General features: G+C 28.4%; 6 protein-coding genes across 7 annotated transcripts in view; 3 read left to right on the top strand and 3 right to left on the bottom strand.

Annotated features, from left to right (window-relative positions):
- Positions 1-174, top strand: part of LOC145181083 (splicing factor U2AF 26 kDa subunit-like) — a 7194-nt gene extending 7020 nt beyond the window's left edge. The window contains exon 10 of the mRNA XM_090073987.1: positions 1-174. This exon is cut by the window's left edge and continues 190 nt beyond it. The gene's annotated coding sequence lies outside the window, so the exon portion shown is untranslated.
- Positions 175-260: 86 nt separating this feature from the next.
- On the bottom strand, positions 261-1332 carry LOC149877305 (DNA damage-regulated autophagy modulator protein 1-like). The gene has a single exon (XM_090073986.1). The coding sequence runs from the start codon at positions 1209-1211 to the stop codon at positions 366-368; it is 846 nt and encodes a 281-aa protein (XP_089930112.1). The 5' UTR covers positions 1212-1332; the 3' UTR covers positions 261-365.
- Positions 1333-1946: 614 nt separating this feature from the next.
- Positions 1947-7288, bottom strand: LOC145198819 (ubiquitin carboxyl-terminal hydrolase 2-like). Its single transcript, XM_090073910.1, has 12 exons — positions 5951-7288; positions 5652-5726; positions 5078-5174; positions 4871-4982; positions 3984-4094; positions 3763-3827; positions 3374-3474; positions 3178-3261; positions 2931-3009; positions 2706-2807; positions 2211-2340; positions 1947-2125 (listed from the first exon to the last, which is right to left on the bottom strand). The coding sequence occupies exons 1-12, from the start codon at positions 6677-6679 to the stop codon at positions 2050-2052; spliced, it is 1761 nt and encodes a 586-aa protein (XP_089930036.1). The 5' UTR covers positions 6680-7288; the 3' UTR covers positions 1947-2049.
- A 6402-nt stretch (positions 7289-13690) lies between these two features.
- On the top strand, positions 13691-22094 carry LOC149877304 (uncharacterized). 2 transcript variants are annotated; one of them, XM_090073547.1, is made up of 18 exons: positions 13691-13944; positions 14127-14214; positions 14788-14877; positions 15059-15138; positions 15262-15315; positions 15398-15496; positions 15971-16001; positions 16218-16342; positions 16532-16561; positions 16771-16899; positions 17118-17231; positions 17428-17453; positions 17669-17771; positions 17844-18107; positions 18193-18520; positions 18834-18899; positions 21316-21383; positions 21782-22094. In XM_090073547.1, the coding sequence occupies exons 4-18, from the start codon at positions 15109-15111 to the stop codon at positions 21935-21937; spliced, it is 1623 nt and encodes a 540-aa protein (XP_089929673.1). In that variant the 5' UTR covers positions 13691-13944; positions 14127-14214; positions 14788-14877; positions 15059-15108; the 3' UTR covers positions 21938-22094. The 2 variants fall into 2 exon arrangements, with proteins under 2 accessions (XP_089929673.1, XP_089929672.1); XM_090073546.1 differs by having other exon boundaries at positions 13740-13944; positions 14788-14882.
- Positions 22095-25330: 3236 nt separating this feature from the next.
- On the top strand, positions 25331-32677 carry LOC149877303 (uncharacterized). The gene is made up of 4 exons (XM_090074394.1): positions 25331-25735; positions 26984-27310; positions 29672-31033; positions 31805-32677. Exons 2-4 carry the CDS (start codon positions 27064-27066, stop codon positions 32377-32379), a joined length of 2184 nt encoding a protein of 727 aa, XP_089930520.1. The 5' UTR covers positions 25331-25735; positions 26984-27063; the 3' UTR covers positions 32380-32677.
- Positions 32678-40678: 8001 nt separating this feature from the next.
- Positions 40679-69373, bottom strand: LOC149877302 (uncharacterized). The gene is made up of 27 exons (XM_090074321.1): positions 69254-69373; positions 68725-68769; positions 68318-68371; positions 68138-68233; positions 66975-67076; positions 63763-63840; positions 63346-63401; positions 60120-60198; positions 59320-59338; positions 59032-59153; positions 58843-58899; positions 56618-56701; positions 56442-56525; positions 56116-56215; positions 55403-55486; positions 54210-54274; positions 53963-54023; positions 48926-48997; positions 48622-48757; positions 48378-48415; positions 46631-48238; positions 43379-45001; positions 42995-43119; positions 42567-42900; positions 42312-42357; positions 41616-41715; positions 40679-40898 (listed from the first exon to the last, which is right to left on the bottom strand). The coding sequence occupies exons 1-27, from the start codon at positions 69278-69280 to the stop codon at positions 40854-40856; spliced, it is 5340 nt and encodes a 1779-aa protein (XP_089930447.1). The 5' UTR covers positions 69281-69373; the 3' UTR covers positions 40679-40853.
- Between the last annotated feature and the right edge of the window lie 2716 nt (positions 69374-72089).

Here is a 72089-nt window from a genome sequence, read left to right as displayed (position 1 = left end):
TTAACCATTTTGAACTTAAAATCAAAATGAAAATAAGATGGTAAACAAAACTGCAAGGTTGAAATGTTCTTTATAAAAAGAATTTGTGTCAAAAGCAATTGGTAAAAATTTTTGCAATATATCAATAATTAATGTAGGATGTATTAGTAGTAATAATAATTCAGAACTAACAAAGAGGTTTCCATTTGTACCTACAGCAATTTTTAATGCTTTTAAAATGTATAACTGCTTTGCTAGCTTCTTTATCAAGCTATAAACAAAGGTTCGTCATGCTTGTAGCTGCTTATATGATCGGGCTGTAAGTTTGCTAAATTCTTTGATGTCCGTTAAAAAAATGTTTGCATTTTTTTTTACTCATTCGTTTTCTAATTACTTATTTCATTTGGTTCATTTTCGTTTGAAGTGCCACTTGGTAAACTTATTGATTGAGATGAGTTCGAGGATTTATCATTGTTAAATTTAAAAATAGCTCTTATTTCAATTTTTTGAAACTCGTTTATAAACGTAAGTGAAAACCACGTAAAGCTTAAACACAATAACCACTCTGAGAAGTTTGCAATCGCGTGCAAGTAAAACCACGGATCTTCGCGTATCCGCAAGTCATTCGTGGGCTGCCCTAGAAGGTTCTTCAAAACCAATTTCCCGATAATAAACAAAAAAAAGTTACAGGCTGCACTGATTGTTAATATCAATCTTATGTAACAAATCTTGAGTGTATTTACTCTATAAGAAACAACTTGGAATGATAAAAATGTTTGTAGAATACAATATAAAATCCCTGTTACAAAAACAAGAAATGCAGCAGCATAGTGAATGGACCGCTCTGAGATGATATTCTTCTGTTCTGTATTTAATGGGTTGGGAGCCTCTGATTTGAAATTCGCCACAAATGTGACACCGATTCCTCCGAGAATACCGTTTATTAAGCAACATAAGTTTATCTTTTTTATTGACGTTAAACTTGCGTTTAATTCGGCCAAAATTAAGTTGTATTGTTCGTAACGAACATAAACGTTACATATTGATAAAAAGCCAGAGAAGTTTAGTAACTCACGAAAAAATAGCGCTTCTGGTAAATGATTTCCGGTTTCACTTATAGCAGGAAATATGTAATATACATGACCATTACTTGTAGAAATGATGTATGGTATAACATACCCAAGCGTTGTGATAGCACAAAACAGAATTGGAATCCAGGCTAACGTTTGCATCAGGAATCAGAAACATTCGAAAAGCAAGCGAAAAATCGAATATAACAAATGTTAAATGTATTTTTCAGAATTTTAAATTACGAGTTATAACTAGTTTTTACTAGGCTCACATCTTCGCATTACAATACCGAATATGCGAAGAAAGCCTTGCATTTTCATGTTCATAGAAACCAATCAAATTACATTTTTTAAAAGAAAGTTTGTATTTTTGTTCATTTTCCTTCAATAACCTGTCATTGAACCAGAGAAACGTGCCATTTACACGATCATTCTACGATTAATCGTATGTTAAACTCTATTACTCTACGATTAATCGTGTATTTAATTGCAGAGTGATATTCTTAAACACTTATCTCAAAATATTCCCGAAGCTAACGTTTGCACAACATGAAAGTATTGCAAGAGAGAGAATCAGTTTCATTTCATTCTTCTCAATTTAAGCACAATAACATATTTACAAATTTTTTAAAAAGCGAAATATCGTTTTTAAAATAGTAAAAAATCTTTAAATTATTTTGTATAAAAATCCTCTAGACATATATGTATGAGTGTATGAATGTGCGTGTATATATATATATATATATATATATATATATATATATATATATATATATATATATATATATATATATATATATATATGTTAAAAATTCTTTAAAAACAGTGGTTCTATCTCAAAGATACCACTGATGGCAATCGAAAATGGGTTTTTTAAATAATCCTGACATTGTAATCTTGGTAAACTACAACTGAACTGTTTTTCATTTAAATAAATCTCTATAAAAGAGAGTATAAATACATGATATAGGACGAGAAAATTTATAACGATATTTTAAAACTACGTCGATGTTAACTCATAGAAGAGAAGATATGCTGATGGAGAGACTACGCGAGAAACATTTGCTTCACCCACTCTAAATCAATACAATGGAAAATTGATACGTTACAGAATTTTTACTTTGTTAAAAAAAAATAATAATAAAAAAATACAACACGCACATCGCATCGTTGTATATGTGCCAACAACCGGTATCTGGATGTTTCGCAAAAGCAGTGTAATGCCCACCAAGTGTCCCTCCAATATGATTAACAACACCATAAAGGCTATATACAGGCTCTAGACGTTTGTCTGTAAAAAAAATTATCATTAAAAACTTCAAAAAAAAATTAAATAACTGTCGATTATTTAAGAATTATATTTGTTTTCTTGGTTGAAAGAAAAAAAAATTAACTGTTTTAATTGTTATTTCTCATTTACATTTTTTTTGCTTCCAATAAATATTTCCCTATTTACAGTTAACTCCTGGTAAGCCGAACCTTTAAGTGACCAAGGAAATGGTTCGACTTAACGAATTTTCGATTTAAGCGAAGTTTTTCCCACAATTAAAAACAGTTCGAGATAATAACATTTCGAGTGAACCGGTGTTTGAGTTACCGGGATTTAACTGTAAGTAAGATTGCCTCACTATTTTATATTTGAAAAATTATTTTCACCTGAGCTATCAGCAGAGAATTCTCTTAACGGAAGAATATTTGGAAAGTCAATTTTGGTCTCTAATTTATTTCGAAAGCGTTGCCCCGAGAATCTTTTCAGATCTAAATTACTCCAAGTAAAGGAAAATCAATCGCAAAGAAACATAAAAAGCAATTTAAAATTCCTTCAAATCATTTTAAATAAAAAATATTCTTATACAGCGTTTTTATAAGAGAAAAAGATACGCAAAACAAGAACTTTTGGGAATCTTTCGATGAGAAAACCCTTGAAAGATTTTCTATTCTTTTTACACTTCTCACAGGTCTAATATAAAAATCAACAATAAAAGTACAGTAATTGATAAAAGGCAAAATAAATGCAACAAGACAAAAAAACAAAAAATTTGTTTTAAAAGATAGGCAATTATTACAAAAATTTAAAACAAAAAATAAAATAACATGAGTATTAAAAATATCAATGAAAGTTGCTCACTGGTTTCTCTTCTCCATCAAGTGTTTCTTCTTGTGTAAGAGCTTCAAAACATTTTATTAAGTCGATACTTGATAAAACGGATTTCTATTGAAATTCATTACAAATATAACATTTGTGAGTAAAATATCCTAAAACTAAATCAGAAAGAATTACCCTAAACATCAAATCGAAAACAAACTTAAAAGACAATTTTTACCGGAATTGGTAATGACAAATCCCAAAAAGGGTCATAAGTAACTGAGCGATTTTGGCAAACAGAGCATGTTAATGTACTTTTAAGCTGACCAACAAACATATCTGTATCAAAAAAAGCATGACGATTAACATTGCTCATGCTGGAAAAGAGGTACCATAAAAGATTCATGATATAAACCTTAAGCAAGAAGCAGCAATATCAATATTTTGCTGGCTGCAGGAAAATTTACACTATTGTACTAATTAACTAATTATATCAACTGCTGTTGTAAAACTTGAAATATAAATTAATAAGTTTTTAACTACTAATTTACTTGTTAAACTTCAGTTAATGTAATTACAACAAACTTGGAAAAAACAAAACAAAAGCCCACAAATCAAATCTAAAACCTTGGACTGGGCTGCTTTCTCTTGTTAGGTATCTATCCCAACACACATTTGATTTTTCACCATCACTAAAATAAAATTAAAAAAAAGGAACTTAATGATATCATAGCAAACCAAATATTAAAATAATTTTAAAAAAAAACATTTTTTATGGAAGGTGAAAGTGGGAGGGGGTGGGGTGGAAAAACCTATTTCTTTAGAAACGGATGTTTGAAATTAAATACCTTAAATGTTTGTCATCAAGTACAGGATAAAGAGTCTTTTTTTTTACAGTATTTAAATCTTCATGAATTCCCTCTAACAAAAAGCGCAGAAATTCCTGTGCATCTTGTTGACTAAGGATTAAAAACAGATTGAATAAAATATTTAAACTAACGTAATAAAATGTTGTAAATACAATTGATTGATTGGCTTGTTGTTCAATATTCGTGATTGGTTGGAACATTGCCCAATATGAAATGTTATGCAATTCAATATGATTATTTCAATTCATGATTATTAAATTAAAACAAACAAAAAAATTAAGAAAGTATATAAAGGAGTGGATTAATTACACAAATCAATAACTATGCAGAAGTAAATGTAGCTAATAAAATTATTCAAATTATATACTGGAACAATTGACATATCCATGCTTTTATAATGGAGAAAACTGAAGTGGAGATGAATTATTTGTAGGTAATTAGAAATAGATGATAAACTTTTGTTATTTTTTTAAATGGTGAAAATATTCTATGTTTTTATGTTTTCCTCCATGGTGTAATAACAACTTGACAGACAATCACAGTTTTCTATAGATAGAATACAATTAGAAAGAAAGATAAATGTGCTTTTTGAAATGCTTTAGTTTATGCAAATTCTTGCTGCTTCTTACAATCATCATATCATAACTGGCACAAAATTGTTATGATAAATGATAGTGCAATGATAAAAACTCTTCTAAAATTTTTATTTATTCTAAATGATGAATATTTAAAAGATCTTCTAAATATCTAGAAAAACAGGAGTTTTTCTAGATATTTTGAACAAAACTTATTTAAGGTTACATCCAGTTAAAAAAAAAAAAAAAAAAAAAAATTCAGTTTCAAAATTAAATGTCAATTAATCTTACTTTGTGCCTGAAAATCGAGAAGCATATTTTTGAATATGGTTTTTCAGATTAGAAGGGGCGATATGATTTGGTGCATTTTCTGACCAAACATCTTTTAATAATTGTGCAAATGCTGAAAAATAGGAAAAATTCTTCAAGAAAAATGATAAACCAATATTTATGCCAGTGAAACGTATGACAAAGATAAAACACAGAGCAAAAACTCACCATTTGCAAGTTTACCATTAGATCCTTTAAAGGTTGAAAAATAATCACGCAATAATTTTGTTTTAAATAAACATTGAAGAACGCAGTTCATGTAGCACTGATAATAAAAAAAAACTTTAGATTCAATAACACTGCACCTGTATATATGAAATATTTTTTAAATACTAAATGGCAAATGTTGGACTCATGAAGCAAGATCAACCAAGAGTTGTAAACAAAAATCATGTAAATGAAGCTATTTTATAGCATGAATATTAATTAATACTCAAAAGTTCTATACTTCCTCATTGAGATGGTTTTTTGTATGAAACATTCTAACCCAATAAATATTTTGCTCAGATTAAATATAACTAAGTAACTGGGCTAGTTTTTTTTTGTTGCATATCATATCTTAAAAAGACCATGTGTGACCATGAATGACATGTATAAATAACAATGAAAACTTACTGACCATGAATGACCACTTTATGAAGCCACCATGTTAATTTTTTCAAACAAATTATTGAAATAATAAATAAATTAAGATCTGTTTAACAAATACTAATATCTTCAAAAATAAATCATGAAAACTTACTGTATTGCCAAGGTTTTGCAAACCAACCAAACCATGACCGAATTGTACTTGACCTTTTTTAGATGGTAAGCTGTGCTAAATTACATGAAACAGAAATCTTAAAAGAAACTAGTTTATTTAAAGATAAGCTGGGCTAAAAACATGAACTAATAGAAACCATATGAAATGATTAATCAGGCAAAGAAATGCAAGAAATTTAAATGAGATTTAATATAATAAATACGCAGATGAATTATTCACCAAAGAAAAACAAGAGACTGTTTTTAATTTTCATTTAAACTTTCAAAACATTTACTTACCCTTCTTTGAGTGGGTGATGTCGACCCTAAAGTGTCATTGATGCTTGAATTAAAATTTGATGTTCTGAGATTAACATTGAGTTCAGAACTTGATCTTTTTAATCTTATTTGGTCAGCTTTTTGTACCTCATTTGGATTATCATTGTGGTGACTTGTTAAATCATGTTCCATAGATTTCTGATTTAGAAAGTTTATATTTGAAATACGTTCTCTCACATTGTTTACATCATTTGAAGACCCATAACTCTTATGGATTGATTTAGTGTTTTGCTTAGTAGAGCTTATTTGCCCCAATTTATTTAGTTTTAACTTAGCACTACATAATAGCTCAAATGATCGTCTTCTAACAGATTGCCCATTCTCTGTAAAACCATTATCAAAGAGTCTTTTAAAATTATCTTTTTCGTCATTATTTATTTTATTACTTACATCTGACATTGAAGTTGATTTTTTTAGAGGAAGCACATTAACTTGACTGACTTTAACATTATCTAAGTGTTTTCTCTGAGAAAGGTGAATAGAGTGATCAGCTTTAAGAGGACCTCGAACCGTTTCTCTGTGGGGCATATCTACTGAATATGACCGTTCCTTAAGCATTTTATTGTTAGGGATTTTCATAATTTTATCATGTGTATCATAACCTCCTCCATTTGGAGTTAACTTTTGAAATGGTGACTTATTTACATTGAGTGAATCTACAACTTTATGGTTGACAATATTTTGATTCATTGTTTAATTACCAATACAGATTTTTACTTTCGCTCTTCAATAAAATGTTGAGCTAATTGTTAGTCAAAACACATCTATTCAATTTAATCTGATAAGTATACATATGAAACACAACCTAGATAATATTTACAGCTAATAAATAAATATACATAAATATATGGAAAACATAATTTTACAAATTAAAAATAATTCTTGTTAATCAATTTTAAAATGTTGAGTTAATTATGCTATCATAAAACTAAAAATAAATTAAGTGCATTATGCAGGCAGATAACTATGACTAGATTTTTTTTCTTGTTACAATTAATCAATGTAGTAAACTATTTATGTACTTTTTAAAAGTAAATAACATCATAACATGTAACCATAAATAGCAAAAAAAAAAATAGCTTTGGAGGATGGAATTAACTACTCTGGTGTTATATACAATTAACCAAAACTAAAAATTGTATTATTGACAGATATTTATGTTAATAAAATTTTTTTCTGTTTCTAAAAGTCATTATACCTTAAGACTAGGCACAACTTTGTTTTTGAAATATTGATTTCACCCCCTCAACATATTTATTTATTACTACCATTATGAAACGCTGTCTCTAAGAAAACCATGTGGGCTCACATGCTAATTTAAAATCTATATGAAATACTAGTGATGATGGAGATTTCGTTTAGTATAGACAACCCTTGCTCTAAATAAAGCTTGTTTTAATCTCGTCTCAAAATCGGAGTTTCTAAACGACATCCCTTTTTGGGCATTAAAAATGAGTCAATTTTAGATTAGAGGTTCGTAAATAAAAGTTAGATTTAATGACAAGAGTTGCTGTTTCTTTTTTTTTTTTTTTAAAAAAGGCTTTTTTTAAAAAAAAAAACATTTTTAAGAGAGAATCCGAGAGTAAACAACAGATTTTTCGAGGAAATTTCAGCGAAGCGCAAGCGCTTTAAAAATTCGGGATAACTGCGGACAAGATGATGGGCTGCGTTTAAAATTTACATTTCGGCGCCTACGTTAAAATTTTAAAACTTGAGAGTGAATTCGCTTTAGGTGATGGGCCAAAATGATTTGGTTGCGCTAACTGTTTACATTTCATTCAAAAAGATAACTTTGAGGCTCTACATTTTTTTGAGGTCCGATAAAATTTCCAAGTTCATCTCATCATCATCCGCTTTATCACTCTAGCTGTAGGTATGTCATTTCTAGCTTTAGCAGCTTTTTCCTTTAGCGCTTCATTCTTTCGCTTTTGTTTTAAGGATGAAACTTCAACAGCGAAAGAAATTAGAGTTAAAGGAAGAAATAAATAGGATCTCATCGTTCGAGATTTGTCACGCGTAACTAGGTTTCTTTGAACAGCGATTCAACAAGGATTTGTTTGTTTACTTATTTGGGCCTCCTCAGCCTCCTCGGAAGTCGAATCCAAGTTGAAACGAAAACTAAAATCTAAACTCCGTTTTCCAGATTTTTTTACACTCTTGGATAATGAATCAGCTTTATTTTACTAACTCTTTAATGCCACTATCGCGTTTCTAAAAGCTTCTCACTCTAAAATACCTTTTCCAATCAACTCCATCCCTTTTTATTTTGCAACCCAATTATCTTAGAATTGAATCACATCTATATATTTTTTTATATTCATTATATATTTATATTTATTTTCATATTTACGCAGTATTTAATTTTTTTTATTTGTTTCATTTTTCATGCAGCTCAAGAAGAACTAGAGACTGAAAATAAATTGTCATAAATCAAAACTAACGTGAGCATGATTTCACTTTATCGCTTGTTGGTAGCCGTTAGTTTGGTGGAGCTCAATACCTTTTTTTAAGATTGTTTGCTGTCAACTGTCACATAAAAACTCGTAACAAATTCCAGATTGCCCAAGATCTTATTTTACCTGAAGATCTACATACGCGAATATCTAGTTACCCGAAAGTCTAATTACCCAAAGATCTAGTGACCCGAAGAATTAGTTATACAGAACGCGTCTCTCCAGAGAGCATCACCTATATGAAGTAATACATATCCCTTGATGCAATTTTCATAAAAATTGTAAAAGACGATCTTAACCTACATACTTAGGTATGAGATTCACACGAGAATTTCTCCGTGCGAAATTAATGTCTAAGGGAATTGTAGTGTTGAAATCGTTAATATTTGTCCAAAGAGCAAATCGTTAATGATTTTCCAAAGGGAATTTTTTGCGTAGCAATCGTTATATGTCTTAACAATAATGATTCAGATACCTTCTATGTAATTCAATTTTATGTGTTACTTTAACATTTTATCTAATTGCATAAAAAATGCATCAATATGAACAAATAAAATGCAAATTCTTTTATTCTTTTACAAACAGGAAGCATCTTTTTACGATAAAATAAAAACATGTTTCTTGGGCTTGAAAAAGTTGGAAAAAATCTCATATTTCTTGGAATGAGCATTTCTTAAAATGACTCTACACAAGAAAAAAAAAGAAGTTTTTTTAATCAGAGGGGGGATTATTTTCTGTGGTTAACAACAGTTTTCTTTCTAATTTGACATATTAAAGTTTCTCATTTGTTTCATCTTTCAAAAACTAGCACAACTTCTTAGACATATTTTCTTCAACTTTGTTCGCGAAAGTTTAAAGATGCTTTCTATTCAAGTCCACAATGTAGCGCAACAGTCTACTTTTATATTCTGTGTGGCTGTGCCTCTTTTAAAGTTTGACTTTTGTTGATAAAAGTACTGGTGTACAGTTAAGGTTGTGAGTTGCCAGCTTCCTTTCCTGAGGAATTATTAGTAATGTTGATGCAAAACCTTACAAAGCTCTTTCCACAATAAATGCCAAGCTTTACTATGTAGCTAACTGTAATCTCTCGCGACCGAACAACCTGATTTACAAGAGTTGATAAATCTTTTCAGTGAAGTGAAGCCACGTGGCTTGGATTTAAATCTGTTTTTACATCAAAGGTTTTAATTTCATTTGGGGTAAAAAAATCAGTCAACAGTTGACCTGCCATTTGAAATCTCCTGTAAAAGTTTGGTTTAATTACCTGACTGTTTATTGTTTGGTTAACAATTCTCACCAACTTTTTTAATGTCAGTGGCTTCGCATTACCATCAACATATTTAACAGCCACTTTAAGGCAGCAATTTCACTTGTTAGGAATGCATTGTTGGTCAAAATTTTAACTTGCTGTAGATCAAACATCCCAGGCTGCGTGAAGCGTACTTCAGTAGCCGGGCAATAGTATTGCATCAGTTTCGCTGTAGCATCGCAGTACGCAACACGCTGATATTCTATTAAATCAGTTGATTCCGATTTATCTGAATAATCTGTAAATCACAAAAACAAGTTAAGCCTACGATTAGTCATCATGCGTGATGTCTTTATGTGATACATTAAAAATTATTCTTCTCTAGAATTAAAACGGGGGAATAAAAGCTGTAAATGTGAAAAACTGGCTGAAAGCCGTAATGGAGTTTTTAAAAATAACAGAAAATCACTGTAATTCTGATATTTAAGAAAAACAGGGGGAAAACATGGAAAAAACGGCCTCCGTGTTATCATATTTTTGGTCTGTCCCTAATTATCGCCGTAGCTATCTTTTTTAAATTGTCTTGGGTAAAAGATTTGTTTTTTGCGGTATTTTCGTTCATAGAAACTTTGAGTGCTCATAACTTTTGAGTCATATGTTCTTTTCAAATGAAAAATGCGCGGTATATAAAGCATTATACACGCTACTGTCCCGTTTTTAATGGATCTTCACGATCTTACTAGAAAGCAAAAATACCTAACAAATCTACTTTTTGCGACATGAACTCTATTTTTTGCGGGAAAAAAAATTTGTTTTTTGTTGTATTTTAAAAAATGGCCAAAATAAAACTGTTATAAGAAAAAATGCAATAAGTTTAAAAGAAACATTAAGGTTAAATTGCTTTTGTTGCATTTTAGCAAAATAAGAATTTAAAAAAATTTTAATTAAGTTTTTCAAAATATTCAAAATTTCACTAAAAATATAAATTTATTATTACTATAATAATTTATTCATATTTATTATATTATTGAGTATTACCTGGTCTTCCACGCTTCTTTTAAGCAACAGTTTCAAATGACTTTGATTTTTTTTTTTTTGCTCTTTCCATCTTTATTAGTTTAATGAAGATGAAAACAGGGCAAGTATCATCTTTCAATCTCTCATCAATGTTTTCAATTTAATCATTGAAAGAGCGTCGATTTTGTCATCCAAATTGAAATTGAATTTAAGTGAGCTGAAAATCATTACTGAAAATTCAAGGAGCCTTAGCAAGATCTCCCATCTGAGTAAACTTTTAATTCAAAATGATCTGAGTTTTTAACATAGAACCATTCCTTCAAAGCAATATCAGACCTTGATTTTTTCTTTAGGTTTTAATGAATTAGCTTTGTAAACTGTTTCCGCAACTTTCCTTGAAAAAACTCACTTCATGCTCGGGTTCAATTCAAAATTTATCTTATCAATGTTGTAGGACGTATCTGGACAAACCGTTTTTTTAGAAACCATCTGTAAAAGTATTTTCTTAAAAATTGTGAAAAATTTCTTGATTCTGCTGGCTGGAACAATTGCTGCTGCTCTGCTAATAGATTTAGGGTTACAAAGAACTGCTTCAGAGTTTCTGTTAAAAAAATATTTTACCCATCAACTGGAATTACATTTTTAAACGGTGGAGTATCGGAAGATTTAAGAAGTTTCCGTACGTCTGAAACACCCTTAGTAAATTCATCCTTCATTTAAGGATAGCTCCAAAAATTAGATTACACTTCAAGTCATTCAAACAATTGTTCTTCTACAAATTCAGTTAAGACATTTTCAGGACCCGTCTTCTTCTGACCTTCTCAATTTTGTTGCTTCTTTAAGTGCCATCTAGTCATTTACTGTGGTATGATCACTGATCTCAAAATATAACTGGATAGCGTATTCAATTGCCTTTTTCAAAAAAATTTGAAGCCAAAATTGGCCTCCCAAGATGGCGGCGATCGGAGCTCCTAGCGGTGATCTATGTACATTTTATAAGGCTTTTTACAGAAATATTAAAGAAAATAAATAGAGTTTTGAAAGAAAAACTAGACTATGAAACAAAGTTTTAATGACTTTAAAGAAATGAAATGATTTCTAAAAAAATCTGACAATTAAAGTAATTATTTTGATACTAAGGTACAAAATATTCGATACTTTACGATTAAATAATATTTATGCACAATCTATGTACCTTTTAGTTCTTAGTTACCCAATGCAGTGTGCTAGAAGGTTAATAACATGACTGTATGGTAAGCGGCAGTGGTGTCTACTTAAAATTTTGACAAATTTTATATTTTCAATTTTTGTAGCAAGATACCAGATATGTACATGCTGCATGAACTATTAGCTGAGTGCTGTGAGTACACACAACTCAGGGGTTCCTTCTAGGATTATTTAATACATATATGTAATTAATAGTTATAGTATTTAATAAAAATATTAAGTACAAAATATTATTTTTTAATATGTTATTTTACTTATATATTATTCTTTGTAATATTTCAGCTCTCAATAATTGAGTCAATTGTTTTTAACTTGTTATTTAAAACAAATCATTTAGGGAATGTTTTGATAACATATATTTTGTATGTTATCAAACATTATCAACATTATGTATCTTATCAAAAAATTTATGATACGTAAATTTACAATAAACTATCTGCATTAAATGTTGGAATGGATTAGTACTTTCTTATCATTTCGAATAAACCAGTTTTTTAAAATTCAAAGACAGAGGAGGGTTAATCAAACCAACTAAAAGTGTTACTATCATATGCGAAGAAACTGAAAGATGTTTCCAAAGGTTGCTTGCCTCAATAAATGGCAACCTTCCAAATGAAATAGAAATTCAAAATGCCATTTCTGGTGCTGTTTTGAGATCAGTTGATTACTCAAAAATATTTAATGAACAAACATCTCATATGTTTGACTCAGCTATAACTGATAACCATTTATTTGCACTGATTAAGCTTATTTCAGAAAACTATGCAAATATATATCTTTATCACCTGGGTAAAAAACAAACTGCCAAAATAACTGGAAAAAAGCTTAGAAAGCAATTAACAAAACTTATCCTATTCAAAAACCAATCAAAAATATTTTTATGATTGTATATATATATATATATATATATGTATATATATATATATATATATATATATATATATATATATATATATATATATATATATATATATATATATATATATATAACTCTAGAAGGAACCTCTGAGTTGTGTGTAATCACAGCGCTCAGCTAATAGTTCATGCAGCATTTATAATTTTTTAGTGCCTATCTGATGAACTAATGCCTAAAAAATATTTTATCTTAAAAATAAAATCAGCTGCCTACCATGCTGTTGTGTTATTAACCTTCTAGCACACAGCATTGGGTAGTTAAGAACTAAAAGGTACATAAATTATATAACAAATGCTAACTATTTGAAACTTGAGATTTCTGCACAAGCAAACAAATACTTTTTCTTTACTTTTATTAAACAAACTAAATTAAAGCAAATTAAAATTAAAATTTGTACTTAGTTTTACTGAGAATTTTTATTTTATCATATCTATTCTAAAAAACGAAAATCTGAAAGTTAATATAGAGCAACTTATTGTAAGAATATGTTTTGTTAAATAAAGAAATATTTATATTTGAAATTTTTGTAAATATGTAATATTCCGTTATTTTTATGAATAAAATCTTATGTTAAACAAAAAAACTAGATTTTTATTAGAAAATTATATATTTATCAATATTTGAGCTTAAGATATAAAACTTGATTATCATCAGTTTCATAATTTTCATATCACCATTCCTTAATTCCGCCGCCATCTTGGGAGGCCAAAACTGGCTTCAAAAAATTTTTTGGTATACGCTATCCAGTTATATTTTGAGATCAGTGGGTATGATCTTCATGTAACTTTTTATGTAAAGTTTAACTATGCCGTTAAAATGCCGCAAAAAACAGTTTTTTTACGGCAGTTTAACGATACGGTTCTCAGTGGCTTGGTAAACAGTGCGTTTGTGACTACTAAAAGCAGATTTTGAACCACAAGTCAGTGTGACCACTAATTCACTTTTTAAAAATAAGCAAAAGCTACAGATTCTTTCACGCAACGATAAGAATCCTGTAGGTGTCAGTCTGTATCTCATTCCAAGATGGGTAAACCAATGAGGAAGCATGCTGACAGTAATACATTTAACAAAAAGAAGGGTAGTAACAATCCTGGTAAATTGAATTTTGATAAAAATCAATATATTGTTTCAAATTGAATTATTTTGCCTTTAGCCATAGTGTTATTAAAACATAGTGTTATTAGGTCGTTCTTAATTAGGGTATTGCGTTTAAATTACTCCAATCATTTGTATATCAGTAAAATTATAATATTTACCCTGGTAAATTTGATTTAGATCGCCCAAAACCTGATGTGGGCTCAAGGACACGAAGTAGGGCTACTATAAATCGAATAAAAATGTACAAAGGTGGTAAGCCGATTAGGTAAAAATTGCATATGTTCTACAAAGTAATTTTTTTAATTTTTACAGAAAGAATAGTTTTTGGCGCTTTTTAGTTTCTGCTTCCAAAGAAAAGGATTAGCATACAATAAAACCAAAGAAAATTTTTATTGAAAGCAATAAAAAGTTGGACAATTTTTATTGAAAGCAATAAAAAGTTGGACAATTTTTATTGCTTTCAACAAAAGTGTCAACTTTTATTTGGGTTAAGTATGGTATAGTCAAAGGCTGATATTTTTGATGATCCCCAAATCAGAAAACTTTTGGAATTTTATAAATAATGCATAATTATAGAATTTTACAAATAATTCCATAATTATTCTAAATTTGACATCTCCAATTTAGAGCTTTTTTTTTTTCTTTTTCTTTGGTTTTATTGTATTCTATTTTTTGATCATTACTGGTATTTGCTAAGATTCCCTTTTCCCCTAAAAGATTTTAATGTTGTCTTTCTACCTTGGAGAAATGCGTTTAATTCTGTATTTTTATTTTATTTACCTGATAGAAGTAACCTAGAATGAAATTTATAAGTAAAACAGTTTTTATTGTTAACCAGGAATGAGCAAGGAAAGATCATCATAGCAGCTGAATTCCAGAAAAAAGCAATATCAGGAGAAGTTGCGAGAGTGGAACCAAACAGGAAATGGTTCGGTAATTTCTTGTTAACAAAGATGATCTCTTGAATTTTTTAAATGCAAACAAGGAATTTTGTATTGATTACAATAAAATTTATTTATAGTTTAGGGTAAAAAAATCAATTAAATTTTATTTTGAAAAATATTACATTCTGTGCTGATTTACATGGAGAACCTTTATTTTTAAATCAGGTAATACGAAAGTTATATCTCAAACTGCACTGCAAAAATTTCAGGAAGAAATGGGGAAAACTTTGTCAGATCCTTATAAGGTTATTATTAATGATCTTAATTGCATAAATTAAATTAAATGGAAGCCATAATATTTTGTCATTCTTTATATTTAAACTGTTTCTGTTGAATATTTGTCCTGAATGTTTATGTCATGATTTTAGGTTATTATGAAAAAGACTCAGTTACCTTTGTCTCTGTTGGATGACCGTAAAAAGGTATGATTGAGTTTACTTTGCATTTAATTTTTGTGAGATAAAGTTTTTTAGTTTTTTTTGGTATATACATATATATTTACAGACAGCTAGGGTTCATTTGCTTGATACCGATTCATTTGATAACACGTTTGGTCCAAAGGCTCACAGAAAGCGCCCTGTTATTGCTGCTGGCGATCTTGAGGTAACAATTTAAAATTCAAATTTTTATTAATATTTTATGAGCAAGGCTTAAATGAACAGTTTGGGTATATCACCTGTACTTGGTGCAGGTGATATACCCAAACTGTTTTATTTAAGCCTTGATGTTGTCTTGGTTTTAAGTATGTTTGAGTTGTTTTTCTTAAATATGTAAATATTGTTAGATTAATATCCAGATTGTAATGAAATAAATTTATGTATAAAGGAAAATTACCCTTTGTTTATAGCAATTTATCATTTCCTTACATTTACATATCATAGCTGACTTTTCTCCATGGTCCTGAATTTCTTTTTTGGTTTTTATCAATTTGCTTTAACTATATTTTGTTATATTTCTTAAATTGAAATTTGTAATTGCATTATTAAAAGGGAAAATTTAAGATAAAAGTCAGTTTTTTTACATATTTTTTTCAGTCAATTTATTTATTGGTTTACATTCTCCTTTGTTCATTTTAAGGGTTTGGCAGTTCTTGCCGAGGAATCACAAGGTATGTATTTTTTCTCTAACTTAAAACAAAAGTGGCTGGTTGTTTTTGGAATAGATATAAAAATATGAGAGCCATAGTTTTTTACAAATGCTGTGTTTTTGTCAGAATTACTAATATTTTTTAGTATTTGAACTTTTCACCACAATGTTTGTCTGTTTAAAGTTGTAAAAAAATTTTTAAATCTGACTTGTAACAAATCACTTTTTCTGTTTTTAGAACAGTATACTGTTGGGAAGGATTCAGACTTAGTGAATGTAAATAGTTTTAATGAAAAAAGTGAAATCCGAGACCGTATGTTTTCTAAAGGTCAGTCGAAAAGAATTTGGAATGAACTTTATAAGGTGAAAAGCTATTTTAAAGCACTTTGGTTTACAGAGTTTGCACTGCAAAGTATATGTTGCAGTAGCTATCACTGCAATAATAATCATTGATAATATTTGTAGTACTAACTTATTACTTATTAGACAATCAAGTAATAAATATTGAGTGTTATGTTGATATATTCCACTGTTTTGTTGTTTTTATTTTAGGTCATTGATTCTTCAGATGTTGTCATACAGGTATGTGGTGTTTCAACTTTGATTTTTTGTATTCCTTTTTCCCCTAGTGAGTGTAAATAAAGAATCCCCTGATAACAATTTGAACTGGTAAGTTAATAAAATTGAAGTCTGTTAGGGTTATGCTTTGATCAATTTCAGTAAAGGTATTTAATCTTCAACAACTTCCTTATTCATTTAAGTTTTCTATTTATTTGGCTTTTTTTTATTAGGTACTTGATGCTAGAGATCCTAATGGAACTCGTTCAAAGCATATTGAAACTTTTTTAAAGAATGAGAAAAAGCACAAGCACCTGGTTTTTATCCTAAATAAATGTGATCTTGTTCCAACATGGGTGACGGTAGGGTTTTAATCATCGTATATTTTAATTTAGGTACTCTTGAATTTTATTTGTTTTTGTAAAATTATTGGTTAATCATATATATATATATATATATATATATATATATATATATATATATATATATATATATATATATATATATATATATATATATATATATATATATATATATATATATATATATATATAAATACACACCCTCTTTATTTTTATAGAGAAAGTGGGTTGCATTGTTATCTACAGAATATCCTACATTGGCATTTCATGCAAATGTTAATAATCCATTTGGTAAAGGAGCTTTAATTCAACTTCTTCGTCAATTTGGAAAGGTATGTTTTTAGAGGTTTCTTTTTTAACTGTTTTTTATGAAGTGGAAAGGTATGTTTTTAGAAGTTTCTTTAACTGTTTTTTATAAAGTGAAATGGTATGTTTTTTTTTTTTCTTTTTTTAACTGTTTTTTATAAAGTGAAACTATTTCTTTCAATTATTAAGTTAATGTAATTATGTGTCTCTGTTCACTTATAGTTACATCAAGATAAGAAAAATATCAGGTGTGTTACTTGTCAAATCTATTAATTTTCAGAGAAGTCAATTGCTGCTTTTTAATTAATATTAGGTAGTGCCAATTCTCTGATAAATTAAATTCTAATATTTTATGTTGACACTGTTAGTCAGCACCTAGATTAATTTAGAAACATGGTGCTATTTTAACATTTGTGTTTTATTTATCTGCAAATATTATTTATCTCTGTTCTTTTACTTGCAGTGTTGGTTTTATTGGTTATCCTAATGTTGGAAAATCTTCTATAATTAATACACTAAAGAAAAAAAAAGTTTGCAAAGCTGCTCCTGTTCCTGGGGAAACAAAGGTATTTCTTTCTCACTATGTAATATTGACTTATTGATCCTTTTCATTCTGTGATGTTACAAATTATGTTTAGGTTTGGCAATATGTGACGTTAATGCGAAGAATCTATTTAATCGATTGTCCTGGAGTAGTTTATCCTTCTGATGATACAGAAACAGATATAGTGCTTAAAGGTGTTGTGCGTGTAGAAAACCTTAAAGATGCCTCTGACCATATTTCTGAAGTTCTTCGTCGAGTTAAAAAACAGTATATTCAAAAAACTTACCAAATAGATGACTGGGAGTCTGCTGAAGAGTTTTTAGAAACTCTTTGTAGGAAATCTGGGAGGTTACTTAAGGTATGAAGTAAAACTTAAAAATATGCAAGTTCAGGAATCTGATCTAAGACCTGCATTTAAATGTACATTATTAATATTGTTACAGGGTGGAGAACCAGATATTAATACTGTTGCAAAAATGATTTTAACTGATTATCAAAGAGGAAGGTTGCCCTATTTTGTTGCTCCACCTGATACAGAAATAAATACAAATGGTGATGTATCAGGCAAAAACAGTGAGCCAGTTCCTAAACTGGGTGATGAATCGCAACATGTTATAAAGGATAGCAGTATAGAAGGTGTAACTTCCGTGCAAACTCAAATACAAAAAGACACGAGTGAAAAAGACACAAGTGAAAATAGCACTTGTGAAAAAGACACGTTGAACAATACATTACAGTTGAACAATGAAGTTGAGCTTCAGGAACAACAAGGTCAGTTTAACATTAAGTTGCTGAATTGTTTTCCTTGACTGGAATTTTGCCAGAAGTCTAAATAAGCTAACCCAAACACAAAATAGTTGTGTAATGATCTGTGTTATTACCTTTTTATATTCAGCTCAGTGAATTAATGTTTCTGATAACACTCTGACCTTTAATAGATAGTGGTAAATCTTTTGAACCTTAAATCTGAATAAAATTTGAATTTCCATATTTGAGCAATTAAAAATACTTTAGAACTAATTGGAAGTCATGTAAGTTACAAACCATATAGGACTGTATTGAAATGATTTTTTTCTTTTTTCAGGTGTGAAATATCAAGTCACGTCAAACAGTTCCATTTTATGTGTTGAAGCTGTTGAAAATAATAGAGGTATGTTATCTGGTATTATGTATATTATGGTTATTTTGTACTTTATAACCAATTACTTAAACCCAAATGTATGATCTTTTAAAAAACATAACGATAAGACAGATATAAATGATAGAAGACAGTATATAAATGTTAAAATTACTCTGTTTATTATTAATCCTTAAATTATACCTATCCATAGTGACCTATGGAAATATAAAAAATGTCTTTTTCCTACTGATTTAATAACTCATTATGCATGAAAATCCTTGAATCGGTTTCTTTCCCTTTGCATACAAAGCTAAACATTTTTGGGATTGAATATATGAAAACCAGGGTATTTTTTATCGCTGTCTTTTTTCAGTGTATGCTGGTAGATGGTTTGTTCCGTTTTGTCTTACATCTTATGTTGGGTTGCTTTAAACAAGCGTAGATCTTTTAGCCTTTGGTGATATCATAGTTTCAAGAGATGGTCTGCCAATCTTGCATTTCTCTGTTCTTATTAGACTTGCCACCTCTTTTGAAACTTTTTCAGGGGTATATGCTTTGCCTTTGGGTTTACAAATTTTAAATCTCTACAGTATAGAATCCATGCATTTACTAATGCAATCACTGTTGTATGCACTCAAATGTATATATATATATATCAAAAATGACACTTAAAATTAACTTTGTAACACAAGTATATCATATCAAGCTTATCGGTTCCACTCATATACTTGTTGTATGTTTTAACAATATAGGGTTGATTAACATATACCTTTTACAATTTTAGTTGCATTGTTTAACAGCATGAACTGGTTCAATTCCACATGATAACCTCAAAGTGAAAACTTTATTGTCATACCATCGTACCATAATTTAATTAGAATATGTGTCAGTACAATAATCATACCTTCACGGCTAACTTTATGCAAATTTTTTCACTGAGTAATGGGAAAATTGCTTATTCTTTGATTACATTCAACAGTTAGTGATGTGAAAAAGTTATCTGCAAACACTTTAAAGTTATGACCAGATAGTAAACTGGATGACATTGAGAACTACAGATGTACCAACTCCATTAAATGATGATTTAATTCGTTTTCTTTACCCTAGTAAACATTAAGAAATCCATTAGATCCACTTCTGATACCTTCAAAAAATTTCATATAGTCCTGTAATCCAAGAGCACAACTTCCAAATGCAGTCAAAATCCTTAGTTTCCTGTTTTAAGTTTATATTATCAACAAAATGTAAATTACACAAAATTGACCAGAAACAGTTATGTGATAAAACAGAGCTAACATAACTCATGTATGTTTCCCAATACATCTGATCTAATGGATGGCATCTTAAGCCCCATCCTTAAATAGACACCAATGAACTATACAATCTCTTTTGATGTTATGTGGCTATTACAAGAAGCTTATCTGTGATAAACATTTTGAAGCAGTGGTAAGGAGTAGTCTCATCATCTGGTATGGTTTATGGTGAAATTTTATATCACCGAAATGTAAGTCAACATTTTTCCAAAGTTGTTTTGTTGGTTTGTTCTTGTTTATCAAAGATTGGTTGTCATTATCACTAATATTGTATTATCGTTAATGATATTCTTTTCATCGCAATTCTTTTGCTTTAGAGTCTTACCTACAGTTTTATTGATATTTTCAGGTTCATAATCTAAATCTGAGTCATTTAAGTCTTCAAAGTCACTCTTCCCATCAAGAATATAAGCAAGAGCCAATTCTATGTTAAAATTTTTGTTTTTATGCAACTAAAAATAACCCATTGTAGCATATCTGCTGCATACAACCTAAACAAGCTATTCTATACATTTGAAACTATAAAGCTAAAACATATACTTTCAAAAACTTCTTCAACCTTTTTTAGATTGAGAAACATATTGCATAACTTAACTGTCATACAAATGTATAAAAGAGAGTAATTTGGAGCCAAATTACAGACATTCCCACCATTTTTTAAATGTAAGATTTAAATGTTGGTCTTGATAACATAATCTAAAAATATCCAAATTAATTATGTTATGTAAACAAGTTGCCACAAATGGCATTATTGACATAAATAGATAAGCCAAACTTATTAAAACTGAAACGCCTGGCTAAATAAATAGTTTGTAGCAGATCTGCTACATGGAGTTCTAAAGGATTTACTTCAATTTGAGTGCTCTTAAAGAATAGTTTAGTTTTTTACATAGTAAACCTTTCTTTTAGAGCGAATTAATATGCTTACATGGCTAATTATTTGTCTATAAAATGCAAAAATTCTTTTTACATTCTAAAGATTGCTTTTAGCTTTATATCTTCCTTTTAGTTTGTATGCAAGGTATTTCTGTTTACCTATTGTTTTTTGGTGTAAATGTGATTATTTTGTTTGTTTTTTGTGTTTTTTGTTGTTTTTCTTTTTGTTCAAATCCTTGGGTGACTTAAATGTTTAGAGCCAAAGAGAGTAAACAAGAGAAAGAAAGTCGATGACATAAATGCAGAAAGTGACAAGAAAAAAAAGGTTACGGTTAATCTGTTTGAAAAGTTATTGTGTATGACTAAATCTTTTCTCTTAAGGTGGTGGGGTGGGGGGTTTACTGTTAAAAATGTTTAAACGAGAAAAATAACTCGCTTTGTCGAGTTATTTTCCTCGTTTTATGTGAGAACAGAAAACTCTTTTTAAAAGAGTTTTTTGAACTCACATATTTCGGTCTTTAAAAAAGTTTTTTATGTAATTTTATTAAGGTTGTATTTAATTAAAATTTTTTCCTTAACAAGTTGAGTTTTTAATTAACGATTAATTGAATTCTTAAAAAAATAAAGTCCTAAATTAAGCCGTAACTTTGATCAGAATGGAACAGCCACTCTGTAATATCCTGCAATGGTTCTATACATACCTTTATATCTCGTTTTGTTTAGAAGGAACCCCGCATGACAACGAACAAGATGAAAACTGGGACACATTATTATGAGTTTGCAAATGTAAAGAACAGAAATAAGAATAAAGCTCCGAGTATTCGTAACGGCACTCAACCGGATACTAAAAAAAGAGCGAAAGGAGGAAGAAAGTTTTAGGTCATGAAGAAATGTGAAATGCGAATATTTCTGTAAATATATCTGAAATTAAATATTGTACCAAGCTTCATCCTGGAGCTTCATCCTGGAGCTTCATCCTGGAGCTTCATCCTGGAGCTTCATTCTGGAGTTACATAGAGTTTCTTTCGATAAGAAATGTTTTCCTTTTTTTTTCTGACAATCAGTTCAAAAATTATCCTAGTTTTGAGCTAGAAAATGTGTTTTTGTGCAAGAAATTCATCTTCACTGCTCAGTCTCTTAAATCCAAGAAGCCTAGCAACAGTTCCCCGAAACACAATTATATTATTTTTTAAAAATAAAGTATTCGACTTATGTAGAAGTTCCCAAACAGCAGCTTAATAAAAAAAAATCTAACATTCAAAATTAAATATATCGGTTAAATTATGGTTTTTCCCTAAAATTCATTTAGAGAATGACAGCTGGGGAAAATGTAAGTTATATTGAGAAAACATTGTGATCAGCTCGAAGGTGTCAACTAAAAGCTTCACTGTATTTAGAGAAAAACTTGCTTTAAAACAAAAAAAAAACATCATCAAAATCGATTAAGTGGTTTTCCAATTATTTCAACGGGTCATTGTTATTCCAACAGTATTTATGTACGAACGGTTGCATCATATATATCATCATCTGTATGTTTATGTTGTTGGTGACAATCAGTCTTTCACTCTAATTATCAAACCCTATCATTAAGAACGTTTGATAAAATTCATCTACTGAAGGTGTGAGAGTTGTTGGCATCTTCATTTTTTAAGTTACACTGATCGTATCTCTGATCTTTGTTTCTATGTTTGAAAAAATCAGAATTCTGCATCTAAAAAGAAAACAAAGTATCAGCTTTTTTCTCCATAGAAACCTTTTTATCCAAAAGAGTCAAAGAAACAATTATCAAATCAAGAAATCATGTGCGATACCATGTTTGTAAAGAAATGTTAATACAGAATCAACTACTTCAGGTTGTAAGAAAAAGCCTTCCTCTTTCATCTGAACAATAGTATTTAGATCAGAAGCAGGAGCTCAAATGGTTTCTTGTGCTTGAAGACATTGATGAGTTTCAAATCTACCAATATCTTACTGTTTTCCTGCACAAACCTCAATTGCTTGGACATTTTGAGGTATGATAGATTTTAACCAAAAACCAAGTATGATCAACAGCCCGGGTTTTTCTGAATTTGAAATCGGCAGAAGCAGATAAAAACTGCATGATTAGTTCAGCCAAATCTAGCCTAGCATTCCTCACCCTACGTTAATTAGTAACATAATACTGGCAGTAATCCAAGGTTTGTCTTGCAGTATCTTTCAAAACTGTTCTTTCCACAGTCTTCCAATCAAAAGATTCCTGTTTTACTTTGGCATACTCATGTTTAGGATCTTCAAGCATTTGTTTGCACTTTTTAAATATATTTTCATGATTCCTAAATAAATATCTTTACCTGAAGAAGATTGCAAGCAGATACTCCAAGAAGATTTGAGTCTCCCTCAATGTAACATGCACAGCTAATCTTTCATCTTCAGTCATTTTCCCTGATTCATTTCAAACAAAAAAAAATCTCTGAAAATGAATTATACAGGGAAGAGGGAATTCTTCAACAGCAGTCTTTATTTCTTTATTTCTTTAAACTTATATAATTTTTATCACATCTTTATATTATTTTTGCAGATTCCTCAGCAGTTTTTTTTCATTTTCCTTAAAGCAAGCTGAAGCACTGGTTTTTATTTAGTGATATCAGTTCCACAACCTTAAAAAATTTCTGCCCGTCATTTTCTGATTATATTGAGGAGATATCACTCACTGTAACAATGACAAATACATTTTCATCAAAATATTCCAAGACACTTGTGCAGTAAGTTTATAATTATCTAATCTTTTACAATACCAATCACCTGGTTGAAAATCTAAATCAGGAGCATCAATTGTGTTAGTGGAACTAAGTTCTAGCTCTGAGAGGGCATCACTTTACTTAGGTTCATCTGGTTCATTTGGTTCATCTGGTTAATCTTCCTCTTTCTCACAACTTTACTAAAAGTGATTTACTTTAACATATGCAATCTGTATAAAAATACATATTTTTACAACTTTGTATATTAAACATGTAATGTATAATACACATACTATATTTTAATACAATAGTAAAATAAACCCACCTTCTGGCGGAATTTTCTGTCTTGTAATCTTAAAGTGAGGTGTCTCGTCTCAAAACTTAGATCCTCATACTTGTCTTTATTTGAGCGTTTTTTGTCCCTCCTAATATGATTATACAAATCAAAGCCACCAATCCGAAACAGCTTTTTTAAAACTGCAATAAAATCCTCTAGATTTTCCTTGTCTTCAGCTGTTCCCCTTTATTTGCTTCAACTAAAATCTGAATACTTCTTGTCCACCTTCATTAGGTTCTCAAGAATATTCTTATCTGACATTACTTGAAATCCTACTTTGAATCTAGGTGTTTCGGCCTAATCTAAAATGTATTCAGGGGCGATTTTACAGGGGTGTGTGGGGGGGTGTTACACCCCCCTAGCAATTGTAAAATCAAACTTAAAGTCGGTATTTTTTTGAAAAAAAGTTTTAGTCGGTAAATTTCATGGATTATTTTTCAACATGACTTTTATAGAATTTAAAAACAACAAGTTTTTTGAGTATTTTTAAAATCTGCTTATATACGATAGTCGCGATATAATTACCTTTTACAGTGGCGATATCTATTTTTAGGATAGGATTTTTGAATCGGTATTTTTAACATATTTCACCCCCCCCCCCCTCGTATTTTTCCTAGAATCGCCCCTGAATGTATTCACAGTTTTCTTCTTCACATCTCTTATAAACTTGAATCTTGTTAAAATGACATTAAAAAATTGCAGACTTTTTAGAACTTTGTATAATTTGTGATTATTTGTAGGCGGTGTATTAAAGAAAATTTCCATTTCAGTTGAGAGTTGAAGACCTTAACAAAAAATCAAAGTTAAAATTTTGATTTTTTGAATTTTAATGAAAATTAAAATTCTATACACTTTTTAAATAAATGTATTTACAAAGCACTTGGTCTTCAATTTCATATGACACGAGATGAATCTAATATTAAAAGTGAACTTGTTTTTTGGTCATGAATCGAATAATACATTATTTGTTAATCGAAACGGATGAAAAAAAAAACGAATCCCAACAATGCAAGACAAATTGGATGAAAAAAAAAACAAAAAACAAATCCAAGAATGCTAGACAAATTTATAAAAATTTTTCGAGTGTTAAACATAGTAGAAAAATGTTATTGAAGTGTTATTTTTTCAAAATAACGAAAAACATTTAAAAACACGAATAAGACATGAAATGTAAGCATCTACATTACGGAAAACCCTTTTTAAAATTATGTGTCAAATATATATTTGAAGACCAATGCCGTTTAGAGTATCACAATCAGCCAGTATCTCAATTTTTTTATGTATAATTTATCTTTTTTATTTTTCGCAATAGGTTTAAAGTGTTAATCATGTTTAAGAGCATTTTGCAAAAATTTCTGAAATGCTGTTTGGGAAAAAAATAAAGCAGCAAAATGTATATGAATATATTTTTCAGTGTTTGTAATGTTTTAATTTCATTTAATTCCTTTAAGGGTAAATATCCAAATTTTGTTTCTGGTTCTTGAATAACAGCATCTCCCTTCGACAGTGCTTTTATACTTTGATAAAACTTCATGTGGCTCTACAGCTTGTAAATACATACTAAGGACCTGTGGGAAGCAGACCAAATCTTGTGTTATGATTGACAAAGGGCGGTACATAAAGGTGAGCAAAAACATTTTTGTAGTCTATTTAAATATTTTTTTGTTGAATTTCTTATGAATTCTTACATTCTTCATTAAAATTTGTCTTGGATATTACAAATAGACTTTCTTTGTTATCTTCCTTTTTAACAATTGAACTCATTATTGGAGCTTTCTATATTTGTTTTTCACTGCAAATACTCCACTGCCTTAGTTTTTTTTTTAAAGGAAACCTCAGATGGGACCTTTCCAAAAGGTTACAATAACCAGCTAATTACAACAAAAAGAGAATTTTGTCTGCTGATACATAAAAATCTTATGCAAATTTCTTACTTCTGGAGAGCTTTTTTTAATAGGTAGTCCTCTTGGTTTACCCTAAAATTTATGATATTTCTAAATTTCTTTTAGCCAAAAGTGTTTCATATAAGCTATTCCATATTCATTTGTTAACTTGAAAATTTGTAGTACCCCTTGAACTACCTTATTTGGTATTCAATGTTCCCTTCTTTTTAATAATTGATTTGAGATCAATCCTGATTTACAACAAGAAGCTTCTTCAAGTTTTAAAATTGCTTTTGAAGAAATGTGTATCAGTATTGCCCTATTACTGTTATATAATTTGTCACAGATTGTTTATCATATTCATTTAGCCATAAAAAATGTTTCATCAGAATAAGCAACCAATAAATGAGCCAATGTTTAGCATCAAAATTAGTCTAAAGCATCCAAAAGGTGCTCCTTCAATCTTTAATTTAAGATCACTTTTCTGAATATTTTCAAACTTAACCACTTTTCAAAACCTTTCATCTATGAGAATGTTTACTTTAAATCTTGAAAGTGAACAAGTTGTATGAAGATTTTGTTTTTTTTATGAGTAATTCTTTTTAAAATCAAAATTCTTGAATTGTGAATATAAAAGTAGCTATGAGTTATATTCAAATGCAAAGTTTATTTTATTAAATATTGGTTAAAATAAAATAGTTAACTCTAGAAAATTGTATTTATTATGTTTGCATATATTTCTTATCTGTGATATATTGAGATATTACCTTATGAAGTAAAAAAATTTTAAAGATATATTTAAAGAGTACTGGGTTAAAGTTTAACTAAAGTAAAGGGCTAACTTAATGATTGAGAAAAACTTTTTTCTTCATTTTTTCTAAGTTTTTATTTTTTTTCTTTGTATGCAAAAACAGAGTGACATTTGTCAAACAATATGTATTTTATTCAACAAAGTATTTCATGTTTGGAAATAAATATCTTTATTTAGATTTCAATTGATTTTTGTCTAAAGATCTGGTGTGCAATAATTGGTTAAATTAATTTGGAGTAAATCCTGGTTGTGATAAGATGAACAATCTAGTGAAAAATATATTAACAAAACTAACACCTGAGTGGAAAGTGTTTGCTCATGCTACTGGTTTAAGTGTTCACATTATAGGTTATATTGATCTTGAAAATATAAATGATCAATCAAAGTTGGAGTTATTTCTTGAAGAGCTCATAAAAAGAAATCCATCAAATTTTATGATTTTAATAGAAAAATCTCTGGCAGATATTGGGAAGTTGGAAATTTTAAATGAAATAAAGTTGCTGCGTAAGTTTTTTAAGTTTAAAACTTTCAAGTTTTTTAATTTTCACAAGTTCTTTTTTTTGAATTAGCTACATTATATATACTATATGTCTGATTCATGACTATTTTTCTTAAGGGCACAAATTTGAAATTTTTGTTAGCTTACATGATGTTTTCCATTTATAGTAAGGGAAAAAACATTTACTTTTTTACATCAAGATATTTGCCTAATTCATATTTCTTGTAGAACATACCAGAACTGAAAAAATTTAAAAAGTCTTTTGCAATAATCACAATCTAAAATGATCACAATGTAAAACCTTTAAATACATTTTAAATTGTTAGTTAATAATAACAAAATGAATTAATTAATTATGTATTGAAGAAAATAGGTTTAGACTTATTTATTCATATTAGTTAGTTTTGAAATATGAAATATTTTCAAGAAATATTTAAAAAAGAACTTAACATTTAAAGTAAAGTGAAAGATTTTGAGAAATTGTAAAGTGAAAGATTTTTTACCCTTATAAAAAATTCAATTCATGTAAATTTTAAACTTCATATGGTTAATTTCTACTGCTTTCAAGAAAAATTTCAAATAAAAAAGATGGAGCTGCAAACATAACAGAACTTACTTAGCCTAAAAGAACTTCATTTAGAGTTTTTTAAAAAGTATGGTTTAAAATGTATATCACTTTGACCAAAATGATTATTCAGTATGTTATACAACACCTTGGCATTCCAGGTTTGATGAATTCCCAGGTCTAATATGATGCATAAAGCTTTTATGTTACTAGTTAAGTATGAAGCACTGGGTAAAGCTAGAAAATACAGTTTTTACAAATAAAATTATTATTTGCAGCTTCTTTTTCTACACGTCCTTCAGTGTGAACACAATACAAATATATTATTTTACTGTTAGAAATTGATGGAATTTTTATGGCAGGTAATTTTTTGTACCACTTTGGTTGTACTATTTTGGTTGCTTTCTTTGTTTTTACTGCTGTTTGGATCTGAGGTAATAAAGTACAGTCAACTTTTTGTTAGTTAAAGATTTTACTTCAAGTATCAATTTCCAATTGTTTCAACATGGATTAATCATTGGGGTACTTCAGTTACACCATGTTTAGTCCAATCACCATAGTAACAATACTCTTGATCAAGCTATATACAAGGAAATCATTGACAAATAATTTTGCATACCAAGCATAAAATCCAACTTGGAATTAATCCATAAACAAAAAAATCACACAAAACCCAATGACACAACAACACAACAACACAACAACAAAATGCTTGAAGATTGTTTAAAAGTTTTCCAATCAAATATTATTGTCCTTTACAAAATTTAGATCTTAATTGGACTGAAAATCTTTGAGACTATTTAGATTGACAACATAAAGGAAGAAAAACATCCAACAAATTTCTTACTTCAAATTAAGAAAAGATATGCATCATGTCCACATTAAGGTCATTGACTCCACACCACAGACATTTGTCAGGATGTTCTTAACACAAAAGGCTATCCAACTGAATGTATTGATGTTATAAAATTTATTATGGAAAAAAAATTCTTTTTTTCTTTTGCTGTAGTGTATTGCATCATTTTGATTGGTGCAATTTCCATGAAATATTTTTAAAACCTGTGAAATACCACAATAAAAACAAAGAAATCAATCAAAAAGTAGTACAAAAAACTGCTACATAATTTTTCTTTACATATTTTACTCTAAGATCTTTTGATATATCTATAGAACATGGCTTTTGATATATCCATATAACTACTTTAAAAGTACTACTGATTGTTTTTCAAAAATCCTTCTCTTTTTAAAATGATCAGTTGTTAAATGTTAAAAGTTATTATCTTAAATGTAAAGTTTGTTCAAGAAACTGTTTAAAAAGTTTGTTAAAGAAACTGTTGTGATATATGATTCTGATAAGAAATCTTATCTGAGAAATGATATTAACAAAAATTATTTCAAAAAAGATTTCAGATTTTTTTAATGAACATTCTATCAATTTAAAGTGTTTAAGGAAGAGGTGGTCTTATCTACTCGGCTGCTGCACATTAAAAAGAAAAAAGCAAGAATATCTAAATAGATAGAAAAGAAAAAAAATTTGCCAAACACTTTAATTTTTCCAAACTTGTTTTTTTTTTTTTTTTGTTTTTTGTTTTTGTTTTTGTTGTCAAATGAAAATAGTAACTGTATTGGTTTGCTGTTTTAAAACGGTTTATAAGTGATTGCTCATCATGAAAATTCTTTTAATCGCTGTTAATTACAACCTTGAATCCACTTATTTTATCTCACTCTAAACATTTAGTTCAATAAATCTTTCTTTTTCTTTTCTTTTTTTTATATGTAAAATTACAGTTTTAATTTTTAGAAGCAAGTGACCTTCTCAAATCTTACTATACCAGATCTTATGGTGACACAAACATCTTGAACAGATGTTGCAGTGACAAACAAAAGGTTGACCAGGTGAACACTGATGTTGACCTTGATATTATTAATCTTGATTTAATTTGTATTAATGCAGATGATGTGTCAGCTTATGCAGATTCTAAAAAGCTTGATGAATGGGAATATTTTGTTAAAAAGCTTCATGACCAAAGTAATAAGACAATGACGTTTGAGAAAGTGTTTCTAGCGCAACCACAGTTGCTTTTGCTTTCTGGGATTGCTGGTATTGGGAAAACATATTTTCTTCAAAAGTGTGCTTTTTGTTGGGCAATGGGTTTAATTTGGAAAAATTTAGATTTTGTGTTTTATTTTGAGTTCAAAAAGTTGAGTAAGTTCAGCTGTGTTTCAAATCCACAAGAAATTGTTAACAAGTTTTACAAAAATATCCTAAAAAAACAGGACATAATGTCTTCTACAAAGAGTGTAATGTTTTTAATAGATGGTTTGGATGAATTTATTCATTTTGAACAATTATATAATTGCATGTCTGGAGATTATAGCAATCTTCCCTTAATATCTACACTAAGGCATGTCCTAAACACAAGAAACATTAGGTGTGTCCTTGGAGGAAGAGTTGAAGCTGTTATGAAGTATCATAGTTTAGTTAAAAAATGTGAAGATATTTTACACATACAGATCAAGGGATTCAGCAATATTGGAAGAAGAAATTATTTTAAAAGTAGTTTGATGAGCAAAACTTTAAGAAATACTATAGAAAAATTCATCACAAGTTCACCTGTTGGTGAAGCCTTAATGTCTGTTCCATTTTATACAAAAGTTTTGTGCTCAGCACTTTCTTTATGCTTTGACGGTTTTTCTTTGAAAACCACAACCGAATTACTAACATTGATCTTTTTACAGTTTGTGCAAAAAATCAACGAAACAGATGAACCATTATATCGACTTATGCAGAAAAATAAGCAGCATATTTTTAATGTTTGCAATGTTGCCTTCACTATGTTACAAGAAGGAAGGGTGACGGTTTCTGAAACTGAACTAGCTATAGTTCTTGATAATAATAGCTTTGAACCATTTGGTTTTATAGTAAAGTCTAACCTTAGTCATCAATATCACTTTGTTCATCTCTTTTTAATGAATTTCTGTGCTTCTGTTTACATGTATTTTTACAAAAATCCTGAAGAAGTGTTCAAACAGGAAAGGTTACGCAGCTGTTTACCTGCTGTAGGTGGATTACTTTATGGTGATGGAAAAAACTTTCTAAGTTTGATTAGCCAACTACAAGAACCTCTTAACAAAGGGAAATCTTGGCTCAAAGAAATTTGTGGTAAGTAAATCTTGAAAACTTTGTTTAAACATTTTTAAGTTTTTCACAAAAAAAATTCCAAGATTTACAAATAAAAAGTTTTAAATTTAGAAATTTCAACTATGATTTTATATATATATATATATATATATATATATATATATATATATATATATATATATATATATATATATATATATATATATATATATATATATATATATATATATATATATATATAAATGTGTTGGTGTTCAAAACAAAATTTTGATGCAAAAAAAAAAAAAGATTTTTTTAGTTTCATTATTTTTTTTCTTTTTTTTTTTATCTTAATAAATTTTTCTTAATCTGATAATTGACAGTGTAAAAAATGTATTTTTCAAACAAAATCTTTTGTTTGAACAAAAGTTTTTTTTGTATGAAAAGCAAATACTTTTGTATAATCAACAATATCCTTTCTATGAAAAACATCCTGTCTAAATTTCATCCTTTGTCTAAACGTCACCCTATGAACGAACAAAACAAATTTTTATAAACATTGCAGTAAAGCAATATTTCTTTTTATTTTCAGTTAAAAATTATGCACATAAAAACAAAAATATCACAAATTTATTAAATGCGGTATTTTTTAAATGGTTTGTGAGATAAAACGGGGGTATCCTTTGGATAAAAAAAATTTGATGTGGTAGAGAAAAACTGATATCATTCTTGTATTCCTAGGCCAAAACAAGTGTCAAATCTAACTCAACGAAAATTGTGTTATAATATTTGTAATGTATTATTGTTTTTCAGATTCTTCAGATTCATCAGATAGGGATCAAAAGATATTCATGAAGATGTTCATGGAATGCTTCTTTGAAGCACAAGCGTTGATAACAGAGGACTTAAAAAAATCGATTAGTAAACGAGATTGGTCGATTGTAATGGACCATAGAAAAACTGCTCAAGAGTTTTTACATGAGAAATATTTCATGGAGAAATTTTTTGATGCTGGAATTAAATTGAATTGGTTAATGGTTTATAAAAATATTTTATCTGAAGATGAGAAAAATCTTCTTATCAAATGTTCAACCAACGTTCGTTACGTATGGTTTACTCGTCCATTGAAGATCGATGGATGGAATCCGAAACATAGGATTGAACATTTGTGGATAGACATCAGTCGAACATTCGTATCGAAAAACGAGTTCGAAAGCTTCCTCGTGTGGATTCGACTCGCTGAAAGACTAACTCTTGACCTTCAAGACGACACAAACTTCATCGACGACATTTGTGAATGGCTTTGTGGTTTTAAGTTCGAAAAGTTGTTGATCAATATCCGCGGAAAAATTTTTAATAATATCGAAGAGTTGAAAAAGTTGAAGTGACGAATTTTTTTTGAAGTTTCAAACATCCTTAACAACCTCGCGGTCGTCATGGTAATCACAATCGTCGTCATTTTTTCATATCTTGGAAAAAGAAGAAAAAAACTGTATAAGAATTACTTGCGCTCCGTGGAAATGAAAAAAATTAATTAAAAAATTTCTGATTGGTTCATGATTTAGGCGTTTGTGTCATGATATAGAAAAATGTAAACTATAAATTACAACTGCTAACTCAAAATGCCTCTAAAAAATGACACGATTGTGATATGACCGTGACGATATGTTAAATAAATATAGAAAATATAGAAAATATAGAAAATAATAAATGAAATATATAATTGTTTTAGAAATTAAAGCAATAAGTTTTTTTCTAAAACATGAAACTTGAGACAAAGAGAAGTTTTTAGATTTTTGGGTGAATATTTTTCTAAAACATGAAACTTGGAACAAGGAGAAATTTTTAGTTTTTTAGATAAATATTTGGCATGTTCAAAAAGTCTTTGGAATTTACCGATATTTTTTATAGGGCCCTGCGAATCGATTCAATTCGATTCGCGAATCAAACGGCGCTTCGATTCGAGATTCGATTCGAAAAAAATGATTCGAGTTTTTCGAATCATTTTTTTATTTAAATTACTTATGTTTTCATACAAACGGCGTTAAAAAGTTTTCAAAATATCAATATTTATGTAAATTCAGCGGTAGAGTAATTTTGGAACGTAAACATACTTTTCATTAAAATTAATTGTCGATTAGGGATTTAAACAGAGCGGAACGCAAATTAGTAATACAAAAGTTAGGTTTTATTTTTTGCGTCGTTTAAGTTTGACTTCGCTTTCACTAAAGTAATTTTAAACTCGATACTTTTTGTTTGTGCTACGTCACAAGCTATTTTCGCATCAAGCTATAAAATGACTTCTAAAAAATCAGCAGTTAAAGAATTCTTTGAAAAAAAAAGGAGTATTCTGGCAATGCAAACAAGAAAATTGCAACAAAAAGTATTGTGTTCAGAAAACTGGAACTTTATCTCATCTATGAAGTCATTTAAAACGTGACCATAAAAAACTACACGTAGAAGCAACAAAAAAGCGCACATCTGCTACTAAAAGAAAAAAGAATTTCGATAACACAATCGAGCAATCATCAAGTTCCTCGTTAAATTCGTATTTTATTCGACCTCCAATAGATACAGTTATTAAAAAAAACTACGATCGTGCAGTGCTTAGATTTATAATTGAAGATGGAAGATTATTTGAGATAACTTCTGGATCTGGCTTTATTAATCTGTGCTCGGGGCTTACTCAAGGGCAATATCATCCACCACACCCGACCACTTTATCTCGAAATTTAGGTGATATGGTCGATGATTTATATATTAACTTCCAACAAAGTATAAAAAGCCAGTTTATCTCCAAACCTAGCATCACTTTTAATCACTTTAAAGCCGACAATGGCAATAACTTTCTTGTTTCTACTTGTCACTTTATTTCATAAACTTGGGTTTTAGAATCATGCTGTTTATCAGTTATAAATCTGGAAGTAATAAATACTTGTCGCAAAGCTACTTCCACTGAAGAAATTTTAAGAAATGTGCTGTCAAAATTTGACTTGACTTCAGATAATGTTTTCCGAGCTACAACCGATACTACTCCTAGTATGTATGGCTAGGCTGTTGTGCTCGTAAACTCTAATTTGTGTGAAATCAGCTATACACAACCAACCAATTCTTATTACATTAATTAGCAAGGCTCTTAAAATACTAGGATTCTTTCACTCATCATCAGTTGGACAGGCAGCTCTCAAAAAGTCAGATTTCTCATAGAAAATCTAAATCAAAGCCTCCAATGGATGTGGAAACGCGCTTTAACAGCACTTCTAACTTAATGGAATGGATTAAAGAAAATCATGGTTCTATAGAAGTTGCTCTAGTTGAGTGTTCACAAGAAAAAAACTGTATGAAAGTGCCACCGACTTGTCTAACTGAAACACAAGTGCAATTATTAACAACAGTCACTCCTTTTTTAAATGCAGTATCTGAAGCCACTGCTATACTAAGTGCGGAAAAAAGCGTAAGCATTAATTTAGTTTATCCATGCATTATAACTTTAAAAAAATTATCTTCGCTTAATGGATAAAAGAGGGATGGGTAAATTTGTTGACGATCTTAAAACGCAGTTGGAAATGAGGTTTGATTTAAGTGAAGACGTTTTTCTTACCGCTACTTTCTTAGACCCTCGACTTAAATCAGAAATGCTTACTTTGGTAGAGATACAAATCGTAAAATCTTATCTAATGACATCTGAAAAAAATACGATTTAAATATTACTATGATTCCCGCTGAAATTCAACTCGAAGTAGAAAATTTGTCATCTGAAACAGGAATTTTTGATAAAATGTTTGAACATATCACTAAAAATCGTACTCTACCAGATAATAGAACTTTAGATCAGCAATTAAATTTTGAAACTACTGTATACATCGAAGAGAAAACGTTGGGACGTTCAGATTGTTCTATTCTCTACTGGAAAAACAAACGTAACATTTTCCCTTTATTATCCAAAGTTGCAGCTGATTTTCTTACTGTTCAAGCTACAAATTGTTCGTCTGAAAGAGTTAACTCTGTGGGAGGAGGAGTGATCGACAGTAAACGCAATAGTCTTTCCCAGCAAAATGCGGAACGGTTAATTTGGGCTAGAAGTAACAACAAGAGTTTGTTCAAATAACATTCAAATTTTGTAATATTTTGTATAGTATACATAAAAATAAAGATAAAAAACTTAAATTTCTTTCAACTAATGATTCGATTCGTGATTCGATTCGTGATTCGATTCGTGATTCGATTCGATTCGCGAATCAAGACCTGCATCGATTCGAGATTCGATTCGGAAATAAAATTGCCGATTCGCAGAGCCCTAATTTTTCATTACATTTAAGTAACATAAGAAAGCGTGTTATTTCCACGTAATGTAGTCTCTATCAAATCTTATGAGATTTTTACAATGGTCATACAAATGTTTTATTTCCATTTCAAATCAATCGGCTGGTAGTGACCTGAACTACTGCAGCAAGGCCTCCTTAATTTTTTTTGCACACGTAAAATCATATTGTTGGAGAGGCTTCTTTAAACCTTTAACGCTCACCTGTCGGATTACTTTAGATCATGGCTAACGGTCTATTGACTGATCAATGTGACATATTTACGATTTTTTATGATTTTTTGCTTATGCTTATAGAGTATCACTCGATACTCTTTAGATGTCTTTTTTCTTTTTATAAAAGTATTTTCTGCATAAACTCTTTAATTCCCTGGCCTTCCCTAGAAGTCCACATGAAGTCTTTTTCCACAGACATCGTTATTAAGGAAAAACACTTCATATGGACCTAGGAGTGATACTATCTTTTCGTATGGTTAATGTACAGAATTTCTCTTCAACATGCCGTGAATGTACATCGTTTTTCTGCTCAAATCAATCAAACTGAGACAGTAATTACGTCTTTTACCTTCAATCGTTGTACTGATTCTAGGATTTTAACGAAAATATATTCCATTTTTAGTTATTTGAAAGCTGAGTAGTAAAGCAGTGAATAAGAGTAAGTATAAAACTAATATATGCACAACATATTTTCTACTGCTAAAACAAAATCTCTATTGTGAACTGAAAAAATTTTTTTCGTCTTGAGTGAAAAAAATCACTTCTTTAGTGCATAAAAAAAAAAAAAAACTTTCAAGTATCAAAATTAATGTTTTCAACGACTTAAATGGCAGCTTAATTTTTAGATATTTATTTAAAGTCGGAAATTATACAATTATTTTTACAAAAGCTCAAATTAATAATAAATAATTTTAATTTTTTTATAATTGTGATTGCATCAACTTTTTTTTCCCGTTAAACTGATAATTGTTACGATAACTACTATCGAAAATTACTCTTCAAACTTCGTTACTAACGTTACTACATGATAATTAAAGTATAATAACGTACTATTAAAGAATATTATACGCATACGTTTGACCTGTTTAGTTTTTATTACGATTGTCATAAAAAAGTTTAGAATTTTAAAGACCAAAGAATAACAACAATCACAATTTGTCATTTAGGAGAAATGCAATTAATTTTTCATCGATTTTCGAAAAGTTAAAATTTTTCTCGTTGGCAATTAAAGGCTTCTCGGAATGATAATGACTCAACAGATTTTTGAAATATTTTGAGAACAAGTTAACTGATTTTGATTATTTTTCTTTTTATTCATTTAAATCCCTTTCACAGAAGTTTTAAAAAACTTGATTGTAAACATAAAATTCATTTGCAATTAGATGGGAGAAAATTCGGACGAGTGGCTTACAAGTTGTAATGTTCCAATTAAAGCGCTAGCAAAATAAAGTTCAAAGGAAAACTGTCCGTCGTATCATCAAATTGGATCGGAAAGAAAGCAGAGAAACCGAGAAAGAGGTCCACCAAGTTTAAAACTTAATCCAAAAGACTGGTGTTTTGCTAAAAGTATTTAAAACCAAAAAATTTGGCAAAAACGTGTCACAACCTCACCCAATTGAAGGATTTTAGGCGAACATGAAACGTGAGCTGCATAAGAATAACAAAATGTGGCAGACATTAATCTATTCCGTCGAATTTGAAGAGCGGCATCACGAAATTTAATGAATTGAGAAATTATTGTGATCAGGTCGCAGATGATGTATTCTAAAAGCTTTACTATGTATGAAGATAAGTTTGCTTTAAAAACAGTAAAGTCAAACCAATATGTGATTCTCGAAATATTTAAAAATCCAATGGGTCATTATCATTCCGGGCAGTCTTTAAACTGACGCAACTTCATTCAATCGCGAACAAGTTATCAAATCTTTTTTTCATCGGGGCGTGATATAATGTATTGACGAGCCTTTCGATAAAAAAAAAAAGAACCTCTTAAATTTATACTGCGTGCCATGGACCTATAAGAGATGGACGTGCAACCTTTTGTTTTTTTTTGCGAACCACGTTCGTTGCGCATTGTCACAAATCTTTTGTTTTAAACAATAGAAATTAAATTATATTAAAGTCTGTCGGATTCTTCGAAACTTTTTGGTCTCGTCTAACTTCCTTTTAGTTATTCAAGATAACAGCAATAGAATCAGGTTTTAAGCTTAATTTTATATAGCTAGATATTCTTAATATTTTAAGAAATAACGTTGATGATAATATAGAAATTGAGATCATTTACTTAACTACTTAAGTACATATATAACTAGAGATGTAATAAATAATACAAAATATCAACTAGTTTTGTAGCTACCTAGAGCATATTGGTTTCATGTCTAGGAAGCTACTCCATCTACTATATTGCTGTAGACTTCTAGTTTATGAATATTATAGAATTTTCTATTTTTTGTTTAACAACAAAAATATAAACATTTAAGGATAAATAACTAATACATAAAATGAATGTCAATACAATAAAGAAAAAAATAATTTGTCACAGTTTTAAAGAATTTAGCAAAGCCAATTTATGGCAAACCGCAAGAATAACTAAGTATTTAATATTAACATAATATGATTTACCAGCTATATGTAAACTAATTTTTATTTGACAAAAACAAATGGGTTAATATGTGTTTTCTATGACAAATGAAATAATATATACAAGAAATATCTGGCCGCATTTTGCAAGATAATTATAGATTTGAATAACTTTTTAAAAGGTTTTGCTTTATCAAATGAATTATGAAAAAACCCATTAGAAAATACACCTATAAAAAGATAATGCACGGCGACATACCGGAAAAAATACTTAAAAAAATACACAAAGTTAAGGCTGGTTGAATGAAGGACCAAGGAATTGAATGAAACCAGATCTTGACAAAAAATTTTATTTAAACTTTTTTATATTTCGTTATATTTCTTTTAGCCATTTTTAAATTGTTCTTACAGGTCTATTTTATCATTGACAGACTTTGTTTACACGAAAAAAAGTTCCCAAATTTACAAATGTTCATCTTGAAAAAATGATAAAATCTATTTGTGTAGACAACTAATTTCCTTTACTTTGGTGTAATTTGTTTAGTAATTTATCTAGGATATTATTGAAGGATTGATTTTTCCAATATCAACTTCGAAGTATTGTTGATGGTAGTATTGTACATACGAGATTTCCGAGACTGATGCTTACTGCATACCATAACATAATGCTACATTTACATGCAAAAAGTCTATATATTATAGATAAATGCTAAACTTTAAGTTTATTTCAGAAAGTTAAGAATGTTTCTAAACGATTTAAGAAAAACTACCCGCGGGAATTCTGGTTTGAACATAGCATCTTGGTTGCAATTAACTGAATTAGCCAAGAAAAGTGCAGCTATGGCATTTAAAAATGTTTAGCTTTTTCATAACTTTCTTTCAAAAAGTCCAATTGTCAACTCTTGAAAAAGCATGACTTTTTATAGCTTCGCCATTAAAAAATTTGTTCAATATTTTATGAAGATCCAATTAAACTTTTTTTTTTTAAGTCTTATATTTTTTGTCTTCAATTCGCCATTTTTTTTTTTTTGCCTCAATTCACCTTTAACTATTTTATTACCTGCTAGAAAAAACAAAAAACAAAGTTTTCGATCTTTTTTCAATAAACAATCAAATTGAATCTTTTGAAAATTTTTAAAATACATCAAGTGGTTTTTTAAAAATTTCAAACAAAATAATTTCAAAATTAGTTAAGTGACGTATTATTTTAAGTGAAGTATTATTATTACGGCCCAAAATACCGATAAATCACATTAAATATGTCAAAAATACAATAAAAATTGGGAAATGTAGCGCATTTTAAAAATCGCTGAATAGCAAAATATTCGTAAACTGATGAGGGTTTGGGGTTTCAGAGAAGAACGACTCAAGCTGTTGTCAATCCTCCAAATGATGACGAAGAACTTCAAATTTAGTTGTGCAAGAAAGTCAAATTAAACGTGGAAAAGAAAGTCAAATTAAACGTATCAATGATGTTTTAAGAGATTTTTTAATATTTATCTTATGAAGAAGTATGTCTCTCTGGGCTGCTGAACAAATGGGATGTTAAATTCATTCACAATCTCCTTACTTCAATGTAACGTTAAAAAGTCACACTGCAAGAGAATGTATTTTGAAGGCAGCTGAACAAATTTGTGCATTTGAAGATGCAAACTGAAGACACAAAAGATTTCCATCTTAAATGTTTGATTCTGTATCTCAAAAAAGGACGAAACATATTTTTTCTGTTCCCTATTCGTTACACAAAAAATGGAAATATGTTCGATGATGCTTGGAATGGTTACACAACAATAGATAGCTCAGATCAGCTTTTGCAAGCGAATTGAGAGATCTTGTTAACAGAATTAGTGAGAGTGTTGATCACATTTATGCTACATGACATGATCAAGGAAGAAATATGATAAAGGCGGCTGATTTAACTATTGAAGCGCAACAACAGATAAATGCTTTTAGCACATTTTCCGGTTTAAATAATAGTGTTTCCCCCTCTCCCTTCTGGAGATGAAGTTAAGACTATTAGAGGATGTTAGAATGTTAATTTATTTCAGTTTTATAAACTTATAAAATAAATAAATATAAAGTAGAAATACTAGAACATAGAAATGTATATAAAAATTAGAACAGAGGAATATACAAATATTTCAGTAATCAAAGATAAAATAATTCAAGGTAAATTGTAAGTGTGAAATATTATAAGCGTTTGAAAACATTTTTATATTTAAAAAATTTGTAATTACTACGATATTTGAAATTCTTTTCTAAGTTTATTTGAAATAAAATTTGAAAAAGTTGCAATATGTAATATTATTCCAAATTTTACATTATACATCTTTTTCTTCTTGCAACAGATTTTCTTATCTTGAAATTACGGTGAACCAGAAACAATCTACTTCACGAAACTTATACACATATATACTAATGTATATGTATGTATGTATGTATGTATGTATGTATGTATGTATGTATGTATGTATGTATGTATGTATGTATGTATGTATGTATGTATGTATGTATGTATGTATGTATGTATGTATGTATGTATGTATGTATGCATGTATTAGTATATATGTGTATAAATACATATATATAACACGTAAGATAACAATTTATTTTTTGCCTGCAAAAACATTGAATGGCTGCCCTAGAAAATTGTTCTTCGAGTTTCTTTTTCTAATACACTTACATTCGCACAGCGCATGCGTCAAAAGAAATATCAGGAGAATTTAAAATGTGAAAATTTAGCAAAGAAAACACGAATTCTTAATCAATTTGCAATAAAATGCGCAAAGTGACGGACAAATACTTTTTCACACGTCAAAATTTCGAATACATAAATGTTAATCATTTTCGCAAAATATAACAACTACATATTACACAAGCCAGTACAAATTATAAATAAAGTGAAACAATTTAATAATTTACGTTTAAAGCAATTAAAATTTTAGATTTATCGATATCAAGGGTTCACCGATTTTTCTTTGCACGCTTTTTTAAATTCCTTTGAAGCTTCTAAAGAAAAAAAGACATAATCATAAAAGTTCAAAAAGTTCAAAAGTTCATAAGAAATTTATGAGGCAAGAAATAAAAATCATGACATTGGAAACAAAAAAATGAGTTCACCTGTGTTCAAAAAAATAGCGGAGTTTAAATATTTTACTAAAAACCTAAAAAATCACTCTCAAACCTTTTAAATTTTTACGATCTCTTAATCAATTTACAATTTTTTACAATATATGAGACGGGTTTCATATAAGTAAAGATATGACTAAACTTCATTATGATATAAAAATATCCCTGATAGATTTCGGGTATTCCCCCCGGAGTATTTAAAAAATCAAAGCGTGCTTAGTGTTCAGAAAAATATATAGGATTGTTTTTGTGAATTCTCGCAGGATTATAAACGATTTTCGATTGTTAACTAAAGTAATTAGACGAACTTTTATTTCGCTGATCAATGGTGTTTGTACGTTTTTTATACATTTATAGAGAAAAAAGGGGCGGGCAAAGCAGTTTTCTCCAGAAAAGCGTGGAGAGCTGAATTCAATTCGACTGTTAAAGACGTTAAACAATTGCTTCGAACTATTGTTTCAAAATATTGTTTTGAACAGTTTACATGGAACTGAGTGGTTTTATACTCAAACATAAAAACTGATAGAAAATCGAAAATGGTGCGTTCTTACTTTGAGGTGACGATACGTAATCATGTTAATGTAAATATATATGTACCTCGTGATACTCTTTCAGTTTCTCTCTGTTTCTTTTTAACACTTCGTCTTTTTCTTTGCGAGCGTTCCGCTGTCTTACTTCAGGAAGTTGTTCATATAAACTAAATAAATAACAGAAAACCGTTTACCGGCTGAATCAATGCAAGAAAACATTTGAAAACAACTACAGCAGCGATGCGCCCTCGAACCGGCCTAAAAATCTAATTCAACTATCTGTCTATGTTTTTAGACTGCATAAACCGCACGCACATCCCATGAAAAGTATATGAACAATATATGCATACAGAAATCAATAGACAAAAAAAACCGAGTTACTGCAATACTTGAATGCAAATGAGCTCATAGTTTATTTGCATTTTTTATGTGTTGTTAGACAAGATAAATCTAAGTTGAACGTTCTCTTTCATTTTACAGACGCCAAAAAGCTCTTGAAGACACTTGATTGCCATACGGATTTGTTCAGGGTATTTCTAGTCTCGATGGTTCCTGAGTCCAATGTTTTTTCTCAGAGTTTAACGCTTTCTCGTGAACATGCAAACTGCTACTTAGCTTCTGATAATCAGTAACCAGTATGACGTTTTATAACAAACATGATAAAGGTCTAACAACTGTAGGATAAACTTGCAACAGACACAACCAAGTCAAAAAGAATGCTTAAAAATGTATACACACAAATCTATTTAAATAGTAAAACTACCTTTTCGTTCTTTTTTTGCTTTCAACAAGTCTTTCTTTCACGATTTCTACAAAGAATAATGAAGTAGTACTTTATAACTAAAATTTTTCCAAATAACTTTTCAATCAGCCATGGTGTAAACCAAGCCTAAAAATTAGCCATGTGAATAAATAAAAAGTTCATGATAAAATGAAAATTATAATTAAAATTATTTTAAATCAATTTGTCAAATTTTATGAAGTTAAATTTAAAATAGCTTGGATACTTTTAACTGACCACTATCAAGCTTCAAATGATCGGGCTCTGATTTTAAAACTGTATTTTCCTCAAGTGGAGCAACTGGTTTACATTCACTCAAACTTTTGACCGATTGCTGTAAATTGGAATTCTTAGGTGATTTACAGAAATCTTCCTGTGAATTTAGGGAGATCTCACCATCATCATTCTTTTGTGAATCATCCAGGTGACAGGAGTGAAGATTGTGAACTTTTTCAAGAGATTCTTGACTAGGAGAAACTGAATTATGAAATGGAGCAAGAGAAGACCAATCAACAGATCCAGATATTAAAGACAGATCAAGATCTGAGAGAACACTAAGTTCAGTCGTCAGCTAAATGACAAACCAAAATTATTAAAGAAAAAAAGCAAAGAAAAAAAGCAGAGATAATGCATAGAAAAGAAGTAATTGACCAAAAGAATCTTACATCATTAAATTTATTCTTTTCAAGAAGATTACTCAAAAAAGTATCTTCACGATCTGTCTCTGCACTTTTGTTATCCTCCACATTTACCTGTGCACTCATACTAGATAGACTTTTATCGAAGTTAGCTATATAATAAAATCATTTGAGTTCATAATATATTACCATGCATTAGAATAATCATAAATACACATGATTATATTTATTATAACTGAAAATTAAGGGGCAGTGATTTTTTATTTAAAATTCAACCTTTGATATCTTTCCTGATGACTTTTATAACAAAAGCAAAAAATTGAATTAAAAAAACCAAATGTAAATCAAGGTCGCTTAAATGACAGCTGCCTCAGCTTTCAAACAGAAGATAAGTTTGTAACATTAACACACCTTTTAACGTGTAACCATCTTGAGAACTGTTTTCAACAAAACTTCTTTGTTTATCTGCAGGTGCAGAGCAAATTTCTTTACCTTTTTGGTAAGGAAGAGGTATAAAACTATCTTGTTCAATATTCATTGAGATTCGTGGAAGACTGGATGCACTTATTTTTCGTGCAGTAAAGTCCATAGTAATATCGTCAAAATAAGGCAACACAAAGTTTCTTGACCTTTGACTGGAAATCTGTTGTACAGATTGCTGCATAGTAAATTGATCTGGCATTTGATCTTCTTCATCAGATGATGAAATGTCTTGTTCCTGGAGATCCATACTGCTGGAAATGCTACCTAACTCATTATGCTGTGAACTATAATTGGACATTTTTTCCTGATGCATATGCTGTAAGTCTGATAGCTCAGAAATCGACATTGAAACAGTGCTATTAATTCCTGAAATTTTTCTAACATCAAGCTGTTTTGAAGAAAGTGAAAGTATGTTTGTAGGAGAAAATGAGGAAGACGGAGAAACTGATCTGGCAGACGAGGACTGTATTTCAATACCCTTTTTTGGCATATTTTTAACATCTTCAAATTGTGATCGTATGTAGATACTTTTATGATTGCTTTCAACTGATAGTTTATCATAATTTTCTAAACTTGGTTTTATAAACAAACTTTGCTGACTGTCATGTGCAAAAAAATTAGAATTTGATGGAGTATGATAAGGATATTGAGAACCTGAAGAATGCTCAACCTGCGTTGGCAGTTGATGGAATATATTTTCTGGAGTACTAAAAAAGCTTTGATCAGATTCTTTTTGTACTTGATTTAATATGTTTAAAATCAACTCTGAAGATTTGTTTGTTGATAACAGAGGTGATTCATTTTCATTTGCTGTAGTGTAAATAGGATTGAACATGAAGGAATTTTTGAGATTATTTTGATTTGAACAAGACACTGGTAAAAATAACAGAGAACCACTAGAAGAAAGAGAGGAAGCATCATCAGAAAGTTTGTTGTTTGTTGCGGAAGCTTTGTTGTGTTCAGAATAATCAGCTTCAAAAGTTTTTTTATAGTCTTCAACAATTGCAGGTTGTAAAAATTTATCAAAATCGTCAGATGATTCAACAGCCTGTGTTAACTTTGTAAAATTTGAGTCGGATTGCAAGAAATTTATACCAGTAACAAAATTATTTTCTGTTTGATTATGTAATGGGCTCTCCAAAATCTGAGAGCTCTCAGAATCATATGTTAATAACTCTTTGCCATTTAACTGCACATTTCTTATTTCTAAATTTCTATTTGACGACTGCACTGGTTGATTTTCAAAAAAATACAATAAAGAACTCTGTTGAAGTGGTTGCAAAGCATAAAACTCATTGCTAGATTCATTACTGCTAATTGCAGGATTAATATCTCTTAGGTTCAAAGACTGATCTGTATATGATTCTTTATCTGCAAAGTGCTGATTGAAATCATTTTTTAATGATAAAAGTTTAGAGTTCTTATCTATATAGTTAAATTCTGTATGTTTTGCAGGTAAACTATGAAAAGTAACAGTTGGACTACTCTGATTGGTTACACTGGGACTTGATAGAAATTGTTCTTGAAGGGATGTAATTGATGATGCAACATCTAAAAATGAAAAATTTTAAAACATTTCATTTCAACCATTTTAAGATTTGTTACAGAAACCAAAAGTTATTCCAACTTATCAACCTTAGTGTCTTTTATTCATATAAATATTGATTAATATGTAATTACAATTTTTTAATTACTAATAATTAATTACTCCTGAAATTATTGTTGAAGAACTAAGAATAGCAATTAGGAGCAATTATTAATAACTTTGACTTCCCAGTACTTATAAGATAAATAATAAAAAATTAAAACTACCATTGATTTTATAGAAAAATCTTTTGAATTTAAGCAATGAATTTTTTTTTTTGTAAACTTTAGTTATCTGTGAAATTTTTCTGCAGCAAAGGTCTTGTTTATGCAATAAATCAGATTTAAAATAATGCATGTTAATATGAAAATGAAGATTTCAAAGCTTCTTTCTTAAAACTATGATGAAAAACTTTATGATATTAAAATTCCCCAGAGTTCAAAATGATAAGCTTCAAATATTTTTCAAAAATATTTTCTTCTTCTATATAATCCTATAAATCTAATACAACTTTTTATATAATCCTATAAATCTAATATAACTTTTTATATAATCCTTGTATAATTTTTTTCTTTATAAAATCCAACAAATTCTTGAAATGAAAAAACATAACAAAAAAGCATAAGTTAACTATGGAGTGAATTTGAAGCTTTAAAAGTTTTAAGTACAATTCTTTACATAAAAATTGTCTTCAACTTTACCTTCAATTACCATTCAATCTTTTAAAAGAATTTTATCAAAATTTTTTTAATAATAATTAATTTAACTGAAATTTCCTGGCTTTAAAAAAAAAAACTCCATGGTAATTGATTTAATTAAAAAAATTGAACGGTAATTGAAAGAAAAGTTGAAAACAATTTTTTCAGGGAGGAAAATGAATTTAGGTTTCCTGGTTTTATATTAGAAAGAGGAAACATATTGTTACAAACAATATGAAAAGAAGAACATAACTTTAATTGCACAGTGAGAAACGCAGCACTCTTAAAACCCAAATATCTCTTTGTCTATGAATAATCAAAAACTTGATTTAAAAAAGAAAATCAAAAAATTAAATTTAGATGTTGGATTAAAAAAATATTTACTGAAAATATGAAATTACTAAAACTAAAACCATTCACAGGTCACAAACCATTATGTGATTTTGTTAGGTAAACAAGATAAGATAAGCACAATGCCATGAACAACTGTGAATTGCAATGGCTGAGTGCTGTATCATTTTTTGAATAATTCTTTTTAAATCACAAACGATTACTTAAATACAGGAGTTGCTAGTAAAAATATATTGTTCATGTTTCGCACAATTGCTTGACTATCTCTTACATGCAATTTATTGCTTACTACTAAAAAATGCAAAAAATTATATACACAAAATCAAGTTAACTTACTTTCAAAAATTAAATTTTTAAAAATTTTTCTATTCAGAAGTTAAAAAGTCAAAATTTAAATTATCAGATGTTTTTGTCTCTTTAATTCAGATTTTTTATTTAAATCAAAATGTTTAACAGAAATTAAAAGAAACTTAAATATTAAACTTAGCATTAACAACGATTTCACATTAATTACATCAAGGAAAGTTAAGTTTATTAAAAACTTACCTGCTAGTCTGTAGGGTGTTTTTTCATCTACTTCATAGATAGGAGAAAACGGTGGATCTTCTGAGACACGATTTATTCTAGAATAATCTGGTATATTATTTTGATAAAATTCGTGAAAAAAATTTGAATTGTTTAAATAGTTTTGTACTAAAGATGGTTTAATATTTTTAGAAAGTATTTGCTGGGGAGGTGATGCTGAGAACATAAGCTCTGAAAAACTTTGCCTTTCAAGCCTACTGTCTAACATATAAACTCTATCTTTTCCTGAATTATTTTCAAGATCTACATTTTCTTTCTTTTTCTCTTGTTCTATTGAATGATTGTTAACCAATGATGCCAAGTCATCACATTTTTTTGTTTGCATAGGAACTGTATTTATGAACGGGCTAATGCTTTTTTTGAAAATAGTTTCACTGGTGGATGGGGCATTGCTTAACAAATCAGGTGTAACATCAGTATTTGGTAAATCTTTTTCTCTTAAATGCAGTTCAACATTGGATTGGAGTAATGAAAGCTCACTACTAGAATTGATTTTATCAATAAACTGCTTATTATTTTTATCAATAAACTGCTTATTATTTATGCTACCAACCAAGTTTGTTTGTTTGAAATGTGAAGTCAACGGCTGTTTATATTCTTCTATATTATTAACATCAATATTTGCATTTATATTTATAAGCTTATCAAACACAGGAAAAGAAAGATTCTGTTGCTTAGTTGTTAATTGTGTTTTATCAGCATCATTAAAACTTTTAGGCAAAACCAAACTTTGTTTTCCTTTGAACTGTTCATAATCTTTTCTTGTGTTCGAATCAATGTTTTCATTCCTTTCATTCTTTTCCTTTTTAAATTCATGAACCAATTTAATTTTCTTTTGCTGATCTTTAATACGCTGTTTGTAGTCACGAACTCGCTCTGTAGAATTGGAATCTCTCACAAATAATTCAGGGTATTGTTGACGAAGAGCAATTTTCTTATTTTTTATCTTCTCATAACTTGGAATTGCAGCAGAGCTAAGTTTAGAAGTCAACTCCCCCCTCTCAGCACATGAATTAAGAGTGAGTTCAGGATCACTTTTTTTACTAGGATTTTTATCACTACTATTTTCATTTGTTCTTTCATTGAAAGAGGTCTGAGTTGCACCATCACACTCTACAAATGATGTTTGGATTTGAACCTCACAAGTCATTTTTTCCACGAGTATGCTGTGCTCACTAGCTTGCTGAGATGTTTCAAAAGAAGAGAAAGAATTATCGATCTTGCTCAAAGAATACTGTTTTAAGGAAAAATCATCTATATGCCCTGATGAGACAGAAGTAAGTTTATGTTGAGAATTCAGCGCCACACTAACCATAGTTGATGCTTGTGTCAAACACTGACTACTGGAAACTGAACTGTGAGATTTGTTAATGAAATTATTTGGAATACCTGCATGATTTACTGCTGCTTTAGTATTCAAAACCTGATTTCTTAACAATGACTCTTGAAACTTTAATACATCTTGCTGATGTTCAAGCAGACGCTGACTATAATTAAGATTAGCAGTAGTTAATTTTTCAGACAAAACTTTTTCCTGGCCATTGACGGTTAACGATGATGTAGAGTGATCTGAATAAATATAAAGTATGATTTTTTTAAACTATAAAGTCAGGATTTAACTTTACAACTTAAATTTTTTAAAAGATACAAAGTATATTTATTATAAAGCACTTTTAGTGCTAATTTTAGAAGTAAAAAATGCAAGCACCTTCAGTTGGAGCATGTGTTGAAAACCTCCACAATTGACTAGAAATAAAATTTATTTACATATTATACATATAATATAAAATTAAATACTTCATAAGTTATTTATTTAAACACAAAAAATTTAAAAATCACTTTATAAAAGCCAACATAAAGCAATTCTTGTTCTATAAATAAATTATCATATATACTCAAAATAACTCTAATAATTATATATAAATTATCTATAAATAGCATATGATTATCACCTTTCACAAGCGGAACTAATGTTCATTGATTGTAAGCTTTCAATATGTTGAGTTGATGCAGTGGTTATTATAGATTTTGATGAGCTTGACTCACAAGTACTTTGATTAGAATCTTGGATTGTGTTTGTAGCTAAATCTTAATAAAAAATAATAATTGAAATAATAAAAAAACAAACATCAAAAACAGTAAAATTTAACTAAAACAAAATAAAAATTGCAATTAATTGAAAGTTAAGTAATTTATATTCTAAGTAATTCATAAAAATATTTTAATAGAAGATAAAATTTAACAGAAATATAAAACCTTCAGAACTCTTTTGACTTCTCTTTTGTTGCTTTATGTGCATCCGCAACTTTTCAAGTCGACTTAAAGCTACTAATGGAAAAAGCATTAAAGTTCTTATTACGAAATTATGATTAAACATAAGCCTGGTTCTTATCTGTATAGCAAAAATAATAAGTAAAAGAATCATGGGAACCAATTTGGTTGAGTTTCTTTTAGGATAATGTTTTGTGTGAAGAATCTTAAGGATTGAAAATAATTCAGAGGTTGCACAATTAGCATTAAGCTTAATTACATTTTTGACTAAAATGTTTTCAAGACCTAATGAAATTACAATCAGACTCTAGGAATCTGTCACAGAATATTCTAGCACAAAGATAGTTTAAGTTTAGCCAGTCCCACATAATTCTTCCAGCTTTTCAGTTAATAAGAAGAGACTGTATGAAAACCTTACAGTAAGAGCTGTGCCTAGAGTTCAGTGTAACTTTCACTGTTAACTTGTAGACTTCTGGAATTAAATGAATTTCACAATTGTTTGTGTGATTGATAAATGTTTTTGTGATAGAAAATATATTTGTTTGTGTGATTGAAAACACTGCCTCTATTATAAGAAAAAATATTGACAATAAGAGAGGCATCAATTAAAATGATTAAAAAAACTGCAGAATTTTGGGATAGAACCTGTATTCTAATCAATTATAACAACAAATTTGAGACATTTAACCATAAGTATCAGTTCCTCAAGAAAGTTTGTGGTTAAAGACCTGTACCACAAGTTGGTAAACAGAAAATCTGAAAAATCTGTTAAAATATTCTCCTTGTAGGGAGTTTTGGAAAAGAAGAGCAGTGAGATCAATTAACAAGATCATGCAGCAAAAAAAGCCTTCTCTGAGGACAGAAAAATCTAGGAGCAAAGGCACAGCCAGGATGCTGAAGAAGCTTCTACATCTTATGCAGTTGTTTAGTTAGATTCTTCAGGCAGAAGTAGTAGTAATGAGGAGTTATATAAGAAGGATTCTGGTGCTTTTTCTGGGCCCTGGATCAATCCACAGAGCAGATCAATGGGTTAAGTTATTTACTCATCAATGAACTGGATCCAATGGATGTTTTGTATCCAGTTTAAACTGTCAAAACAAGAGTAGGGGCTCTGTGCAATGTCTTCACTGTCAAACTTTATCAGAAGTCTTGGATGGAAGTATCATTTCCTACATCTGCACCACAAAATGATCTCAGACTTCTCACAATGTTGCAGGATTACCATGACAAGAAACCACAGCATTTAAAAAACATTTTCTGTAGCATCTGTCAAAAGAGTTAGCAGCCTTGGCTTTCTTTGACCATGAAATACCAGATAACATAGAGAGACAACTGATAGTCTCACTCATCAAGGATGGAGAGCTATTTAAACATGCACTGAGTCACCACTGTGCCAACAGCTCTGCTGACTTTTGTAAAAAACTAAAACTTGATCAGAAGTTCTTAGAAGAAAACCCTAGCACATGAAAGGGTCAAATAGGCTATCAATCAGCTAGAAGATGAGTGATTGGAATTGAAACTGACTTCTTCATGTGTCATGATTATCCTCTTGAATAAGAGCTTATTCAAGAGGATAATCATGACACACGATAAAGTCAGTTTCAGTTCCTCTTGCAGGTTGCATCTAAGTATACCTTTAAGTAGGAAGGGTTACCTTCCCTGATTGTAAAAAGAATACACAAATATTTGAACAGCATTGCTCAGCAATTGAAATGCTGAACAGCAATTGAATGCTCTGTTATTTATAGTAATAAAAATAATACTTTAATAATAGTTTACTCTAATTATTTTTATTTTAAGAAATACTAGAAATAAGATTAATCTTGTTAAGGAATAAATTTTGTTATTCATGTGCAACCTTTAAATGTTTAAATATTTGAAATATTTTTGAATTCTGAAATATTTCTAAAATATTTCATAGAACTTATTGAGACCCATTCCTGTTTTGTACGTATTTATGTTTTTTAAAACTTGTCAATTTGGACCACACTCAGTTTAAATAGCTAAAGTGTTATGTATTTTATGTATTTTGTATACACACACATATATGTACATACATACACACACACATACATACATACATACAAACATACATACATACATACATACATACATACATACATACATACATACATACATACATACATACATACATACATACATACATACATACATACATACACACATACATACATACATAAGTTAGATATAAATTAGGGTAGATATAAGTTAGGGTAGGTTGATTTTATCATTTTTTTTAAATATCAAATTGAGTAATGTTACAGTTACTGTAATTAGGTATAACTGTAGCTCCACTAAATTTCAGATATGCTGCATTCAAAATGGCTTACAGATTTGCATTTAAAGTCCTCAGTTATAGACTAATGTTACGTTTCTAAGATATTTTAAATTTCAATATTTGAAACTTTAAATTCCAAACTAGTTATCTCATTTCAAAACTTGTTTTAAATATACTAATATTTTAAATAAATATTGCTGCTGCTGATGATGATGACGATGATGATGATGATGATGATGATGATGATGATGATGATGATGATGATGATGATGATGATGATGATGAACATAAAAACTTCAATAAGAAGTATAAATATTATCAAAAAAAAAAAGATACAGGAAAAAAGTGAAATGAAGTGTAGTGGTGGCCCATATGAATTATTAATGACAGACCCAAGTACTTACAGACAGGTTATTTAATACTACTTCTATTTTATTCATGCCAACTGCAGATATCATAGGCCTTTCTGAGCAAATTAAAGATAATTTAAAATCAATTTAAGCTGCAGTGAATCCAAATTTATCTCTAATAACTGACAAACCTAGAAAAGTAAGAGATCTTGGTCTTGTGAAAAACATTAATCCATTTAATTAAATGGTAGAGAATTAATTTTAATTAAATGGTAGAGAATTAATTTAATTAAAATTAATTCTCTACCATTTAATTAAAATTAATTCTCTACCATTTAATTAAAATTAATTCTCTACCATTTAATTAAAATTAATTCTCCACCATTTAATTAAAATTAATTCTCTACCATTTAATTAAAATTAATTCTCTACCATTTAATTAAAATTAATTCTCTACCATTTAATTAAAATTAATTCTCCACCATTTAATTAAAATTAATTCTCTACCATTTAATTAAAATTAATTCTCTACCATTTAATTAAAATTAATTCTCTACCATTTAATTAAAATTAATTCTCTACCATTTAATTAAAATTAATTCTCTACCATTTAATTAAAATTAATTAAATGGTAGAGAAAGTACCAAACAAAATCTAGATCCAAAAAAGCTAAATGCTAACCAATAAAGAATTTTTTTGGAGACTAAAACTTAATTAAACTTCCCAGATTTGCTATGGAATTAGTCAGAAATGAGTGTTTGCCAAACTTAGATTCAGCACTTGCAAATCCTTTACTACATGATATTAAACATATCTTGAGAAAAAGATATTGATATCAATGCAACTTAGATTATTGTGCAAACTGACAGGGCTAAAGCACAAGTAAAGAAAGTTAGTGAAAGTAAAGATAAAAAAATCAGTTAATTTGTCATGGTGTGGGTAGCAAACTTGGTCAGACCACTCAAAAAGATGGTATGAGAACATGACCAGGAGGTTTCAGCTGCCTTTTTGGCAAATGAAGTGCTGAAATTATTTAGGATACACAAAAAGTTTTGTTTGAACCTGTCAAAAGTCCAATAGTTGATGGGTATATTCCAGAAGAAGTACTGAAAGACCCTAGTAGCAACATTTGAGTATTGCAAAGTTGGTAAAGTTGGTAAAGTTGCTAATAAATAGGCTGCTTATAAAATTAGCCCATTCAAACATGGTTGACTCTAGCATATTCTATATTTATATATAAGAGACAATGAACAAAACCACTCTTTAAAAAAACTAGTCTACTATATTGTTCAGGTTTATGCTCCAGCATGGTTTAAAAGAAAGATATTATCTAAGCTGCATAACTCTCCTAATCTTTTTCTACCAACTAAGTATTCCCTCATTTAACCATTTAATATGTATTGTGAAGCAGAAAAACAATACATTTTGCCTAAAACCTGAAAACATTCTTTATGCCATGGTTAAAGATGACAACAAGATCCAAAACTATAGTTTTCAATCAATACTGACTCTTAAAGGTACCTTTTTAAAATATTAATGTAACTTAAATAGTAAAATTATTTTGTTATTCTTTTAAACACAATTATAACACAGTATTTATAACAATTTTATATTTACAAAATAAACATGAATAGTCTGCAAAATAAATTTTAAAAAATTCCTGAAACAAATTTTAATGCCAATCACTGTTATGAGTTGATTGACCTTACTGGTTTAGACAATATGGAAGCTCCTACCACACAGCATTTTTCAATTCAAGAAATTCAAAACTTTATAGACAAATCTGTTAAACCAGATATTCTGGACTTCCCATCTCACTCCCTGAGTGTGGAGCGAACTATTAAACAAGTATTGAAAGCATCCTATTACATTTATGGGTTTGAGAACTGACACAGCTCATCTTAACAAAACTACTTAGCAAGAAGTGGCATCAAGCATACATTTCATATATTATTCCCATTCTTATGATGACATTTTTTAATAGATTCAAAAAGTTTCTTATTTAGATAAACAACTTTTAATAACTTAAAATCATAGATGATAAATATGGCAACAATAGAAAACAATTGAAAAATTTAATTAAATATAGGGCTTTTCGTGGGATTTTTTGTACAATCAAAATAACCTTTAAAGCTAAATCAGAAAACGGATTTTCATACAAAATCACTAAAATTTTGTGAGGCATCTTGTTTCAATTACCTTCAACACTACAACATTATGCAATAGGCCGTGGTAAAATACATATTCATATTTATCAATATATCTATTTATCTACATAACTATATCTACATATAAATATGTAAAACCCATAATACTTTAGCTATTTAAACTGATATCAAGCTAATATCACAAAAATATACAACAAGGCTTTACTTGGTTGACTGTCTTCTTTTGATCTTTCAAATTCATTTTCTTTTTGGTTGGATTCTATAATCTAAATTATTTAAGATTCTTTATGAATTAAGAAAATCTGCATAATAATTTCAGAGATAAAAGTTTTCCAGAAAAAAAAAAATTTTTTTTAAATTATCTTAAAACATTTTAAAAGCATTTTGAAATCAAAAGCAAAAAAATTGAAATGCAAAAAAACTCTATAAAAAAAACAAAATAACAAAATAACTGTATCTTTATCTTTTCTTCGAACTGATAAATTGTCTAAAAGATTTTCTTTATCTTTTTCTTTATCTAAAAGATAAAAAAAAAAAAAAAAAAAAAGTCTCAGTTAGCTGACTTTTTCACACACTTCGCACAAAAATTTTTTTTATAAAGTCATAACATATACGCTAAAAAATTATTTGGTCTGAAAAACTTTGTAATAATGTCTCAGCAGATATTCAGATCGCTAAAAAAAAAAATCTTTTCCAATTCATTTAACAGGGTAAACAGATGCATATAAAAAAAAACAGTGGTTAAAAATATTGTGGGACTTATGCTTAACAAGGATTTTTATTGCATTTTTGGCTATTCCAAATTAGCACATTTATAATAAGAAATCATTAAAACTTTTAAATTCATTATAAAAATCTTAATTTTAAAATGAACACTGACATGAGCTAAAATTTTCTTTACAATTTATGACTGAATAGCTAGACAAATGACATCACACCAGGGTTTTGATTTTAATATTTATCTTTAAACACGCATTTAAAATTATTTAGGCAAAGAGATTTTTATTTTAGTTTTTTTGGAGTGCTTTTTTGTAATTTATATACACTACAATTTTACTCAATTACAAATTAACTTCATTATTTATTGTAAAACTTTCTTTAAATGTTTCATAGTTTAGACTTTAAACCATTATTTAAACTACAAACTGCAAAACTAGGAATTCCTTATTCATAAAGTTTTAAGAAGCTTATCTCAGCAAGAGAAATTTTAATTTAGTTAAACAATATCAAGGCAAGGGCCAAGTGTGTTAATCAAAAAAAGAATTGCATTGCTAGAATCATGAATGCCAAATGTCACCTTCACTGCACATCATATGATTGGGTCAATATTCTATTTATTGATTATTTAAAATTTACACTATTTGGATCTAATGTAAGAAATTAAATTGGACTTAATTCCAAGTTATAACTTCCTATTGCTTCATTAGCACTAAACTTATTACTTTAGCAGCAACAAGATTGATTTAATTGATTGTATTGATAATATCCTTGATTAAACAAAGTATAAGGCTTCAAAGTGATATAAAGAAAAAGAGGCCATCTTTAAGTTTTTTTTTTTTTTTTTTTTGGCAACTACTGAAAAAAAAAAACAAAAAAAACAAATGTATTAAAATGGTCGAAATTCTAATTAAATTTAAAAGAGTACCCTTTGCTTCTGAAGAATCGTTCTGAAGATTGCATGATGAATTACTTTCATCTAAGTATTTGTAATAGTTTTCTGTTGCATCTCCTTAGAAAGATAAAAAGAAACTATTGCTATTCTCATTATCATTATTATTATCATTATCACTACTATCATTATTTTTATTATCATTACTTATTATTATTGTCATTTAATTTTTATTATTTTTATTATTATTATTATTATTATTATATTATTGTTATTATTATCATTATTATTATTATTATCTTTAGTATTATTATTATTATTATTATTATTATTATTATTATTATTATTATTATTATTATTATTATTATTATTATTATTATTATTATTATTATTATTATTATTACTATTATTATTATTATTATTATTATTATTATTATTATTATTATTATTATTATTATTATTATTATTATTATTATTATTATTATTACTATTGTTGTTGTTGTTGTTGTTGTTGTTGTTGTTGTTGTTGTTGTTGTTGTTATTATTGTTATTATTATTGTTACTGTTATTGTTGTTATCATTATTATTACTATCATTATTATCATTATTTTATCGTTATCATTTGTTATTACTATCTCAATCATTTCACTCCTTTTAGTTTTTTTTAGGCCATTTAAAAAAAAATTTCTTTTAAAAGTTTTGGAGCTTCATTTTAATAGTGAAGAATATTTTAAAAGATCAAAAAGAACCTGGTGTTGGGTTGTATGCATTTTCAAATGCCTGCTCTAAATTCATTTGTTTCATTTTTGACTCCTGTGAACGTTGGTATGGAGGCTGGAAGACCTTGTTCTTAAATATAAAAAAAAATGCAAATATTGAAAAATAAATTACTTCATTAATAATTTAAAATAAGTTAACAATTTTAAATTATTTATGAACCAATTCCATTGAAGTTTCTTTATGTTTTCTTCTTTAAAAAAAGACATTTTTTACTTTTTCTATTTTAATAAACTAACACTGTATCCAGCAGCATTCAAAATTGTAACTATTAAAAAAAAGATTTAAAAAAACATACACTTATCTTTGCTACAACATTCTTCCTATGCAATCGATCTTTTAATTCCAGATTATTCAACTCACCAATTAGATCTTCTTGTTGCTGCAAAAGTAATCATTAAGTAACATCCACCAGTAACTTTCTTAACAAGAAATTTTTTTTTTTTTAAATTTTATTTAAAAGCTGATATGTACCTGTCTTAATTGAACTTCTTGAAGAGCATGTTTATGCCTAAGTTCAGCTTTTTCTTCTCTTTCATTGCTTTCTTTCAAAAGTTTCTTAAAAAAATGAAAAATAAATTAACAGTATTCAAATATTTGATCAACAACTTAAGTAAATAGGTTTTTCTTTGCATATCCCTCCCAAGATTGCATACACCCTCCTCATGCTTTTTTAACTCTTTGAATGTTTTCCATTTGAGTAATTTTTTAAAATTTTAACAAGCATTAAACCAATTATAATATTTATAAACTACCTACTAAAACTAAGAACACATATTAAGATAAATAAAAGCCATATAATGTAATGAAATACTTTGATTTCAATACAAAATATTCAGGAAAAACAGTCTTAGTATCTTTTCTAAACAAGATAGATATCTTCTCTAAACAAGATAGATATCTTCTCTAAACAAGATTGATATCTTTTCTAAACAAGATAGATATCTTCTCTAAACAAGTTAGATATCTTCTCTAAACAAGATAGATATCTTCTCTAAACAAGATAGATATCTTTTCTAAACAAGATAGATATCTTCTCTAAACAAGTTAGATATCTTCTCTAAACAAGATTGATATCTTCTCTAAACAAGATAGATATCTTTTCTAAACAAAATAGATATCTTCTCTAAACAAGATAGATATCTTCTCTAAACAAGATAGATATCTTTTCTAAACAAGATAGATATCTATTGAAACAACAATATAACTAAAAAAAAATTACCAAAAGAAAAAATTTATCTTTATTTTAAGAACTTTGAAGCATATCAGTTTATACTTGTTTCATTTATGACAATTTGAATTTCCTGATCCAATTCTTCAGCATTTTTGAACCTACCACATATGTACTTGTTGTTCAGAAAAATTCTCAATAAAATTTACTTCAACAGATAACGTAGCCATTTTAAAACAATGATTGTATTTGTACTGAACCTTAAAAAAAGCTTCAACAAGTTTTGATACATGTTTGCAACCAATTTTAATCTACAAAAGGTAACATTTAATTTTCCAGAATGGAACTACATATGTATTTGTCCATTATACCTATATGCAATAGAGTGGTGGCAGTACAGAAAATCCAGCAAAGCACCGCCAAACTATCAAGCCTTTGCTGAACCAATATTTAACAGTTCCTATACTGTACATAAACCATTTGCCAACTGGTCTTCTCACATTTTGTTAATCATCTGAACCTTTCAGATTAAATTTTGATTCATCTGACTGAATCATTTGTCTCCACTAATTCGCCATCAGATTTCTGTGACCCTTTGTGAACTCTAAATTTGCTTTTCAGTTCTTCGCCAATATGAATGGTTTTTATGGTACACAATAACTTTTACAACCCTGCATCAATCAAATGTTCTTGTTCAGGATTTTGCAAAATATCAATATCCAAATTCTATCTCTGGCACTAGCACATGGATTTTTTTCACTTAGTAATTTTTTGATCAATATGAGGAGTAATATTCTTTGGTCATCCACTTAAGTGCTGAGTTACAACTTCCATTGGTTTTATATTTTTTAACTGAATGACTAACAACCAATTTTGATATTTTATACTTTTTACATAAGTCATTTTGTGTTATTGCAGTATTATAATTATCAATGATTTTTTGTTTTAAAACACTATTATATTTATTGCAAGCCATCCTGTCATCTTTCAGCTATAATTTTACTAAAAGCTTCTACTTAAAAAAGATTTCTTGTGTTAAATTTAATATAAATGACTAATGATAAATTTATTATCTTCCTTAATTAAAAGCCAGATTCAAAGAGAACAGTTTGTTGATTAAATTGCAGTGCTGTTCTAATAACATTACTTTTTTTACCATTTACATACCATTTTATTTTCATGTAAAAAATATTTAAATAGAGTCATACAAATAAGAACCAAATATATATATATATATATATATATATATATATATATATATATATATATATATATATATATATATATATATATATATATATATATATATATATTCCACATTTATTAGCAAGTGGTATATTTATTAAATGTTTTTTAGTTAAAACTATTTACAATTATTTAAAACATTTTTATTTCCAGGAAAAGCATTTCCTATTAGAGTTTCTTTAGTTTTGGAGGACATGGTATATTTACAATTTACAGGAATAATTTTCATTAATTATGCAGGAATAATTTCCGTTTATTATAAATGTATCCTAAAAAAAGTTACTTCTTGAAGAACTTTGTACTTGATTTCCTCTTCTTTTGCAGAAAGTTTAGCATCAACCTAAAAATAATTTTATTTTCCAGACTTTAGATGAACCATCATGAAACATCTAAAGTTTGGAAATCATAACTAACACTGACTGATCTAAAATCAATTCGGCTAAAACTGTCAAACAAGGAAAAAATTATGTACCTGATTTTCTTCTGAAACTTTTTCTACAAGAATCTCAGGAAAACTTGATAGTACAGAGTGTAGATTATAATGAGACAGTGCAAATGAATCAACAGTTTGGTTCTTTGTAATAGAAGTAACAACTAAAGGCATTTTAACAATCCATATAACTGATTATCAATTAGAGTGTGTTTGTTTGGCTGTGTGGTGTTATTAAAACAAGATCATAAAACCATAAGTAATATAAAAATAATAACTAAAAATATTTTGAAAAGAAATTGCTTTAAAATATCAAATTTTCATTCAAACCTTTTATTGGCTTCAAATTCTAAAGATAAATAAGCAACAAATAAATGATAATCAAATAAATACAGTAAACTGCAGTTAAAAGAAATAATTATGTTAAAAGAAAGAGAGAGAAAAAAAGATAAGATAAAATAAAGAAGTGTAAACGTTTTTTATATAATTTATTATATTAAACTACTTTTTACAACTAAACAACTCAACTTGTAGAAATTTTATAAGAACTTGAATTTATTTTTATAAGAACTAAACAACTCAACTTGTAGTAATTTTATAAAAGCTTGAATTACAATAGCTAAATTTGTTTTTTGAAAAACAAAAGTTTTAGTTGCAACATTTAAATAACTTCTCAATGATAATTTGTAAAAAATATTCATTATTCATAATTATTTGCATAAAAAAATTCAATTAAAATATTGCCATCTAAAGAAGATTACTGGTTTTGAAGAAATGCCTTTTCACTTTAAAAACACACAGTGCTATTTAAAATATGATAATTATATAAATTTTGAAAATTACATGAAATATGAAACTTATATAAATTATGACAATTTGTTGAATTTTGATAAATTTATACATCATGCTTTTGCTAATTACACAAAGTTTTGCTAATCAGTAAAAAAAAAAAAATCAATATATTGATCATTTTAAATTTCATTGAAAAAAACTGTTTAATGCTATGAATATATGTGTGCCTCTTAATATAATGGTGCAACTATACTAAGTTAATATTTATTTATTTTAAAATGAATAACTATTTTAAGTGTGAAGAGAAATATTAATTTTTTATAAAAAAATTTCCTTACAGCGATAGGATCTGGAGGAGGTTTTGGAAGTGAAAGTATTGCTTTTTTTCTGTCTTCTTCCATTGAAATTATCTTCTTTCTGCAACCATAAAGATTAAAAAAAAAAATGTTTTGAAAAGTTAAATGAAAGTGTAAAACTTCAATCTTTCATGACAGACTGTGGAATTCTTTTTATTATTTTTTTTTTTTTACATTAAATGTTAATATCACAGCTAGGTTTGATTTGAATGAGATTTCAGAAGAATATCAAAAATCCAAACACATATATCATAATAAATGAGGAGTCTAGTTAGCTGATTACAAAGGCTGTAACAAATCATCAAAAAAAACAAACCCCTCCCTCCATAATATACTTATATGTTATAGAGGGAGGGGTTTATTTTTTGTGATGGTTTGTTGCAGCTGGTAGAGGTCTCAAACTTTTAGATTTATAAATTATTGCATACAATTATGGAAAAAAAAATAGTTAATACAATCATTACTAATAAAAACTCAAGCTATTGGTTAAAAACTTGAGTTTTTGTAATAATATTTGCATCAACTCCATCTTTATTTAAAAAAAATTGGTCTCAATTGTTCAAAAACATGAGTTGCAGTGAATTTAGGAACAATAAAATTCCAAAACCTTTTCTTGTAAATGTGCAAGAATGAGCAACAGCTAAGTATAAGTAACTAGAGTAACAGTTTGTGTATTTTTTTCAAAAAGTAGAAGCATGTAAAAAAAATTTGAAAGCGAAATTTGAATAGTAAATTAAAGATTTTGTAAATCTTTTAAATGCTTAGCTCAACTTTAAACATCAGTTACTAAAAAACTTCTGCTTGTTGTTATTGGTTGGTTTATATATTACTGACTAGATTTCATTTAAAAGAAAATTCTTTACTCTTGTTAACTTGCAAATTTTTTAAAAAATTAACAAAACTACAGTCAACGCCAAAAAAAAACTAGCCAAGTTTTTCTTGTAGAAAAAGTTACTTTTTTTAAAGCATTTAACTGAAATTTAAACCCATATCTTTAAATTTTGCTGCGTTAAATAAGAACACTGAAAACAAACTGTTAAATAAAGTTCATGATTTGATGAAACATGAGGAGGAGCATTTTGTTTCAGAAATAGGAACAATTTTTCCCAGCAGCAAAAAACTAAAAGTAACATGTTTTATAATAGGAATTTATTTTGAGCATTTAAACTCACATTTTGTATTTTAAACTTTTTTCTTAAATTCACATTTTTTAATGAACTTTTAAACACGAAATGAAATTTAGAACTTCTGCTTTTTATTTATTTATTATCATTTTATTGTTTATTTTAGTATAAAAAAATATATACTAAAATAAACAATATATAAATTTTGATATGTATATATTAATGATCCAATATGCTAATTTATCATTTTTTAGATAAGATATAAATATATAATATACAGATGAAAATGCTCCTGAATGACATCAATAAAGGAAGAATTATTGAGATGTCATCATTTGGAGTGATTCATAGAGATATTGCAAGTAAGATTGGATGAAGAAAAATTACTGTTATTGAAACTATAAGTTGTCATTTACATAAGTGCAAAAATTTGTCATTGAGCTGTCAGGAGGTTTCTTCAAATTTTCACATAAGCTTGAATGGTGCAGTGCACATAAAGAATGTACTATTGCCCAATGGAGACATGTTTAGTCAGATGAAACTCCATTTGACTTTAGATGCTCTCAAAGATTCTGTGTTTGGAAGCATAGTTATGAAAAGTATCATCCTAAGTGTGTTAAAACCACTGTTAAGTATCAAAAGAAGATAAATGTATGGGGATGGTTTGCTATGTGCATGCTACAGGAAGGATTCACAAAGTTGATGGCATTATGGATCAAGACCAATCCCATGGGATCCTTGTTTATCAAGCAAAACCAAGTTGCATGGAATTATTTCCTGATGGTAACTACCTATTTCAACAAGATAATGATCCTAAGCATACTGCAAAATGTAAAAAAGTGCATGTTGAAAAAAAACATGCTTACTTTGGACTGGTGGCTGAATTAGTCACCTGACTTAAATTCAATTAAAAACCTATTACATAGGTTTTGTATTTGTTGTAACAACATTATATAAAATGTGTTTTTTAATGCCTTAACAACTCGGTGTTTTTTTCTTCTTTTTAACATATATATATATATATATAACATATCATAAATTGATATATATATATATATATTAATACTTGTGAATAAACATGATTTCTACATACTGATTGATACTTGAGAGTAAACATGAATTTTATATAATGATACTTCCAGTAAAATCATTCATTGTTTCTTTTTCAACTTTACTTCAAGTTTTTGTAAAAAAAAAACTACACAAAATTTCTTTGCTAGTTTTTTTGGCATTGACTGTTATATAAAATTGATAATGGAAATTTATACAAATAGTTATTTGATGATTATGCCAAAGCTTATGGTCATGCAAAGTTGAAGCAGAGATGTTAACATAAATAATATATATGGATATATATATTATATATATATGGATATATATATATGGATGATAAATTCTATATATGGAATGAAATAAAAAATGACAAAAAACATCATCAAAAGAGTTTTTAAATATTCTTCCAAAGAAATGAAAGTCAAATGCTACTTATTTAACTAGTCTTTGGCTTCAAAAACATCAACAATCTCTCATGCCAAAGATACTGAATCAAATCTAGTTGAATGCTCTGAATCAAATGCTCCACCTCATGTAGAGCCTATTGAATGTGATTTAGTAGCTGAAGAATCTCAAATGGCCTCATCAAGGACTGAAGATTCAAATTAACAAATTGTATAGCAAGAAAAAAAAGCTTAAGACTCATCTGATGTTTAATTCATTCTCAATGAAGATGTTGAAAACCTTTTAATGTCAATTCACATGCTGGATGCAGAAGTATATTTAAATTTTTTGTATAATGTAATAGAACTTAAGTATAAACATTATATTAATTCAGCTAATAGAGTACAATGTAAATGTCAGGTATTCATCTAGGGGATTAAAAAATTTAAGACATACTCTTAGGGGGATTGGTAAAAATGCTTTGACCTGTTACAAGGTGAGGGGAGGGATGGTCAAAAATAGCGTGAAATAATTTATGGAGTACTCAAAAAATTAATACAATACAAAATTATACATAATCTTATTGTCTGGTTTTCTGCTCTGGTTTTTAAGGTTTATAACACACCAAAAGAAATTTTTATTTTTACCTTAACTCAGCTTGCTCTGCAACAGATGCATCAACTAGTGCTTTTTCTTTTAAGATCTTAAGATTTTAAAATTAACAATATCAAAGAAAGAAATCAGAAGGTCCAATTACTAGTATATGTATATTTATTTATTGCTTATGCAAATCATAAATTTACTATAAACATTTTTAAAAGATTTATTTTCTTCCATATGTGTATGTGTGTGTATACATACACATACATGTATGTATGTATATATGTATGCATGCCATACATACATACATACATACATACATACATACATACATACATACATACATACATACATACATACATACATACATACATACATACATACATACATACATACATACATACATACATACATACATACATACATACATACATACATATATACATATACTAAAACCATTTCACCTTATTAACAGCTCTTTTGTAACGCTTTGTAACTAGAGCTCTCTCTGCAGCAGTAAGCTCCTTCATTTTTCCATCCTCCTTGAAGTTAAAGTAAAAAACAAATAGTTCCCTGAAAAATGTTTGCATTTTTTAAATTTAAAAACTTCTTAGTTAACATTTTTCATGTAATATTGAAAAGCAATCATTTTTTTTTGTTTCAAATCAAAGTAATTTTGAAACCTAACACTTTAACAAATAAAAGAAACCAAATTTACCTGTGGCATACTTGTGTAAAGAAAATAAACAAAAATACCTTGCCATATTCACTATATATGGCATAAATAAGTAATATTTCCATATTATATATACACATAATCTGCATTTGCAACTTTCAATATTTCAACACATTAGTAAAAATATTAATAGAAATATTGCACTTTTAACATATTTCTATAATAATTGATAGGCTATTAATAAAAAACATGCCCTGCAATTAACACCCTGTAATTAATAAATAAAACTCTGTAAATAGCTAGTTGCTTAATCATTGTATTATTTTGTCTATGGTTACAGTAATATTGTCTATGACATGTGTTGGATCCATATCGTTCAGGATTTGATTCAACTTTGACGGATTTTTACAAACATTTTACTCGCTAAATGCATAATTTTCACTATCTTTTTTGCATTAAGAACTGGTAAAAAACAAATGGTAAAAAAGTAAAAGGACAGAAGATTTCTAAAAGTCCACCTGTTTTAACTGTTAGTAACTAAACAGCAGAATAAATTTGAATCAATTATTGCATGTGTCTTAAATATATCTCTTTTTTACAAAGATTGTAATGACAGGACCAATTAATGGTATGTATCTGTGTATAATAAGTACTTAAATTATTTGTAGGTATGTTAAATACAAAGATTGTAATGAAAAAAAATATATACTTAAAATAAAATATATATTTAATGGTAATAACTTAATCATAAATTTACAGAAAGTCACACTTTAGAACTCTAAAGTAGGACAGCAATGAAGATTTTGAAATTTTAATTGTTAATTAAAAAATTTAATAAGAAATTCTTGACACTAGAAAAGCTGCAGATAAACCACTGGAAAAGAATAAAGTACCCAAAATTTTGGAAAAAAATCTTTTTTAAAACAACAGATTAAAAGGGTTATCACAGCCCATGCACAACGTACCATGTAACATACTTAGGTATGAAAGGACTTGAAAAACCAATCTATTTAATGTTACCTTCTCTAGGTGAAAGAAAACCTAAAGATTTTATACTTACATTCATTCACGTGAAGAGTAATGACTGGTATAGTATGACTAATTTAAAATTTTTCATCCTTTTCATTTGATTTCAACTATTTAAAATTAGTTATATTTTTTGGTTTTCTAATTTCATTATTTGAAAAATCTAGGACAAATATAATTCTAACATACATCAATAGCGATGTAACATATTTATATGTATATATAGGGTGTGGCAGCAATTCACGAACTGATTTTTGGCTAGGTTTTGTGATGTAAGTAAAATACTTCTGCAATTTGTTTTTGTTGGTTAATGTTCAATGACTGTCCTAGATTTGAATAAAATTGTGAATCAAAAACATTTTGGTTAAAAGTTTTTTAATGGAAGCCAAAAGAACTGAAGTTTTAAATTTGATTCACGCGGCTTCGCCTGCACATGAAGTGATTTGTTTTTCTGGAGCGTCTAAAACTACATTTTACAAAGTGAAAAAATGTAACAGTTCTGAGAGAGCCAAAAACCCTCTCCAGTGAACAAAAGAGTTGATTAAAAGCTCACAGAAAAGCTTAATAAGCATGTTGAAAAGAAACCTACTGTATCCATTAAAGACAGCAAAACTGTTCAATGTTGATGAGAGGACAGTCAAAAGAACTCTAAAAACACTTGAAAAAGTCAGTGTGGTCCAATCTGTGTGGCAGAGTGTGGCAATCCAATGCCAACTGTTGACAGAAAGGTTAAAAACTTTGAGATTGGAGCTATCAAAGAAGCTTCTGAATCAAGTGAAAAGTCATGGTTTGTCAACAGCCATTAGATGAAAAACCTTTTAGTGTTGAGTGTGTGATTAATTGGCAAAATGACAGATTCATAGTGCAGAAGGGTGACAGATAAAAAAAAATTTTGCGCAGCCAAAATAAGTGCATATGCAGGCAAAGATAAGAATGCTCCTAAAAGAGCTTCCAATCTAAAGAGACATTTACAGCACTTTTATTTTGAAGTATTCAAAGCTGTGAAAGAGAGAGACTGTATCCCAAGTAATTAACCAGTGGCCAGCACTTCCAGCCAAGTAAGGGAGCAGAGAACCTTGCAGACAACAGTTGCAAGATATTTTGTCAGTGACAAAGTTACTGTGACAATGACAGTAGATACATTTAAAAAACAGATCATAAAGCTTGTTGTAAAGGATATTTTGCATACATTGTTATTTTCAAAACCAGCTTTTATGGGTCTGAATGGAGAGATGACCTGCAACCTTAGCATCTCTCTGGAGATAGAGTATTAGAAAATTAGTGATTGAAGAAACTGTTAAACAAAAAGAAGAACTTAAAGAATCTCTCAAGGGACACTTTGTGTTTCTTCACAGAGTGAACTATTTTGCAATCAATGTCCAATTTGATTTCGAAAAAAATGAAGTAAATATCAAGACATTAGCAATAAAAAACACCAAAGCTCATCAACCAGTGAATTTCTCCAGGTATTGGTGGAAAAGAATTTTTAAGAATGTAAACTTAAAAAGAACAAGTTCTTTCTGTCCAACTAACAATGCTTCAAACATAATTTTTACAAATTCATAATTTTATTAGCGACTGCATAAGAGTTTATTGCATAACAAGAGTTCAGAAAAGTTGTTTGTTCAGAAATTGTTTTCTAATAAAAATTGTTTAAAGCACTAAGTGGTCAATTTATATCGTGGTGATGAAATAGCCTATGTTAACATTTTACTACAGTAAATTTATTGTTACAAATGGGTGACTTATAAAGGAGTCAGAGTTGGTCCATGATAAAATCAAGGAGTCAGAGTCAGAAATGTGGCTTACCGACTCCAGAGCCTTGATTAATTCTATACAAATATCAATAAGTTAAAACTTAAAAAAGCTGAACTGTAAAAAGACTGCAAAAAACCAACAACAAACATTTTACAAAACCAAAAACTGAAACACACACACACAAAAAAAGGAAATTAAGAAAGTAAGAAAAAATACTTGGCAAACAAAATTGTGTCCTTCACCAATACTTTTAAATCTGTTATTGAGCTGTTTTAACAGCGAGTCAATTTCTTTTTTTTTCTTTCCTTCAAACTCAATCTATATATATAATTTATAATAAATATGTAATTATATGTTCACAACAAATAGTAAATATACAATTATATTTATAAAATAAATTTAGAAAAAATTTTTATACTAATAGCATTCAATATATAGCTGTATTTATATAATAAATAGTAAATACAAAATTTTTTAGAAAATAATTGTTAAACATATAACTACATTTATACAATAAATAATAAATACATAACTATACTTACAAAATAAACTATTATATAATTATAAAATAAGATAGCAAATATAATAATTATACTGTGAAGATTATGTGCATATTTTTTATGTTCATGGAGAACTAAATGTATGTTTTTACAGTTGAAATGATTTACACATTCACATAGACATAACACAGTTGAAATGCTTTACACATTCACATAGACATAACACAGTTGAAATGATTTACACATTCACACAAACATAACACAGTTGTAATGCTTTACACATTCACATAGACATAACACAGTTGAAATGCTTTACACATTCACATAGACATAACACAGTTGAAATGCTTTACACATTCACATAGACATAACACAGTTGAAATGATTTACACATTCACACAAACATAACACAGTTGTAATGCTTTACACATTCACATAGACATAACACAGTTGAAATGCTTTACACATTCACATAGACATAACACAGTTGAAATGCTTTACATATTCACATAGACATAACACAGTTGAAATGCTTTACATATTCACATAGACATAACACAGTTGAAATGCTTTACACATTCACATAGACATAACACAGTTGAAATGCTTTACATATTCACACAGACATAAAATTACATAATATGAAAGAGTTTTATTCAAAAGTTTATTTTAAGTTGGTAAATTAAAAAAAAGTTCTTAAAATTATAATTCATATTGTGTAAAGCAGCAAAAAATATACCTATAAATGTTTGTAACAAAGATCATTAAGAAAAACAATGATAAACACAAATTTTAATCCTTTAACAAGAAGCCATTATTTATTGTTCATTTATTCATTGTAAATTAACTATTTAAGAAAAGTTTTAATGTTCCCTTTACCTTGAGATTATTTAACATATCTTGAACATGCTGGACTTTGTTGTTTTTTGTTTTATTTAAAAGAGCTGCTGACACAAGTTTTTCCTGCTCTCTGACCTTAAAACATTTAATATGAATATTTACAAACAAGTTTAAAATTGCATAATTAAAAAGAGAACTCAAATAATTTAAGAACTTTACTTCTTTTAATCTCTTCATCTTGCTTTCTTTAAAAGCTTTTTTATGAAGAGCAACCTAATAGAAAAAAATTACAGTTTTTATGAGGAACAACTTTATAGGAAAACATTACAAGCCATATTATGCATATGAATATATAATTCTGGAATAATCCTAACTCAATTTACTCAAATAGTGCTAATACTGTAGTTACAAAATAAAAAATCAACAAAAATCAATTGTTTGATTAAACATAAAATAATCAAATACTAATTCAAATTTTTTAAAAGAATATTTAAATCATTTTGATTATATTTATAGTCAGGGATGAACAATTATGCTTTATTAACAAATTTGAATAAGTACATACTTTACAAAGAAATATCTTGTTACTCCAAAAGTGAAAAAATGATAAATAGATGTAGTCTTACCTCTTCATTTGGACTCACTTTATAGTACTTCTGATTCATTTCGAACTAAAAAACAGTAGCATATTATCTATTTATCTTTTATTTATCTCTTATTTAGGTGGATTGACCACTTTCTTCTTTTGACAACCACTTTTTTAATAGTTATAATATATTTTCAATTTAAGCAATAATCTGACACAAATTACTATAAAAAAAAAAAGAAAAAGAAAAAGAAAAAAAAAAAGGGAGGGCAGGGAAGAAGGTGCAAAACTAAAACTAATTTAGTAGAAAATCTTAAATATCAATCTGTTAACTGCTGGGTGAATAGAAAAGGCCAGTCTAGAGCTACCAATCTACCGCTTGATAAATGTGTCCAGCTATATGTTTAAACTGCCTTTTGAAGTCATTCCTATAAGCTGTATGTATATTATTGTACCATGTAACAGGAAAGCCTTAGTAGTTTAGGAAACCATTTAATGATTAACCTAGAGCACCTATTTCAGATCAAAATAGAAGAAAAAAAAAATGAAACTCCACATAAGCTGCCTACTTTTAAATGCTTAATCAAAAAAACCATTTATCTTTATCGTTGTTTGTCCATTAAATGCACTATACATCATGTTTATCATTTTTCATCTGAATTTTATTTAAATATACGCGGTATTTTTTTATTTTTAAAGTTTGTTCCGTCTTGAAATATTAGGGTTATAATACACGATGCAAAATTATAAAATTAGTTAAGATCCCTAGATTTCGGATCTCATTATTGTTAGTAACTTATTTTGCATATATTTTATTAGGATATATATAACTTTTAGTATTATGGCTAATAGGAATTCGGTAAAAACACACTTGAATCTAGATATATCATATAGGTTTATATCTGTAGCACCTCTATAATAATTACACAATTCAAAAAAATGCAACTATCAAAATGAATCCTTTTCAATCAATAATATTTATTAAACTAGCCATGTAAGAGAGTGAGCTTGATAAAGAAGTATTGAAAGATAAATTATGTAGGAGGCAGAACAGAGTACGAGTAGTTTATAAAAATTAATAACTGTTTAGCCAATAGATCTTGAATACAGAAAACCCGGATCTGGAAAAATAACGAAGAACGTTCTAAATTTCCAAACTTTGGCTAGCAAATAACCATGTACTATCACTGTTTAGAGCGCGAAAGAAAAGCCCAGAAGATTTTGCGCATTTTCATAAAAATTTTAAAACTGAAGAAAATTAACAAAAGCTTAGAAAGCTATTAACTTATCAACCCCATGATGCACCAAAGCAAACGATAATGAAAACAGAGGTTAAGTTATCACTAAAAATTCAGTTATTTTTAACTGCATCCAATATCCAGATTATTAGAAACAATTATTTTATCAGAATTGCCTTACTTAGTACAACTTACATAAAATATTTCATTCCAAATCATAAAACAACTCAAAGGATTTGAACATTAATGATACATTTACAATGTGTCTATAACCTGTTATACTATACTTCCTAAAGAATACCAGCTCTTTCAAATACAACATAATTCCAAATAGTATAGATAAAGGAGTGAATGAATATACTCTATACTATTATATAGTATAAGCCTCTAGCACTTTGTATGTCATTATGATTTATAATAATAAGATTGCTTTTATTTTTTTAAAACACTTGACTGAACAAGTCATACTTACAGACTGAACAGTAAGTGCAACTTTAACTCCTCTATTTACCAAACAAGTTTGTAGAAAGTTTAACATACCAACCCCTTGTGCTCCATTTACAATCAAAAATACAGAACTGTATATTAACAAATGACTATCCGGTAGAACTTTAATGGGTGCAGCCATAAACTGCACATTTTGCTCATCAGATAAAGCAGCCAGGTGTTTATAAACAGTAATAAAATCTAAGATACTTGAAAATGGTTTTAAAGAATGATATGTCAGTTTTAGATTGCAATAGTTCGCCTCAAACTTAAAGTAAATTAAAAAAATAGCTGTATTAACAAGAAGTTTAAGCATGAATATTGGTTGCAAGATCTATAATTCAGAGTAATTAAGAAGTTTTGTGCCAAGTGTCTCCTTTAGAAATCTTCTTGTAGTAACAGAAAAAATACTTCAAGGAGAGGCTCAAAGAAAAACATTTGTTGATGAATATCCCAACGAAGGGTTTGAAAATACAAATGACGGAAGTACAGCAAGGAGAGCTTTAAATTTGCGGAAGTATTTTCCCAGAAGAAAAAAAAAAAAAGGAAGCGGAATCCAAGGTTGAACCAAAGTGTTAAAATATATATAAAAAAAAGATTAAATGCGAAATCAGCATCATCTATTAATGTTACATAAATGTGAAAAGTAAAAAATTAAATAGCTTTCCATTGATTAACATAAACAGTGAGTTGATTTTTTATATAAAAAATCTGAATTAATGATAGCTACATAGTCATTTTGAATTCTGTACAAATTCTCGATTACATTTTGCATAATCGAGTTGACAAACTGACATATAAAAAAAAGTCACTTGATACTGCCTTAGCTGTATAAACACATTTCTTCCGTTCTCTAATACTTCTGCTCTTGCTTCATCTACCATACTTGCAGGAAATTTAGCCTGGTAAAAAATCTATCTGATAATGCAAACTTGAAAAACTTTTTTGGGGACCTCATTGACTTATCTTACCCTTAAATTAAATGTACTAATGTTCCTTGGTGCAATGATGTGTCCCAAAATTTTGTAAGCTATTTTCATACAAAGATATCTTTTTTACCTTATCATATTGACAATTTTGAAATACAACTAACATCTTTTGATAATTTGCTTGATGTCATTTGAATAACTGAATCTAACCTGCACGATAAAGATGTATCTGTAACTAATGTTGATTTAAGTGGATATGTATCTGTTCACACGCCAACTAAAGCATAAGAGGGTAGTGCTTTGATTATATTAGACCTTGCTCAAACTTTAACATTAGAACTGAGTTGATTCTGGTTAAAAGTAAAGAACTTGAATTATATTTATTGAAGCAGTAAATTCTAAAAAAAGCAACTTGATGGTTGTTTATATCGTCATGCATCAATGAGTCCATCTGAATGTGTCCATCTGAATGTGTCCATCTGAATGTGTCCATCAGAATGTGAAGACAGTAATTAATAATATTTTTCTAAATTTTTATTCTTCTTAAATGATTTCAAGCAACATTACCGCTTTAATATCTGATCATCTTGCTCAGTTTATCATAATGTTACATTTCAAAATGCAAATTCAAATGAAAAATTAGTCAGATATTTTTTATTTTATTTTGAATAAACAAGTTTTTTCTCTCTGTTATTCCAAACCACAGTACTCTTTCTTAGCACTTCATATTCCATTTCATTCTCACCGATCAT

The sequence above is a fragment of the Hydra viridissima genome, unplaced genomic scaffold (assembly GCF_058129835.1).
Source record: "Hydra viridissima isolate aposymbiotic clone 2 unplaced genomic scaffold, HvirCarnegie_v1 scaffold_16, whole genome shotgun sequence".
Lineage (NCBI taxonomy): Eukaryota > Metazoa > Cnidaria > Hydrozoa > Anthoathecata > Hydridae > Hydra > Hydra viridissima.
This window is presented reverse-complemented; position numbering and strand designations above follow the sequence as displayed.

Excerpts from the sequence above, each read along its gene's own strand:
- LOC149877305 (XM_090073986.1), bottom strand. The coding sequence starts at position 1,211 with ATGCAAACGTTAGCCTGGATTCCAATTCTGTTTTGTGCTATCACAACG.
- LOC145198819 (XM_090073910.1), bottom strand. The coding sequence starts at position 6,679 with ATGAATCAAAATATTGTCAACCATAAAGTTGTAGATTCACTCAATGTA. Across the intron at positions 5,727-5,950 it reads CATCACCCACTCAAAGAAGG|CACAGCTTACCATCTAAAAA; the intron begins GTAAGTAAATGT and ends CATGTAATTTAG. Across the intron at positions 5,175-5,651 it reads TGCAAAACCTTGGCAATACA|TGCTACATGAACTGCGTTCT; the intron begins GTAAGTTTTCAT and ends TTTTATTATCAG.
- LOC149877304 (XM_090073546.1), top strand. The coding sequence starts at position 13,875 with ATGGGTAAACCAATGAGGAAGCATGCTGACAGTAATACATTTAACAAA. Across the intron at positions 17,232-17,427 it reads TTCTTCGTCAATTTGGAAAG|TTACATCAAGATAAGAAAAA; the intron begins GTATGTTTTTAG and ends GTTCACTTATAG. Across the intron at positions 21,384-21,781 it reads AAAGTGACAAGAAAAAAAAG|AAGGAACCCCGCATGACAAC; the intron begins GTTACGGTTAAT and ends CGTTTTGTTTAG.
- LOC149877303 (XM_090074394.1), top strand. The coding sequence starts at position 27,064 with ATGAACAATCTAGTGAAAAATATATTAACAAAACTAACACCTGAGTGG. Across the intron at positions 27,311-29,671 it reads AAATGAAATAAAGTTGCTGC|AAGCAAGTGACCTTCTCAAA; the intron begins GTAAGTTTTTTA and ends TTTAATTTTTAG. Across the intron at positions 31,034-31,804 it reads TTGGCTCAAAGAAATTTGTG|ATTCTTCAGATTCATCAGAT; the intron begins GTAAGTAAATCT and ends ATTGTTTTTCAG.
- LOC149877302 (XM_090074321.1), bottom strand. The coding sequence starts at position 69,280 with ATGGTTTTTTTGATTAAGCATTTAAAA. Across the intron at positions 55,487-56,115 it reads TGCATACAACCCAACACCAG|GAGATGCAACAGAAAACTAT; the intron begins GTTCTTTTTGAT and ends TATCTTTCTAAG. Across the intron at positions 40,899-41,615 it reads AACTGAAAGAGTATCACGAG|AAGCTTCAAAGGAATTTAAA; the intron begins GTACATATATAT and ends TTTTTTCTTTAG.